The sequence below is a fragment of the Schistocerca piceifrons genome, chromosome 2 (genome assembly GCF_021461385.2).
Source record: "Schistocerca piceifrons isolate TAMUIC-IGC-003096 chromosome 2, iqSchPice1.1, whole genome shotgun sequence".
NCBI lineage: Eukaryota > Metazoa > Arthropoda > Insecta > Orthoptera > Acrididae > Schistocerca > Schistocerca piceifrons.
The window spans coordinates 886950275-887011222 of NC_060139.1; the positions used below are offsets into that span (position 1 = coordinate 886950275).

Sequence of the window (60948 nt, forward strand, 5' to 3'; positions counted from 1 at the left end):
AACTAATGAGGAAGTATTGAATAGGATTGGGGAGAAGAGAAGTTTGTGGCACAACTTGACCAGAAGAAGGGATCGGTTGGTAGGACATGTTCTGAGGCATCAAGGGATCACCAATTTAGTATTGGAGGGCAGCGTGGAGGGTAAAAATCGTAGAGGGAGACCAAGAGATGAATACACTAAGCAGATTCAGAAGGATGTAGGTTGCAGTAGGTACTGGGAGATGAAAAAGCTTGCACAGGATAGAGTAGCATGGAGAGCTGCATCAAACCTGTCTCAGGACTGAAGACCACAACAACAACAACACCATTTTCAAACTTATCCACTGCTTGAATACTGCTCAGCAGTGTGGGATCCGTACCAGATAGGGTTGATAGAAGAGATAGAGAAGATCCAACGGAGAGCAGCGCGCTTCGTTACAGGATCATTCAGTAATCGCGAAAGCGTTACGGAGATGATAGATAAACTCCAGTGGAAGACTCTGCACGAGAGACGCTCAGTAGCTCGGTACGGGCTTTTGTTGAAGTTTCGAGAATATACCTTCACCGAGGAGTCAAGCAGTATATTGCTCCCTCCTACGTATATCTCGCAAAGAGACCATGAGGATAAAATCAGAGAGATTAGAGGCCACACAGAGGCATAACGACAATCCTTCTTTCCACGAACAATACGAGACTGGAATAGAAGGGAGAACCGATAGAGGTACTCAAGGTACCCTCCGCCATACACCGGCAGGTGGCTTGCGGAGTATGGATGTAGATGTTATATCAGGAACCGACATTTGTATAACTATCATGACAGAAGCGGGAGTTTGTACACTTACTAATTGAGCTGAGTAAGGGTTTTTCTACTTTGAAGTGCGATCGCAATTACGAAGTTAGAGCAAATATAATATCCTTAGTTCAGCTTTGTACCTTTCATAAAATTAAATAAATGAAGCATCACTTTTGTCAGATAGTAGAAGAGAGCATGTTCGAGGCATAGCCCAATGCTTATATGAAAGTACTTAAATAAAATATCCTCGTAGCTAATCCTAGTCAGTTTATCGTAGAAGGTGCTAACAAAGAACAACGTTTTCTGTTAGTAAATTATTTTCAGGTCAGATAAAGTAAGTCACTTCGAGAACTTTGAGACGGCAGCTACTCGATATTTTATTTACCTGCTTTGTGATGATGTGGTGTTGCGAGGTCGTTTCGACGGAATATAGTAACTTTGCACATAAATGCATAAACCTGAGTTTCTGTCTTACTAATCTAGAATATACTAAATGATACATAATGTTATGTTTCGCTATTTAAGAATGGGTGTCTGTAGAAACACAAGTGAGATCGCTTAAGGGATTTTTGCACTTCATACATTTTTATAGAAACTGCATGAATTTGACTGTTCTCGCTACACTATGTCTGTGTGTATTAATGAGTAATAAAACTACTTAAGGCTGGGATGCCCAGGCACAAATGGAAGTATAAAACGGATTGTTTTGGAAGCTCCACTCCCTCCACATCCATACCTGAGTAAACACTGCTGCGTGAGCTCAGACTGTTCTAAAACAGATCTCGGTGCTAAGCTATTTCATTAATTTGAGATAGGTGGAGTGGTAAAACATCGTACTATTGCTTTTATGATATGGGTGGTCACAGAGTGTGAAGACAACTATTCGGTAACTGAATTTGAGGTTTTCTATGGGGCACTGTGAAATACAGACTCCACTTATTCGGCCAGACAGCCAAGGTTTGTACCAACTGCAGAGCACTGGAATTTTTAATGACTGCAAAACTGACTCATGTTCATTTAACGAAGTGGCCACTGTGTCTTATAGAATTAAATTTCACCACTGCCTACATTCCCACTCAGGATATAATTCTTACTGGTGTGCTTTCAAGGTCTCCTCCAGAGCTGAATCATGGGACTGAGGATTGAGGATGATCTCAGAGAAAACTATTTTAGTATCAAGTATCTGGAGAAAAAATGGCTCTAAGCACTATGGTACTTAACATCTGAGGTCATCAGTAGACTTAAAACTACTTAGACCTAACTAACCTAAAGACATCACACACATCCATGCCCGAGGCAGGATTTGAACCTGCGACCGTAGCAGCAGCGCAGTTCCAGACTGATGCGCCTAGAACCGCTCCACCACAGCGGCCGGCGTATCTAGAGGAAGTCACATTTAAGAATTTCAGTACAACCTCCTTTGAGTACTCTGCCAACGAGCAACACAAGGATCCAACATGGAAGGAGATAAAAATAAAGTGTACTGATAACAACAGTGTTGCCATTCGACAATATTGTTCTTAGAAATACTGTTCGTGAAGAGAGGTGAAGATGATTTGTAGTGGTGATGGTAATTTCCAGAATTCTTGATGAATGGGTCAATAAAATGATGTGGTACACTTATTTAAGCCATGCGCACTTTGGTGACAGGGTTTGTTTTCACACTCTATGTCAAACATGCTACTTTTCAATATGGAGAAATGCGTTTTTAATGGTTTGCTTTCGTCCAAACCTGGTCAAAAGATGATACCAGTGACAGGTCTCATCATCCTCCATCGTTTCTGATAATTCCATCGAGATTAAAAGGGCTTGCAGCAGCAGACTTGTTCAGTTCCCTTCCAAGAACTAATGAAAGGCATTCCTGTATTGTCGCTGCTTTCGTGTTAACTTCCAAATTTGTGTCACTGACACCATTAAGGAGAGCTATTAGTCAGTCTGTTGTAAGCACATGCTTTAATCAATTTTTGCGTAAAGTTGGACAGCTGGAGAAAGTGATATTGGACAATGGTCCAAATTTCAGATCAGTAATCTGGAAGTGTGCTTTACGTTATCACAGAAAAACTATTTAAGTCTTACTACATCATCCCTTTTTAATATGTAATAGAAGAACTAGGAAAACGTGACTGACTTTACTATCAAACATGCCATAAGCCATGTGATCCGTATATTAGAGGGATTCTTTAATGAAATACCAAATGATTCGACCTCCCTACGACGAATTCATATGCCCATAGATTCAGCTCCAATGGGATAAAATTCGAGGAGTACCGTTTTGGACATTCATGAAGTTGAGACATACCGGTGTTGTCCAACCAACATTAAGGAGATGGACTTAATAATAATTAAAGTAATTAAAGACGAATTTCCAAGGAACAACAGTAGACACGAAAGGAATAATCATAGAATGGTCAGGAGGTAGGTACTTCAATAATTTTATTTATTTTTATTTTATTTAAACAATAATTTTATTCATGAATAAAATGTTAATACTTTTATTTTCCATCATTGTATTGTGGAAAATGAACATAACCTATTTGACCTAAGGTATTAGAACTATTGTAAACCACTGGTGAGAATTAACTTGAACAGTTTTGTATGACTTTCTTCTTGTTCCCACAACTATCCATCTTTTCAGAATTTGAACCAGCATGTAAGTCTCTGTGTATATGTGATTTTGGAATGACTTGAAGGTGCTTATTCTTCTTGTATCTTTGGCATCATGTTGGGATTATAACGTTTCTTATTTGAAGTCTTGAGTTTCGTAGTCATCTTATCGTTACGCATATTTCCTGTTTGTTACGAGGTTTCGCTAGTCAGTGCAGATGATTTACAGTTACGATAATAAGTACTTACTTATAATATACATCGCCATGTCTCTATGCTTTTGTCCTGTTGTATACCTAGGGATCTCTTTATAAACGTTTACTTTAAGCAACGATATGTTCTCAAGAACTAATTACTTGCCAGATATACTTTGTTAATGAATCGTTTATTCTTGTAGACAGCAGATTTTTGGAAACAGGTTCGAATTCTGCCTCGGGCATGGATGTGTGTGTTGTCCTTAGGTTAGTTAGTTTTAAGCAGTTCTAAGTTCTAGGGGACTGATGACCTCAGAAGTTAAGTCCCATAGTGCTCAAAGCCATTTTTGGAAACAGACCTTGTCATGTCCGTTTTCTATCGTTTACAAAGTTTTTTCTGTTTGTTGTTACTGTCGTTTTCCACATGAAGGAAGCGTGTTACTTGGTGGTTCGATACTGACTGGATAAATGATTTTCCTCCTTAAATATTCTATTCTTATCTGCCTTGTACTTACTTGTAGTACATTTTCCTATACACTGTTATGAAGAAGAGCGCTAGGTTTTAGGTACCTAAAACCAGTAAGGAAATAAAATTTCATTTGCAGCACTGGTTGCTGATTTTTTCATCGAATATACTTACAGTTGCTGATGACTGATAACGTTCCAAATATTGTAGCTCACTAATAATGCGATAATTCTAAGAATGTACCATCTCTTCGTTTTTAAATTTTTAAACTTTTTCTAATATTCTTATTTTTCAGACGGAAATATCTGTACATGATAGTCATGAGCTCCTGATAGTTCAGTGTTCCTATAATTACAATGAGAAAGAGCGTAGATTTTTTTAAAAAAGCATAGTAGAGAAATGGTAGTTGGTTCCGGTTAACTGCTGTAGTCAGTGTAGTGGGAGATAGACTGGTGTGGTAGATTGGCCAAACGTTTAATCGTGATCATCCTCGTAGGAGGAGTGCACTCAGTGATTCTTACATGTGATATCTGGGTAAATACATTAAATGAAAGTATAACTTTGTGTAATTTAGTTAAGATTGAATGTCTTGACACTGTGCATGGCAAGAGCAGGGACATATTTTAAATTCTTTCCTTTTTTTTTTTGGCATTTGAGTTTCATAACTTTATCTACCTTTGTGCATGGTATTTACTGTGCTGTAACAACATGGCCATAGTGAGGCCATTTTGTAAGATTATGTGTAATGGTCTTCTATTAGTGAAGAAACTCTTATCAAATGAATCTTTCAGGTGCAATTTTCTTTATGAAATGATAATTAAATGGACCCCCTAGCTGCAAACAGGCGTTGATGTACAGCCATGTAAGCAGGAGGTCCCGGGTTCGAGTCCCGGTCGGGGCACACATTTTCAACAAGTCCCCAATGAAGTACATCAACGCCTGTTTGCAGCTAGGGGGTCCATTTAATTATCATTTCATTTCTAGCAAAGCTGCATGGTCATCCACGGTAACTGTTCTTTCGGGAACAGATACTACCGTCATATATAGCAATTTTCTTTAGTTTATTTATCGTCAGACTCCAAAGTGTATGTCTGTATTCACAATAGCCGTATGATATCTTGTATACATTGTTCCCAAATAATGAATCATGTACATGTTTTATTTTACTGTGAAGATATTTAGGTCATGTGAGGTCATTTATCACTTACAGTTGTCTAAAGGGAATTAATGTACTAATGGGTTGTGATTTATCTGAGCTCTGTATCCTAAAGTGCCTGTTATGCTTAATGAATTTAATGTAGTTTAAATCTTATCCATTTTCTTGATGAGAGAAATGTTGATCAACTCTGAATGTGTTGTGCTGATGACCCTACAGGAAATATTCCAAGGCAAATTTAAAAGTAGGATTCGATAGAAATTTTCTTAACAGAAGAAAAGATGATTACATAAGTTTAGCGCGGGATTAGCCGAGCGGTCTGAGGCGCTACAGTTATGGACTGTGCGGCTGGTCCTGGCGGAGGTTCGAGTCCTCCCTCGAGCATGGGTGTGTGTGTTTGTCCTTAGGATAATTTAGGTTTAGTAGTGTGTAAGCTTAGGGACTGATGACCTTAGCAGTTAAGTCCCATAAGATTTCACACACATTTGAACATTTTGAACATAAGTTTAAGTGATAATATATTTCCTTCAGAAACTTTGACAGAAAGCTGAAGTGCTTCAGAATACGCAGCTTCAAACTACGAGTCGTTATGGTAGAATGTAGGCAAAGTGTAAGAAAAGGAACCTCACTTATATCATGCATCAGAATTCACTTCATCCAAAACAGCTAAAAACAAATCAAAGTTTGTTAAAATTTGTCCTCTGTTTATCTTCTTCCAAAGTGTTCATTCTATTCCTCTGCAGACATAATGACACATAACGATTTGCCGAAATTTTTGCAATCTGACATCTGTTTAATATCAGTGTACATTGTCTTTCACAACTGTTATGATTATTATTGGAGGGCACTCCTGGTAATTATCACCTTCATTATGTACAGGACTTCCTCCCACACTCCCTAACTAAAGGTAACTCGATATTTGTCTTATAACAGTCATTGCATGCGGATAGTTATCCAGTCTCTACTAGAGAACGTGTTATGTTCCCTCTTCTATCTATTAGGTAACAACTGTGAAAAACTTCGCCGGGCGAAGTGGCCGTACGGTTCTAGGCGCTGCAGTCTGGAACCGCGAGACCGCTACGGTTGCAGGTTCGAATCCTGCCTCGGGCATGGATGTGTGTGATGTCCTTAGGTTAGTTAGGTTTAACTAGTTCTAAGTTCTAGGGGACTAATGACCTTAGAAGTTGAGTCTCATAGTGCTCAGAGCCATTTGAACCATTTTTTGAAAGACTTCCTGCGTCTTCCAGCAACGGGGCTAATCGATATGCGCTTCAGTGGTCGTTTCTGAGCATTTCCTGAGAACATAACGCTGTATAAAAGTTTGTTGCTAATATCACGTATGTCAAATGGGTTTACTCTCTTGTTTAGAACCAAAGACTGGTTCTCATATCACTGTACGACATTAATCGGTTAAAATTCTTAATTTCAATGGTACCCTGCACGGTGATTTAACGGTACGTGGCACAGTCATAGCATCACCCCACTCGGGAGTGGGCGCCAAGCCTGGTGATGTATTATCGCTGCAGCAGGGAGTGAGCGAAACATTAGTGAGACGACCACAACGCTACCGTGAGTCGACGAACCAGCGAGAGCGATAACAGGAAGCGGGCCAGTGTTCTATTCGTCCCGGAGTGGTTGGTCCCACGAGTGTGGAGGCGGACAGCAGAACCACCTGCTCTTGGAGAGTGCGCGTGGCGCCTGGCAAGTGAGCAACGACATATGTAAGAAGTGTGGGCCGGACGGTGTGGTCCAGCAGTGTGTGAAGGAGCAGCCTAATTGTTGAGCCTCGGAGCACGCAGATTGGATGCTGGCAACGTGTGGTAGTGGCCCCGTGTGCATTGAAGAAAGAGGCGGCCGCCATTGTCTTAGTGTCTGACGACAGCCAGTTGTGGCGGAACATAGCAACAAGGCCTTGAAGAGGCGCTTGAGGTGCCAAGTAGTGACTGGCGGCTGACAACATGAACGGCCAGTCGTAAATGCTAGAAGTACGGGCTCACCGGTGCTGCCATGGCGTACGGAAGTACATTCCTTCCTGTTCCAGGAGAGCACGAACTTGAGCGGCCAGAGGGGCTGTGTGTATGTGTGTGTGTGTGTGTGAGTGTGTGTGTGTGTGTGTGTGTGTGTGTGTCTTGAATTCAGTGCTTCCCGAAGACCAGAGTGAGTTGTGTGCTTACAGGAAACAGAACAAGCACTAGCGCTACGTAGTGTGCATAGTCAGAGATTTTGCCCAAAGCTGACCCTGTTCTTATACTGCCTTTAACTGATTTTTCCTATGGTTGGTAACTCTTCGTTGTTACTGTTCTCGCTAACATTATTTACTGCACTTCTTGCAGTAGAACAGGGTGTCAGAAACAGTTTGGAAGGTTCGTAAGGGTGCTGCGGTACAGGCTGTGCTGAGAAACATTTGTAAAGAAAGAAAAAAAATTCCCTATGTTGCGCCGTTTCCGATCTAATCAGCATAGAAGTTATCCAGTCATATCTTTACCTGCGCGAACTCATGCAGCCTGCCAGAGACAGTGCAGCCAATCGTGTTCTCCGTTTGGTTTCCTCAAACTGAACAAACCTGCTTAAATTTACCAAGTCAAAGAAAGTCGCGTCTTATCTGATAATGAGCAGTTGAACAAGTGGTAGCATACAGCCCACAGTTGTCAGTGCATTACCGCATTTTAGAGTGTGCACGTGCTTGAATTTGCGTGTGCAACAACTTGACTGGCTAACGTCAATGCATATTGAGTCGGAAACGACACAACGTATAGAATTTTTTTCTTATCAATTATCTCGCAGTACAACCCATCCTGCAACTCCCTTATAATCTTTTTAGTCTGTTTATAACCACCGTGTGCAACGTGAAGCAATTTGTATTCTGACTGCTTGATGCACTTGCGTCGGGAAGGTAAAGATAACGATAGTGATGGTTATAACTGTGTTCAAGAGATTTTAGTGAAATTTATTGTTTCTCGTATCGTTAATACTGGTTTTCCCTAACAAGCTATTGTTTTGTTCATTGTCGATTCATTAAGGAAACTTAATTACTGTAGCGGTATTATATACATTCACTTCCAGACATAAGATGCGTGATATTCACTGTCTGTTTATTAAAAAAGTTTTAATTAATGTTGTTCATTGCGTTTTTGTTTGTGAACTTTTTATTTTTCTTTGAACAATAGGCGAAATTTTCTGCCATAAATGCTTACCTTATTGATTGTGAAATCATTTGAAAGATTGTAAGGTTCTATGATTAGTGCGTTTATTATTAATACATTTGCTTGTTTAGAATTATATGTATTGTTTAGATTATCAATAAATTGTGTATTTGGTAAGATTATATATGTACGTCTACATCTACATACGTCTGAAGCCACCCAATGGCGAGTGGCAAAGGATAAGTCTGGTACCAGTAACTGATCCTCCAATCCTGTTCCACACGCGAACGGCGTGTGGGAAGAATGATGTCGGTAAGTCTCTGTGTGTCAGTAATTCCTGAAATTTTCTGGTCGTGGTCACTACGCGAGATGTATGTGGGAAGTCGGCCGTAGTGGCCTAGCGGTTCTAGGCGCTACAGTCTGGAAAGGTCGCAGGTTCGAATCCTACCTCGGGCATGGATGTGTGTGATGTCCTTAGGTTAGTTAGGTTTAAGTAGTTCTACGTTCTAGGGGACTGATGACTTCAGAAGTTAAGTCCCATAGTGCTCAGAGCCATTTTTTGTATGTGGGAGGAAGTAGCACGTTGTCCGGCTCTTTCGGAAAGTTTCGGAAAGTGATCTCTCAAAATTTCAATAGTAAACCTCTCTTGCAACGTCTGTCAGTAGAAGTCCTTGAACATCGTGGTGATGCTCTACAGTTAACCAAAACAATCTCGTGACGGAATTGGCCGCTTTTCGTCGGATCTTCCTCTATCTCTTCTATTAGTACTACCTCATATTGACCCCACGTTGATAACACTCAAGAGTAAGTCGAACAAAAGCCTCATAATCCACTTGTTTCGTGGAGGAGTTACATTCCCGTAAGATTCTTCCGATGATTTTCAGTCTGGCATCTGCTTTTCCTACTACTTGTGTAATGGGGTCATTCCACTTGAGGTCGCTCTAGGTAGTAACTCCTAAATATTTTACAGTAGACACTGTTTCCAGTAGTTTCTGTTCAATAGTGATGTTATACAGTAGTGGCTTTCTTTTCCCGTGTATGAGCAGTATATTACATGTATTTATATTTTGAGTATAGCTAACACTTGGTTCAACAACCATAAAAGGAAGTTGCATACATGGAAGAAGCCTGGAGATACTGATAGGTGTGAGATAGATTATATAATGATTAGACAGAGATTTAAGAACCAGGTTTTAAATTGTAAGACATTTCCAGGGACAGATGCGGACTCTGACCACAATCTATTGGTTATGAACTGTAGATTAAAACTGAAGAAACTGCAAAAAGGTGGGAATTTGAGGAGATGGGACCTGGCTAAACTGAAAGAACCAGAGTTTGTAGAGAGTTTCAGGAAGAGCATAAAGGAACAACTGACAAGAATGGGGGAAAGAAATACAGTAGAAGAAGAATGCGTAGCTTTGAGGGATGAAGTGGTGAAGGCAGCAGAGGATCAAGTAAGTAAAATGACGAGGGCTAGTAGAAATCCTTGGGTAACAGAAGAAATACTGAATTTAATTGATGAAAGGAGAAAATATAAAAACGCAGTAAATGAAGCAGGCAAAAGGGAATACAAACGTCTCAAAAATGAGATCGACAGGAAGTGCAAAATGGCTAAGCAGGGATGGGTAGACGACAAATTTAATGGTGTAGAGGCTTATCTCACTAGGGGTAAGATAGATACGGCCTACAGAAAAATTAAAGAGACCTTTGGAGAAAAGAGAACCACTTGTATGAATATCAAGGGCTCAGATGGAAACCCAGTTCTAAGCAAAGAAGGGAAAGCAGAAAGGTGGAAGGAGTATATAGAGCGACTATACAAGGGCGATGTTCTTGAGGACAATATTATGGAAATGGAAGAGGATGTAGATGAAATGGGAGGTATGATACTGCGTGAAGAATTTGATAGAGCACTGAAAGACCCAAGTCGAAACAAGGCCCCGGGAGTAGACAACATTCCATTAGAACTACTGACAGCCTTGGGAGAGCCAGTCCTGACAATGTTGGAACACGTGAGGCAATACTGACCCTACGACTTATCTTAGAAGCTAGATTAAGAAAAGGCAAACCTACGTTTCTAGCATTTGCAGTCTTGGAGAAAGCTTTTGACAATGTTGACTGGAATAATCTCTTTCAAATTCTGAAGGTGGCAGGGGTAAAATACAGGGAGCGAAAGGCCGTTTACAATTTGTGCAGAAACCAGATGGAAATTATAAAATTATAAGGGTCGAGGGACAAGAAAGGGAAGCAGTGGTTGGGAAGAGAGTGAGACAGGGTTGTAGCCTCTCCCCGATGTTATTCAATCTATATATTGAGCAAGCAGTAAAGGAAACAAAAGAAAAATTCGGAATTGGTATTAAAATGCATGGAGAAGAAATAAAAACTTTGAGGTTCGCCGATGTCATTGTAATTCTGTCAGAGAGAGCAAAGGACTTGGAAGAGCAGTTGAACGGAATGGACAGTGTCTTGAAACGAGGATATAAGATGAACATCTACAAAAGCAAAACGAGGATAATGGAACGTAGTCGAATTAAGTCGGGCGATGCTGAGGGGATTAGATTAGGAAATGAGACACTTAAAGTAGTAAAGGAGTTTTGCTGTTTGGGGAGCAAAATAACTGATGATGGTCGAAGTAGAGAGGATATAAAATGTAGACTGGCAATGGCAAGGAAAGCGTTTCTGAAGAAGAGAAATTTGTTAACATGGAGTATTGATTTAAATGTTAGGAAGTCGTTTCTGAAAGTATTTGTATGGAGTGAAGCCATGTATGGAAGTGAAACATGGACGATAAATAGCGTGGACAAGAAGAGAATAGAAACCTTTGAAATCTGGTGCTACAGAAGAATGCTGAAGATTAGATGGGTAGGTCACGTAACTAATGAGGAAGTATTGAATAGGATTGGGGAGAAGAGGAGTTTGTGGCACAACTCGACAAGAAGAAGGGATCGGTTGGTAGGACATGTTCTGAGGCGTCAAGCGATCACCAATTTAGTATTGGAGGCCAGCGTGGAGAGTAAAAATCGTAGACGGAGACCAAGAGATGAATACACTAAACAGATTCAGAAGGATGTAGGCTGCAGTACGTATTGGGAGATGAAGAAGCTTGCACATAATAGAGTAGCATGGAGACTTGCATCAAACCATTCTCAGGACTGAAGACCACAACAACAACAATATTTTGAATCAACTACCAGAACCTGCACCATTCATCAATCCTCCACGGGTCATTCTGAATATCGATACTGTCTTCTGGCATTGCTACATTGTTATAGACAACCCTATGATCTGCAAACTGTCTTAATGAGCATCTGACGCTTTCTACTATATCATTTACATAAATTGTGGATAGAAATAACATTACACCCTTCTATGGGGTACTCCGGAAATTACACTGACTTAGCATATGTCATGGGAGAGGCACCTAAAATCACCTGGAGCCTCCTCTGGCTCTGCCGATTGCAGTGAGACGCCGTAGAAGTGAGTCTACAAGTCCATATTACCCGTCTGGAAGCAGATGACACCAAATCGTTTGCAGAGCGGTAGCCAATTCTGATCTGTTCGTGGGTGCAGCAGTATCCGTGGCATGGAGCTTGCGTTTCATGATATCCCAGATATGCTCGATTAGCTTCAAATCTGGGCTCTGGATTGGCCATCTCAGTCTTTGGACCTCCCATGCACGTTACCACAGTATCGTCAGGGCGCTGAAAGGCCAAAAATGGGTGGATATGGTCCCTGAGCACCTCAACATATCGCCACCATCGCCTTGGACCACATCTTTTTGGCAGCCAGGATCTATTGATTCATGAGGTCTGCACCATACACGGTGCCTCCCAACGGCATGGAAGTGTGATTCGTCGACCATATCCCATTACGCCTTTGTTACAGTGTCCATCCCTGGTGACTGGCGACAAATGAAAGCCTTTGCGCCAGGTTAAGTTGGATTAACAGTTGCATCCATGTGCGGCGCCGGTTCCCATACCCCATGCAGCTCAGGTTCCTACGGATTATCCACTGGGAGACGTGTCTCGCTCAATTCTGTGTTGAACAGAGCCGTGATGTGTTGCACTGATGCCCTTCATCGAGGGTGGCTGGACGGCCTTTAGTTCATTTTTTGTGGACTGTGACACCGTCATTCAACCCATAACGATACACTATGGACACGGTTAAAAGTGCGAAGCCGAATTATTGCACCATTGCCGAAATCGAAATTCCCATTCTTATGGCACCGACCATCATACACTGTTCGAACGGCACCAGCTCACGACTACGATTCATGTTACCACAAGTCGCTTACACAGCGACTTCTTTAAAGGTCTCCCATACAACCCATACAACCTGAGCGGCCAGTCACTTCCACTCCTCAGCCCATTCTGCTGCTAATTCGACCATACCAACACGAAAGATGATTCTCACACTATCATGAGAGGAAAAATTGGGAGACCTACAATCATTCTTTACAAATGGAAACATCAAGATATTTACTATTTTATTTTGGTCTCCTCTTTAGTTACAGTATTGCTCACACTTTTAGCACAACAATACAGTATTTCCACAGGTGCAGTATTTACTCATTAAGAAAAACAAATGGATATTTAATACTTTCCATCCTCCAAAAATACTTTCAGCGCATTCTCAGCTATCTCGTCATACTTCTTAAACAAGGGGCTAGTCTTATGGAGTAGGTCCATCCACCTCTGGATATTTTTGTACTTTGTGAGGTCTATTCTACCCTTTTGTGGAACCTGAAAAAGACAAGAAACAAAACATGTAGATATTCTACAGGCTCATTAAATCCCCAGCGTCAAAGCAACAACAAGAGAATTAAGTCTGTGTTTCCGTGTTAAGGTCTTAGACTTTGAGAATTGATGGGGAATTTAAGAATTAGCGAATAAAATGAAGAGCTCACTCTGCAGATGCCACAAGAAAAGTGTACAAGCCCGAAAAATTACTGAATGTCTATGGTACCATTTTTCTAACAAGGGAACCTCCCCATCGCACCCCCATCAGATTTAGTTATAAGTTGACACAGTGGATAGGCCTTGAAAAACTGAACACAGATCAATCGAGAAAACAGGAAGAAGTTGTGTGTAACTATGAAAAAAATAAGCAAAACATACAAACTGAGTAGCCCATGCTCAACATATACAATATTACGGATCGTATTGTCTTAGTAGCGCCGTGGTCCTGTGGTTAGCGTGAACAGCTGTCGAACGAGAGGTCCTTGGTTTGAATTTTCCCCAGACAATTATCAAAGTTCGGGCACACACACACAATCAACTTTGCTCTCCAAAATTCCAGGACATGTTCAGATTTGCTTGGACATATGCAGGATTTGACGGTCTACACACGGAAAAATTTGAAAACGTTAAAAACATATGTTTTGACAGAGCACAGGGAAAACTGTGCGACTGTTGCAGTCATTTGTTGCAGTTTATGTGACAAACTCTTATGTTTTCATCACTTTTTTGGGAGTGATTAACACATCCACAAGAAAACCTAAATCGGGCAAGGTAGAAGAATCTTTTTGCCCATTCGCCAAGTGTACAAGTTAGGTGGGTCGACAACATATTCCTGTCATGTGACGCACATGCCGTCACCAGTATCGTATAGAATATATCAGACGTGTTTTGCTGTGGAGGAATCGGTTGACCTATGACCTTGCGATCAAATGTTTTCGGTTCCCATTCGAGAGGCACGTCCTTTCGTCTACTAATCGCACGGTTTTGCGGTGCGGATGCAAAACACAGACACTAAACTTATTACAGTGAACAAAGACGTCAATGAACGAACGGACAGATCATAACTGCGAAAATAAAGAAATTAAAATTTTCCCACGAGGGAGGACTTGAACGAAGGATGTCTCATTCCACTGCTGCTCACGCTAACCACGGGACCACGGCGCTGCTGATCTCATATTGTCCTTGATGTTACATATGTTGCGCATTAACTACTCAGTTTGTATATTTTGCTTATTTTTTCATAGTTCCACACAACTTCTTCCTGTTTTCTTGATTGATTTGTGTTCAGTTTTTCAAGGCCTATCCACTGTGCCAACTTATGACTAAATCTGAGGGGGGTGCGATGGGGAGGTTCCCTTGTAAGTACCAGGGTGTGGTAAGAAGAATGTTTCATGATGTTAAAAGTAAAGAAGCAATCGCGTTATATAAGAACTGCATTCTAGAAAAGTGTCACATCTTTCAGTTCCCCTGCACTTCAAGCGAGGAATCTGAAGCATCACGTGCAGAATTCTGAAGGCGCTAAGCGTTGCCGAACAACTAGATAACACATTTTAATAACTCACATAGTATATTCATGCCGCAATACAGTGATTTGGGGTAGAACAGTATTATGCTGCACTGAGTAGTTATGTATTACACCCTCTGACATGTTCACTGGAAATTTTGTAGGCCTCTTCGCACAAATTTGATATGGGTATTTAAGCGAGTCCATACATGACTGAAGTATCACTAACGAAACAGGCTTAATCAGAAGAAAGTATCCAGATTTAAAACTGATTTTGCTTCACGAACAGCTGTAGTAATGTTCGACTAAACATAACACGAAGTCTGAAACAAACTCTGGGTTCATGTAGTTATAGCTCTCCTGTTCAAGCAGTAACTTACGGATAGTGCTTTCACACCTCCCAATTCACTTGTAACTTGGCGAGTACTTACTGGCTGTTATTCAGTCTTGAAATGCAGGAAGAGATTGGGTTTACTCATCATTTTTATAAGAACTGGGAATGATATTTTCCCTCATAGCTATTTAAATTTTTCACATTTGACATGTTGTTCGAGGACCATAAAGAATTTGAATGCATAGGTTATCAGTCAGTGCTCACCTACACTAATGTGATCAAAAGTATCCGGGCACCTGTCGTCGCGCCCTCCATTGGTACTGCTGGAATTCAATATGGTGTTGGACCTCCCTTAGTCTTGATGACAGCTTCCACTCTCGCAGGCATATGGTTAATCAGGTACTTGAAGGTTTCTTGGGGAATGGCAGCCCATTCTTCACGGAGTGCTGCACTGACGGGAGGTATCAACGTCGGTCCGTGAGGCCTCGCACGAAGTCGGCCTTCCAAAACATCCCAAAGGTGTACTATAGGATTCAGGTCAGGCTTCTGTGCAGGCCAGTCCATTACAGGGATGTTATGTCGTGTAACCACTGCACCACAGGCCGTGCATTATGAACAGGTGCTCGATCGGTTGCAAGATGCAACCGCCATCCCCTAATTGCTCTTCAACAGTGGGAAGCAAGAAGGTGCTTAAAACATCAGTGTAGCCTTTGCTGTGATAGTGTCACGCAAAACAATAAGGTGTGCAAGCCCCCTCCATGAAAAACACGACCACACCATAACACCGCTTCCGAATTTTACTGTGGCACTAAACACGCTGGCAGATGACGTCCACCGGGCATTCGCCGTTCACACACCCTGACATCGTAGCACCATATTGTGTACCGTAATTCGTCGCTTCACACAACATTTTCCCGCTGTTCAGTCGTCCAGTGTTTACGCTCCTTACATCAAGCGAGGCGTCGTTTGGCATTTACCGGCTTGATGTGTAGCTTATGAGCAGCCGCTCCACCATGAAATCCAGTTTTTCTCACCTCCCAACTAACTGTCATAATACTTGCAGTGGATCCTGAAGCAGTTTGGAATTCCTGTGTAATGGTGTGTGGTGTGGATAGATGTCTACCTATTACACATTACGACCCTCTTCAACTGTTGGCGGTCTCTGTCAGTCAACAGACGAGGTCGGTCGGTACGCTTTTGTGCTGTACGTGCCCCTTCACGTTTCCACTTCACTATAACATTGGAAACAGTGAACCTAGAGATGTTGAGGAGTGTGGGAATCTCGCGTACAGACGTATGACACAAGTAGCACCCAATCACCAGACCACGGTCCGTGAGTTCCGCGGAGCACCCCATCCTGCTCTCTCACGATGTCCAATGACAACTGTGGTCGCTGATATGTACTACCTGGCAGTAGGTGGCAGCACAATACACCTAATATGAAAAACGTATGTTTTTGGGGATGTCCGGACACTTTTGATCACATAGTGTATGTTGCCTACTGGGTAAATCAGTTTCAAGAGTTACGTCCTCCTCAAAAGCCCATATTACTTCTTAGCCTAAGGTTGCGTCAGTATATAGCAGTAACGTCCATTCATTCAGGCCTCGTACTAGAGGCTATGAGAAGGACATAACTATCGCAACCGCTTTAGCCAATTGACTGATAACCTCTTTACTCATAGTTATTTAAAGTCTAGAAAAAATCAAGTAGTTTAATGTAGTCTACGTCTAAACTTGTTTCCACTGAAATTTTCCTTTATACCTGTGGCTTCTGTTATGGCATTACTAAAGAAACATATCAGTGATTCCTGCCTACTGTGCCACATTTGATAGCACACTGTAATCCTCGTGTCACGTACAAAAAAGCTACTAAACGCACTTTGTCTTACTCATCTTCATCCACTCCACTCCCACTCCATATTACTAGATTTGCATACTCTCCAAATCGTTGCTTAACGTTTTTTAAGTGTTGGTACCTTTTCCAATCATCAACCAACAATAAGCGTTGTTTCAATCGTTTCCGGATTAACTTTCCGCATCCCAATTGCGCTTCTGCATCATTTTCGTGCTTCTCCCCACAAACATAGGTTACTTACAAACTACTGAATAAAAACAAAATGCTGAAGTGGTACGCGCCAGAATTATCAAATGTATTGAGTCAGTGCTTCTGAGTTAGGCTAGTGAGAAAGCAACAGAAGCGAAAACTCTGTGCCGTACGAACGAGATCATCTACAAACGCAGGCACCGCTGATGCCGTTTTCTGCAAGACTTTTTAGATTAATTTGAAAAAATTACAGTTGTTATTTCAACATCTGCTTGTGTAACGCATAATATCGTATTGATCTGCCGATACCGGGCAAGTGACTTTCAGGTACAGCGTCTGATCTGTACGGGAATGTACACAATGGATGTACGAGGACAGATGGCAGACGCATGGTTGCGCCACATGCAAGTTTATGTCTGGCAGCAAGTCGTGCTCGGATAGCCAAATGGTAAGGCGAGCGCTAGCGATAAGCGGGAGATCCGGGTTCGACTCCCAGTCTGGCACAAATCTTAATTGTCGTCATTCCAGTCTACAGGTGAATGTTGTCCTTATTCGCAATTGCGAATTCATTTGATGTACTTCATAACGGCTGTAGTGGCTGGAGTGCCTATTGCTTGGGACATGCATGCTTGCATGCATGCATCAACCGTCTTCCTCTCGACTGCGAGGCCAGTGTGCTAACCACAGCGCCACCTCGCTTGGTGTGTAATATCTCTTGCTGATAATACATGGTCAGCCGCTCCTTCCAGTATATCTATTTGCAGTCAGCAGCTACGCCTATAAAGTCCAATACGTTCATTTTAGTTTCCATGAATGCTTTCTACACATTCAAGTGGTGAATATGGAAACCATAATTAGTAAAACGATCTATCGGAACTCAGAAAGACGTGAACATGTAGCAAAAAACATTACGTTCGTCATAATTATTTTTAAGAAAGTACAGAAAACATACACTCCCAGAATTTGTTGTATAAACTAGATGAACTCTTGCATTCTTCGCTACACTGAATTTCACGGCTCCGTAGAATCAATGAAACTTAGTAAACTAACACTGTAACATAAAAGCCATGTTTCTGACTGTCGAGAATATACACTCCTGGAAATGGAAAATAGAACACATTGACACCGGTGTGTCAGACCCACCATACTTGCTCCGGACACTGCGAGAGGGCTGTACAATCAATGATCACACGCACGGCACAGCGGACACACCAGGAACCGCGGTGTTGGCCGTCGAATGGCGCTAGCTGCGCAGCATTTGTGCACCGCCGCCGTCAGTGTCAGCCAGTTTGCCGTGGCATACGGAGCTCCATCGCAGTCTTTAACACTGGTAGCATGCCGCGACAGCGTGGACGTGAACCGTATGTGCAGTTGACGGACTTTGAGCGAGGGCGTATAGTGGGCATGCGGGAGGCCGGGTGGACGTACCGCCGAATTGCTCAACACGTGGGGCTTGAGGTCTCCACAGTACATCGATGTTGTCGCCAGTGGTCGGCGGAAGGTGCACGTGCCCGTCGACCTGGGACCGGACCGCAGCGACGCACGGATGCACGCCAAGACCGTAGGATCCTACGCAGTGCCGTAGGGGACCGCACCGCCACCTCCCAGCAAATTGGGGACACTGTTGCTCCTGGGGTATCGGCGAGGACCATTCGCAACCGTCTCCATGAAGCTGGGCTACGGTCCCGCACACCGTTAGGCCTTCTTCCGCTCACGCCCCAACATCGTGCAGCCCGCCTCCAGTGGTGTCGCGACAGGCGTGAATGGAGGGACGAATGGAGACGTGTCGTCTTCAGCGATGAGAGTCGCTTCTGCCTTGGTGCCAATGATGGTCGTATGCATGTTTGGCGCCGTGCAGGCGAGCGCCACAATCAGGACTGCATACGACTGAGGCACACAGGGCCAACACCCGGCGTCATGGTGTGGGGAGCGATCTCCTACACTGGCCGTACACCACTGGTGATCGTCGGAGGGGACACTGAATAGTGCACGGTACATCCAAACCGTCATCGAACCCATCGTTCTACCATTCCTAGACCGGCAAGGGAACTTGCTGTTCCAACAGGACAATGCACGTCCGCATGTATCCCGTGCCACCCAACGTGCTCTAGAAGGTGTAAGTCAACTACCCTGGCCAGCAAGATCTCCGGATCTGTCCCCCATTGAGCATGTTTGGGACTGGACGAAGCGTCGTCTCACGCGGTCTGCACGTCCAGCACGAACGCTGGTCCAACTGAGGCGCCAGGTGGAAATGGCATGGCAAGCCGTTCCACAGGACTACATCCAGCATCTCTACGATCGTCTCCATGGGAGAATAGCAGCCTGCATTGCTGCGAAAGGTGGATATACACTGTACTAGTGCCGACATTGTGCATGCTCTGTTGCCTGTGTCTATGTGCCTGTGGTTCTGTCAGTGTGATCATGTGATGTATCTGACCCCAGGAATGTGTCAATAAAGTTTCCCCTTCCTGGGACAATGAATTCACGGTGTTCTTATTTCAATTTCCAGGAGTGTAGTTCTGTACTGAAATAACAAATGTTTTCACCTTCAATTAATAGTCACACACGTTCTCATGCTGACAAAACGTGGCTAAGTCCTTACAATATAAAATACGTTTTTTAGTCCAATAAAATATTCGCATCGTGTAAATCACTTTGCGTTTAGCGAAACAACCTGAAAAACTAAGGCGTAAATCGGACAGTATTGCATCTGAAGATGAAAATACAGGAACTGAAAAGCTTTTGCGGTTAATAATTAATATTGCTGAATAAATAACATTGTTATAGATACGTGATAAAACATAAAATGAAGGCAAATCTTTTAACTACGCAAAGAAGTTGAGGAAGACAAATGAGAATGTCGAGCTGACGTGGTTAAGAGCTGAATGTGAAACCTTACCATAGGTATCTACATCATTTATTATGCAACTTCCCCATCAGAAACGTACTGTATGTCTCAGACAGAACACAATTATAAAGGATGAGGAGAATATGCAAAAGAAAATAAATAAATAGAAATATATTACAAGTTCTTTGAATGCTCTGAGTATTATGAAAAAATAAAAGTACACGAGAGCTCATAACGGAATAGCTGTAAGATATAAAAAGCAAACTATACTGCCTCCCCACAATTGTAACGTACTGTAATTCCTAAGTTTAAGACAGTGTCACTCTAGTAGCGTACAAAATGTACTTACGTCAACAAATGTGATGCTGCAGTAGCAGCAGTAGTCGGCAATGGTTAAGCTGTCCCCGGCAATAAATTTGTTGGTGGTCAAGAACCGCTCCGTCGTCTCCAGACCGTCTATCAGACTGTCCCTCAATTCGTCACTCGGCTCCTTTTTGAAAAGCAGAGGGGCTATCTGCGGGAAACATCATATCAGGATTAGAGAGAGTCACGTGATATCTTCATTAAAAATTTACGTAACTATAGTATCTGATGAGGCTAAACGAGATGTTAAACAATCAATATTACGGTTGTGCCAAGTTGCTAATTGAACTATTCTCATATTATTTTCTTCTAACCTTTGCAAACGATGTACAAGGCGTCTGCTTGATGCTGAATAGGGCTTTCAATGAGCAGCAATGTTCCGATATTATCATTGGTCGAAAGATAAATGGGAGAACGGGAGAGTGTAATCTAGTATGTTTGAGTCTAACATCTCTGCGACACGAAGTCATTCTAAACTGAACATCATCTTATTTGTAGCCCTATGATAGAAGCAATCGCCGTTCGAGATCTCGACGGAATGATCTCGGCACTGACGGGAAATGATTTAAGCATAAGAGATTGGGAAACTAAAATTGTAGGTAATGTTTAGAGTAGCGGAATTTCCCCCATTCGGAAGGACACTCACGAAAACAGTTTACAGTACCAGAAATATAGTGAATGTCTACTTTCCGCAGGGACCAGATGCGTCATTTCACGGATACACTTGCTGATTTGGCGATGTGACGTTTTTGATTATTCCACTTATTTTCGTTCGGGAATAATTTGTTAATAGAATGTTCCATCCATGTTTTATGAAGGACAGGTCATGGTGAGTCACAGAGCTGATGCTTCCACGCCACTTCTTCCTGCAGTTGTGTGAACTTCAACAGTCTGTGTGATTTCTACGGCTTTTTTTATTGTTTTTCAACATACGTTCGTAAACATTTGAGATGCATAGCCGTCTCTAAATATCTGTGAGGTCAGTAAGACTTTGGTATAAGAGACTGCAGGTCTTAGTACTCATATCTGGTATGCAGATATGCTTCTGCCCATAATGTTTTCAGCATTTTTAGTACGTGGGACTTGAAGGTATCTATGGTTTCCACTGGAAAACTGGCTTCCCTCAGCAATTTCGATTGATAAAATATATAATTTCATGTTTATAGGTATAATATGTTACTGGCAGTCTACTAATATGTAACTTTGAGCTATTTTTGAACCATGAATCGTTCCTCTAAGTCCTTATCACTCGGTTACCGTAGTCAATGGAGCATTTTTACTTCGTTTTAATGAAAATGGTTCAGGGCTTGGTTTATGCAACACTGTCGATCGCTATGAGGTAACTGACTTTACTCACAAATAATACCGTGTTCATCAGTGTCTTTCGGTATGAAATAACGTGAAGTCTTCCCAAAAGACTTCCCAAAAGACTGTTTCCCCTATTTTTGAAAGCATATTTATTCAGCATCTAGTAACACACACGTATTATCGCAGCAACGTGACCAGCATTATTTGAACTTAAATATTTAACTGTCCTGTGAAATTCAAACTGCATAACTGGATTACCTGTATATCTTCCGCCGTTTCCATCATCTTGGCTTCAAGCAAGCCATTCCCATCGACTAAATTGTAATTCAAACTTAAATTTTACACCTGTAACATTCCGTGTACTACAAACAATTTTCTGTGTGTACTTAAAGTAAACCAAATCTCCGTCATTTCGCTCAAGCTACCTGTAACGTCACAAAGTCAGTTCTAGGTGCAGATACTCCGTTTCCTATTTTCTTCACATTTATCTCCACTAGCTCTTTTCTTCTTAATAGTTTCCATCAGTATCGTTCGTGATTTAGCCTATTTGCTTCTTAGCAATATCTCATTAAGCAATAGCAATAAAAGTACTTAAAAACCATTTCACTTGTAATACCCTTACTTGAACACATTTTAACTGTGCACTGCAACTTCAACTGAAGATAAGTGACTATCTTTGTTTCAATACGCCGATTTCTCAACAATGTTTACTTTACAACAGTCTCCAAACTATTTCAATAAGTAAATATAGAGGACACCACACATTACCAAATCATTACATGTCAAATTATGATATTTAGTTAAGTCTGTTTTTCATTTATTTGCAAAAGTAATTGTCTTGCTTGTAAAATGAGACACAAATACTTACGACAAAGTTTAAAACTTTGGTATACAATGCGACGTCGAAAAACAGCCTCTCATGAACTATAGAGCGTTTCAGGATGTCCTTCGGGTACAGGCTATCATTCTTTGCATATTTGTCCACTATATAGGTCACTATTGCATGACTGAAACATGAAATAAACTGAAATCAAACCCTTCTGATAAAATAAATCTGAAATATTATAAATGAGCATAATAAACGTTCTTTCGCGCAACCGAAATCACTTTAGAATTTCGAAGAGAAACTCTTTTTTCATCTGAAGCTTGACGTTTATAGATAATAATAACCAAAGATGTAAGGAATCATTTTCTCTGGAAATTGCACTCCTTTAGAGAACATTTAATTTTGCTCTTAAATCCCAATGAAGGTTATACCACACATATCTATGATACATCAGTGAAAATCAAAGGTACATTCTAAATAAGTTTCAAGTCAAAAGCTGATTTTATCGTCTTCCGTATTATTTTTGCAAAAAAATATTTAGGCTGTATCATGGAACTTGAAAATAATTTTTACTAAGGATAGTTACTCTTTACTCCGTACTCACTGTCTGCTAAGCGAAATTATGTTCCTGTGGTTGATTTAAACACATTATTTACTGTAGGAGTAAATCACTTTACAAAAATTACCAAATACACATCTACCTCAACGGTCTGAACATTGTGCAGTGTGTGATGAATAAATTCGTTGGCTAAAGGAAATATAAATTATTAAAAATAAGATGAATAATAGCTGTTCTGGAAATGTTTCATGTTTTCAACACCACTGTAGAGTGTACAAGAACGAAATCACTTTGAACTATTGTATGAAAGACAGATTACAAGTTGAATGTAATGAAGACCACACAACTTTTACTGTCATTGTTAAGAAGGTACGTTTCATTTAATAAGTGGACAAGGGATAATATATTTTTGGAAAATGATTCCCATATTTACAGTGCCAACTATAATCAACACATACACTAGCTGCAGGTAGAAATAAATTCTATCTTGACAAAATTGCAACAGTTTTCGAAAAGTTTGCTAGTAGACTGTCTCGAATCAGAAGTGCGTCAAAGGAATTACCTGTCTACAAGCGCCTATGGCTTCAGCAGATGTACTTTTATATTTTTAAAGTGTTCAACAAAGACAGGTAGTTGGCACTGAGGGTACTGCTGAACAGCGGGGACTTAGGACCCTCTGGCGTTTATTCAAGCATGTGCCAATGTCGCACCCCTGTGATCACGACTCATGAGCGCGTTAAACGGGACGGCTGTAAAAGCACAAAAACACTTTGCAGCACGTCCATATTTCGTTGAATGGACTGGAACGGTCCTTGCTGGTTCCGTCCTGTATGCCAGAGTAGAACTTGCGGTTGCACTCCATTGTAAATGGGTGTAACCACGTCCAGTCAGGTTGCTGGTCGACGACGTCCTTGTAGAAGGCTTGAATCGGCCGGGGAGTGTCAACAGTACTAAGGTTGTACAGAACGCCGTCCTGCTGCTCAACCAATGCCATCTGTCGTTTCCGGCCGCAAAGTGTATGGAAATTAGCGCCCTTTATGTCACCCTCCCAAGGCCTTTCCTTGCCGATTCCGAGTGTCGGTGTGTCTGAAGTGTTTCCCTCGGCCACTCTTCAGGAAACACCCTGTGATTTCAGTACGGGGTGTCGCAGTACTGGTCTACATTGAACAGACGTTAACGTATGGAGTGTAATGTGGTTAAGGGTGGCGTGATGGCCTTCCCATCGTGTGACACATCCGCAGGATTTTAGGCATAATTGCGGTGAAATTTGATACCAGTGCGACATCATGAACCCACCTTGCAACGCACATGAACTTCCCAGTTCTGGCTTTTTCTTCACATGTTTCGACACCTTCGCTGTTTGAAGCGTCGCCGAGCCCGAGACTGAGGTTGCAAGTCGCCACGCTATTGCACCATTGCAAAGGAAGGTTGCAGGGTCTTTGACCCAAATTTCAGACTTATGCACCGCAGCGGGATACAGTTACCGGGTTTCTAAAAGGTGATCCTTTAATTGTGCCGCTTAGTGTTGTTATTAACATCTTATAATGCTATTAAAAATCAGACATCCTAGTGAACAGGCCCATTAAGAAGACATAACTGCTGAAACTTCCTGGCAGAATAAAACTGTGTGCCGGACCGAGACTCGAATTTGGGACCTTTGCCTTTCGTGGGCAAGTGCTCTAGCTGCAGAGTGAAAATCTCATTCTGGAAACATCCCCTAGGCTGTGGCTAAGTCATGCCTCTGCAATATCCTTTCTTCCAAGCGTGCTAGTTCTGCAAGGTTCGTGGAACAGCTTCGGTGAAGTTTGGAAGGTAGGAGACGAGGTACTGGCAGAACTGAAGCTGTGAGGAAAGGTCGTGAGTCGTGCTTGGGTAGCTCAGATGGTAGAGCACTTACCCGCGAAAGGCAAGGTACCGAGTTCGAGTCCCGGTCCAGTAGACAGTTTTAATCTGCCAGGAAGTTTCATATCAGCGTACACTCCACTGCAGAGTGAAAATCTCATTCTGGAGACGTAACTACTATCCATATCAAAAGTGAATTAGAAAATATTGGTCACGCTAAGCAACTTGATTAAATCTCACTGGAGCATTTAACCATATCAAGCACTAGCGTTAGTGCACGTCATCTCATCCCTAATTAACATCTAAATTCATTTCCAAAGTTACAAGTGCATTCAACACAGATTACAAATAACCAGTTAGACTTTGTAATGAATCCAGCATGGAATGAGTAACATTTTAGTACACATACCTGTCAGACAAAAAGTATCCTCCATCATCAATGGTTGGAATCTGGTGCATTGGGTTCATCTGTAAATGAAATAAACATGAGAATGAGTATTTAGCTCCAAAAAGTAGAAATAACAGAAATTACTAGACTGGAACAGAAATTGCGCAGTTGTAGTATTATCAGAAACTTGGTATCAGCACAGTCTGATTAGATCACATCGAAGAGGAATGTCAATTCTTTAAACTGCAGCATATTAGATAATTACTCATCATTGATATTTTGCACATCGATTTCACACGTCTGCGTCATTTTAAAGTATGTTTACCAATAACAAGGCGTTTGTGAAAGATTGCAATTCTTATGCGTCAGATGTCAACCGCATGTTAAAATAAAGAAGATTGACACGTTTGGCTCAACGGCATAATAACAGAGGCTGAACCGTAGAAAAGAACTAAATGTCAACTAAAAGTGCTATGCGTGAGATACAGTTAATAAGAGGCTAGCCGGAGGGTACAGTCTTCCAACTTGTCGAAGCTTCTTACATCTGTCAGATATAGTACCACATAGGATTTGTCGACTGGGAAAAAACGTCCTTCAGTGTAAAATTGTGCAAGATTTTCGAAACTCCGAGAAAAATACGGGTAAGCTATAGGGTGAGAATGTAATATATAATATATATAAGAGCCAAGAGGGTTTGCTCTTCAGTCTGTACATCGAAGTAGCATGACGTAAGTAGAAGAAAGTTTCAGGGGTGGCATCAAAATTCAAGGTGAAAGGATAATTATACGATTCGCTGATGACATTGCTACCCTGATTGAAAGTGAAGAAGAATTATTTGATCTGCTGAACGGAATGAACGGTCTAATAAGTATAGAGTATGGACAGAGTAAACCGAAGAAAAAAATGGTTCAAATGGCTCTGAGCACTATGGGACTCAACTGCTGTGGTCATCAGTCCCCTAGAACTTAGAACTACTTAAACCTAACTAACCTAAGGACATCACACACATCCATGCCCGAGGCAGGATTCGAACCTGCGACCGTAGCAGTCGCACGGTTCCGGACTGCGCGCCTAGAACCGCGAGACCACCGCGGCCGGCAAACCGAAGAAAGACGTAAGTAATAAGAAGTAGCAGAAATGAGAACAGCGGGAACATAACGTCAGAATTGATGATAGGGAAGTAGATGAAGATAAGGAATTCTACTACCTAGGCAGCAAAATAACCATTGACAGACGTAGCAAGGAGAACATCAAAAGCACACTAGCATTGGCAAAGAGGGCGCTCCTTGCCGAGAGAAGTCTACTAGTACCAAACATAGACCTTAATGTGAGGAAGACATTTCTGAGAAAGTATGTTTGGAGCACAGCATTGTATAGTAGTGAAACATGGACTGTTGGAAATTCAGAATAGAAGAGAATCGAAGCATTTGAGATATGGTGCTACAGACGATTGTTGAAAATTAGGTGGACTGATAAAGTAAGGAATGAGGAGCTTCTGCGCAGAATCGGAGCGGAAAGAAATATGTGAAAAACAAGGACAGGATGGAATGACATCTGTTAAGACTTCAGGGAATGAATTCCATGGTACTAGAGGAAGCTGTATAGGGCAAATTCTGTAGAGGAAGACAGAGATTGGAATCATCAGCAAGTAATTGATGATGTAGGTTGCAAGTGCTACTCTGAGCTGAAGAGGCTGGCACAGGAGAGGAATTCGTGGCGGTCCGCATCAAACTAGTCAGAAGACTGGTAACTAAAAAGAAAAATAAAACCAACAAAGAACAAAAAACCACATCGTTATGTAAACGCATGTTTGCTGTAAAGTTAACTCTTTGATGCATGCAGCAAACCATTGAGTTGTGACCTTAGTTCCTCGAAATTTATGAGCTTTAGAAAATCCAAAATATTTGTGTTTTTCTAGCACTTTATACCCTGTAGTTGGTAAGAATTCATATTCCAAATCTTCCTTTGTATGATTTTCAAAACTGCGTATGCGCTTCTGCGTCACTGTGCAGTTTGTTGCTTGATTATATTTATTGATAAATTTTATGCAGCTACACTTAAGAGAAGCTTTTTTTTTGTCATGCAAAAGCAAGGCTAGACCTGTGGGATTGGTGCTTCGAATCGATAGTCAGTTCCTATGGCTTGACAACTGTTGTGATTGTCGCCGATTGCTGCAATTAAGTGGTTACCACAGAAACACTTTCACTCTAATGTATTTGGTTTCACTTTTCCCAAAAATTAAATGAATTCTCGTAGTAGGAATAATTTAAGACTGTTTTCCCCGGACAGCGCAGTGATGCATAGTAATGCAAGATTTTGCATTCTTCTCGAAACACAGCTTACGTGACAGTAATTCCACAAAATACGACCCCTATCACAAAACACCTAAACATAAAATAACGGTCCAATATTAAAGAATCTGGCACTTATAGGCCAAATTCATATTATACATTAAACAGTAAATTCAGTTACAAGTGTAACCCTTGAAGTTCCATGCACGGTGTTGAAACTGACTTTCACATTATTTTGTCTAAGCAGTTTATATACTGTATGTGAAAATAGTTGATGATTACAGCTAATAAAATATTTCTGGGTATTACACGGTGGTCGAATGGATTTCTCATTAAAACCTAACGATTCTTCCCCATCTGCGGAGGATGTTGATGATGTATGATCTTCCCTGAGAAGATACTGCGTTGTTCTTTCATTATAATTCAAAGAACAGAGTAAGCTTAGGTAGTCTGTTCTCTAAAAATTAAGATGTTAACAAATGTAGACGATACTTTGACGACGTAGCTTTACTAGCTGTGTACGTGTGTTGTGAACTTCAGTCCAGAGACTGGTTTGATGCAGCTACTCTATGCTGCGCAAGCTTCCTCATATCCAAGTAACTATGGCAACTTACATCCTTCTGAATCTGCTTAGTGTATTTATCTCTTGGTCTCCCTCTACGATTATTACCCTCTACGCTGCCCTCGAATACTAAATTGGTGATCTCTTCAGAATGAGATTTTCACTCTGCAGCGGAGTGTGCGCTGATATGAAACATCCTCGTCTCCTACCGAGAAGGTAGGAGACGAGGTACTGGCAGAAGTACAGCTGTGAGGACGGGGCGTGCGTTGTGCTTGGGTAGCTCATTTGGTAGAGCACTTGCCCGTGAAAGGCAAGGTCTCGAGTTCGAGTCTCGGTCCGGCAAACAGTTTTAATCTGGTGATCTCTTGATTCCTCAGAATTTGTCCCACCAACCGATCCCTTCTCCCCAATTTTATTCAGTACTTCCTCATTAGTTACACGATCTACCCATCTAATCTTCAACATTCTTTTGTAACATCACATTTCGAAAGCTTCTAGTTATCGTCCATCTTTCGCTTCCATGTATTGCTCCACTCCACACAAATACTTTCATAAAAGACTTCCTGACACTAAAATTTACACTCGATGTTAACAAATTTCTCCTCTTCAAAAATGCTTTCCTTGCCATTACCAGTCTACATTTTATATCCACTCTACTTCGATCATCATAAATTATTTTGCTCTGCAAATAGCAAAACTCATCTACTACTTTAAGTGTCTCATTTCCTAATCTAATTCCCTCAGCATCACCTGGTTTAGTTATAAATCAAATTCCATTCCATCTGTTTTCTGTACAAATTGTAAATAGCCTTACGCTCCATGTATTTTACCCCTGCCACATTTAGAATTTGAAAGAGAGTATTCCAGTCAACATTGTCAAAAGCTTTCTGTAGTCTACAAATGCTAGAAACGTAGGTTTGACTTTCCTTAATATATCTTCTAAGATACGTCGAAGGGTCAGTATTGCCTCACGTGTTCCAACATTTCTACGGAATCCAAACTGATCTTCCCCGAGGTCCGCTTCTACCAGTTTTCATTCGCCTGTAAAGCATTCGTGTCAGTATTTTGCAGCCATGACTTATTAAACTGATATTTCCGTAATTTTCACGCCTGTCAACACCTGCTTTCTTTGGGATTGGAATAATTATATTATTCTTTTGAAGTCTGAGGGTATTTCGCGTGTTGCATACATCTTGCTCACCAGATGGTATAGTTTTGTCAGCCTCTCCCAAGGCTATCAGTAGCTCTAATGGAATTTTTTCTACTCCTGGGGCCTTGTTTCGACATAGGTCTTTCAGCGCTCTGTCAGATTCTTCACGCAGTATCATATCTCCCATTTCATCTTCATCTACGTCCTCTTCCATTTCTTTAATATTGTCGTCAAGTACATCGCCCTTCTATAGTCCCTCAATACACTCCTCCCACCTTTCTGCTTTCCCTTCTTTGCTCAGAACTTGGTTTCTATTTGAGCAAATGATATTCATGCAAGTGGTTCTCTTTTCACACATGGCGTCTTTAATTTTTCTGTAGACAGTATCTATCTTACCCCACGTGATATATGCCTCTACATCCCTAGATTTGTCCTCTAGCCGTCCCTGCTTAGCTATTTTGCACTTCCTGTCGCTCTCATTTTTGAGACGTTTGTATTCCTCTTCGCCTATTTCATTTACTGCGTTTTTATATTTTCTCCTTTCATCAATTAAATTCAATATTTCTTGTGTTACCCAAGGATTTCTACTAGCCCTCGTCTTTTTACCTACTTGATACTCTGCTGGCTTTACTATTTCATCTCTCAAAGCTACCCGTTCTTCTTCTACTGTATTTGTTTCCTCCGTTCTTGTCAATCGCTCCCTATTGCTATCTCCGAAAGTCTCTACAACCTTTGGTCCTTTCAATTTATCCCGACCCCATCTGCTTAAATTCCCACCTTTTTGCAATTTCTTCAGTTTTAATCTACAGTTCATAACCAATAGATTGTGGTCAGAGTCCACATCTGCTCCTGGAAATGTCTTACAATTTAAAACCTGGCTCCTAAATCTCTGCCTTACCATTATATAATCTATCTGAAACCTTCAAGTGTCCGCAGGCCTCTTCCACGTACACATGATTTTTAAATCAAATGTTAGCTATAATTACGTTATGCTCTGTGCAAAATTTACCAGGCGTCTTCCTCTTTCATTCCTTATCCCCATTCCACATTCACCTACTACTTTTCCTTCTCTTCTTTTTCCTACTATCGAATTCCAGTCCCTCATGACTACCAAATTTTCGTCTCCCTTAACTATCTGAATTATTTCTTTTATCTCATCATACATTTCTTCAGTCTCTTCATCTGCGGAACTAGTTCGCGTATAAACTTGTACTACTGTGTTGGGTGTGGGCTTCGTGTCTGTCTTGGCCACAATAATGCGTTCACTATGCTGTTTGTGGTAGATTACCCACGCTCCTGTTTTTTTATTCATTACTGTAGCTACTACTGCATTACCCCTATTTGATTTTGTATTTATAACCCTGTATTCACCTGTCTTGCTCCTCCTGCCACAGATCTTCACTAATTCCCACTATATCTAACTTTAACCTATCCTTTTTCCTTTTTAAATTTTCTAACCTACCTGCCTGATTAAGGGATCTGACATTCCACGCTCCGATCCGTAAAACGCCAGTTTTCTTTCTCCTGACAATGAGGTCCTCCTGAGTAGTCCCCGCCCGGAGATCCGAATGGGGGACTATTTTACCTCCGGAAAGTTTTAGCCAAGAGGATGCCATCATCATTTAACCGTACAGTAAAGTTGTACGCCCTCGGGAAAAATTACTACTGTAGTTTCCCTTGCTTTTAGCCGTTCGTAGTACCAGCACAGCAAGGCCTTTTGATTAATGTTACAAGGCCAGATCAGTCAGTCACCCAGACTGTTCCCCCTGCAAGTACTGGAAAGGCTGCTGCCCCTCTTCAGGAACCACACGTTTATGTTTGGCTTCTCAACATATACCCCGCCCCCCTTCCTCCGTTGTGGTTGCATCTACGGTACGGCTATCTGTATCGCTGAGTCATGCAAGCCTCCCCACCAGCGGCAAGGCCCATGGTTAATGGGGAGGTGCATCTGTCTACGTATCTCTTGTACATTATGAACTGGAAATATTTTTGTAAAGTAGGCAAGCGCTTTTTCTGGGAAAACAAGAAGCGTAGTTCGGTTCATACGTTTCATACGTGAGGCTTGAGCTTATAGAGAAGCGCTAAATAGCAAAACAGTTACCGAAACAGTGTGTCCGGTATGTACTTACGACCGTTTAATTTCGATTACACTATAAATCACACAAATTTCAATGTTTTCCAGTCAACTCAATATTTATGGATTCTTATTACGAACGACTTAAAGTGGAACCATAACATAGAAAACTTTGACGTTAGGCCGAACCAAAGAGTGCGTTTTATTGGCAGAACTCTTAGGAGAAACAAATCTACTAAAGAGACTTCTTATATTATGCCTGTACATCTCTTCTGGAGTATTGCTACACGGTATGGGATCCTTAACAGAAGAGATCGAAAAATTTCAAATAGGACGGCTCGTTCTGTACTATCGCAAAATAGGAAAATATTACCACGGACGTGGCAAGCGAGTTATCAGTGTTTCAAACAAAGGCATTTCTCATAATTTGCTTGGGAGAAAATGCATTAATATATCAGGTCAAGCTAAAGAGACAATACTGAAGCCACGACTTCGTGACTGAAAATAGCGTCGGTTGAGGTGATTTCTAATCGTGACTGAAAATGGCGTCGGCTGATGTGATTTCTAATCGCATGTCTGGAACTGTCGGCGTCATGCCGTAGCGCGACGTAGTCGTACATGCCGAGTAAAAATGGCAACGTCATTCGCGGAAGACGTTATGATGTTCTGCTGATATGTGTTAATGTTCGGGCCTTACGTTACAGCAAGTGACACTAAGGTCCGACGAGTTGCAGCGATCTTAGCCGGCGGAGAGTGAGTTATTATTTGAGAACTATTTAACACTCCGTGGCTGTACGCTCCATAAAATATGGTACAGTTAAGGAGTGTCGGGAATTTATTCATTGATATACTGATCTGCCGCTTGTCCCTTGGAGTAGCCGAGTGTTCACGATGTATGTGGGGCAAGGCGAATAGCGTGAGGTACAAATTCGTTGAGGGACCCGTATTTTCAGTGGCTCCAAATGACCAAGCAAACTAGACTAGCTGCAAGATAACATGTGCCAAGAGCGAAGTGCCTTCTCTTCGGTGTCGTCTCGTATGCATCGTCGGCCCCAATACAAGCAAACAGAATAGGACCCGGGGAGCCCAACATTGGATATTTTTGGCGTCTGTGTCACTGTAGCAGAGAGAACTTCCGAGTCTGCGTTGCCAACTATGGGAGAGAGGAAATGCCAAGCACTACCTGATGTGACTTAGGGAACTGAGCACGTTTTTTTTGACAAAGGTTTTACATCCTCTCTCAGTTCCAACCTGAACCCCTCCTCCCCCTTCCATCCCAAAAAACTGGTTCAAATGGCTCCAAGCACTATTGGTCTTAACATCTGAGGTTATGTCCCCTTGACTTAGAACTACTTAAATCTAATTAATCTGAGGACATCACACACATCCATGGCCGAGGCAGGATTCGAACCTGCGACCGATGCGGCAGTGCTGTTTCGGACTGGAACGCCTAGAACCGCTCGGCCACAGCGGCCGGCCCCTCCCGCCCCCTCATGAGGAAGAGAATGATGCGGATTTTATACGTTTTTTTAATAGTTGCCGCCCTTTTCCGCACTATGTCCACATTTCTCTGAACGGCCGTAACCGACATCCGCCTGCAGATTTCGACTCCTCAGTTTTTCAGGAAACTTTATTATAGTGAGAGTTCACCTAGTTAACTCTCGTGCACATCTAGCTGACAATCACCACACATGTGACTTGACGAGCGAGCTATATTTATACTCGCAGTACCAGCGGTCATGCAATATAACGATTTCTCGGACACAGCATCATCAAGAACAATATATAACAAATGACCAACAAATTCTGGTCTGTGATTTTACTTTTCATTTGCGCAACGGAAACAACACTAGCAGAATGAGATTTTCACTCTGCAGGAGAGTGTGCGCTGATAAGAAACTTCCTGGCGGATTAAAACTGTGTGCCAGACCGAAACTCGAACTCGGGACCATTGCAGACTGATAATCTCATTTTGGAAATATCCCCAAGGCTGTAGCTAAGCCATGTCTCCGCAACATTCTTTTTTCAAGGAGTTCTAGTTTTGCAGGGTTCGCAAAAGAGCTTCTGCGATGTTTGGAAGGTAGGTGACGAGGTACTGGCAGAATTGAAGATGTGGGGACGTGTCATGAGGCATGCTTGGATATCTCAGATGGTAGAGTACTTGCCGCGAGAGGCAAAGGTCATGAGTTCGCGTTTCGCTCCGGCACACAGTTTCAATCTGCCAGGAAGTTTCAATACTGTCACAAACTAGCATCGAGACACCGCCTCTGATGACGTCACTGCTGTATTGACTCAGTTCTAATCAAATAACAGTGCTACATTTTGTCTCTGGAGCTTAGTAATACTACAGTTTTCATATCACTGCCACGTATTATTAGCTTATGGATGACCGAAGAACAGGCGATTATAAGCCAAGAAGACAATGGCTACTGACTAGCTGTCAAGCAACACGATCTTACCTCACCGATTTTCATTTATTAGCCCCACAGTTCGCACATCCCTAAAACCGTCTATTTCGTACATTGTTTACAAGTACCATGCGGGCATAATTCTTCATTAACATTACAGTTCCACTCTGACTAACCTTTATGCTAGGCCTCATAATATCAATACCTACAGCGCATAATTGGCGATTGATTTGTGTTGTCCTCCCTACAATACGTGTTCTATTAACCTATTACTTCAAACACACCCTCTCAGCGTTCATACTCATGCTGCGAAACGATCTCATTGTAATCGATTGCCTAGCAATATAACTATTCTTCAGTATCTTGCACGCAAATCTCGTCGGAAGACATATTAATTCAACAAAAATTTATCTGAAAGTATTTAATTTATTGCTACGGATCTCATGAAAATATTAAATTATCGATCTGTACTGTTACCATTCAATTAAATTTTATCCCAAAACCCACGTCACTTCCGTAGCTATGTAGTGATACTGGCAACTTATATTTGCACCGTACCCCCTGGTGCTATTCTCTATGCATTTCTTTGTACACACCATTATGTAGCTTTATGAGACTGCTCCACATGCTCAGTATTGCAGACACTATATTTTTCCTGACAAAGTTAAATTTAATCTCCAGAGCGACGCTGCGCGTTTCCCAGTGCAATGCGATCCTTTAGGAACCGCCGGGTATGTGGCTAATGTACTCACAACTATTTTGCCAACGGAGTACAAAATTAAAAGCTTCACACGATTTTACTTATCTAGATTAGCTTAATCATACGAATTTTCCCACGTAAACATACAGCGTGGGTGGTTGCCCGAGTTGAACCCAACACGTGTCTGGTGACGACAAAGCACATCTTTAAATTAATTGCATTAAAATTTTAACGAATAAATTTATTGAAAAATATTAAAAATGCATTTTTCCTGAATATATATATCACACACAATCCTGAAATTAAGAATAGTTCAAGCACTTCTGGTCCGCTTTCTCCATACAGCTCACTGTGACAAAGGCTGTACATAAATTTTGCTCGTCCTTGAGGAAGTGCTTCACCCAATCAAAAGTCTTCACACGGCTTTCTTAAATAATCTCATCTTAAAACCTCAAACACGATGATATTTCAGTGCGCACCAAACACAGGCAGTTTCATTATTTCCTAATCACGTCCAACAAAGATTCACCGTTGGTCTGAAACAAAGATCCCAACATTCCCAGAGTTACATGTCTAACACTGCATCAAAATTCCTCTCCCCATCTGTTTGTCACAGTTGTTGTCCTGGATTACTGGGTTGGCTATTTTTAAGCACACTATTAAGTATTTCATTTCAGTCTGCAGAAAAATACTTGAAGCACAAGACAAAGTTAAGCGTTCAGATTAGGAACCAGCGCCAGAGTGTGGAAATATGGCTCCTCACAAAGGATACCTCCATCCAGACAATGGTGGGGGTATCCATTTGCTACACTGGCCAATCCCAGTCCAGACTCTCCACTACTTCAGTCCTCTTTAGGTGAGCAAGAGACTGTTCAAAGAATACCAGTGACTACCCATGCATTATACAGGGTCTCCTGCACCTGTTTCTATGCAGATCACACACACATACACACACACACACACACACACACACACACACACACATACGCATGCACACACAGCACCTAAACATAAATAAATCATAAAACAATTCAAATGAGCGTATAACAATCAAATAAGATAGAATGTGCGCCTACAAATCCAAAAGCACATTGTCATTCTTTTCTATTTCGACCCCTGGTCATTAAGTTCTAAATAAATATGCCGAAATCGAATTCAGACAAGAACAACGATGCTGATAAATATGTGAGGGAAGAAGCTGTACCCTCTGAATTGTCTCCATTTGAGTGGAGAAGCTTGTTAAGGTGTTGATTTGCAACGAAAATTAAAGAGAACTCGAAGTAAAATTAAGAGCTCTAAACAAATTCATCCAAGGATCGGTCATTAGGAAAGTGTCTAGAGTCAGTAATTATAAGGATAGATTATTAATTACTGGCACTCCCTCTGTTAGAAACCTTACGTGAGTGCACTGGTGGTGAGACTGGGGAGAGAGATTGTGTTACCATTACGATTCTAAACTCCTTGTTTGAAGAAGAGGAAGTTATGGTAATGTGAACTAGAAGTACCTGTAGTAGTGAATTCCATACTTTTCCATAGATATTTGCAATGAGTTTCTGAAATCCTTATCCTTGTGGTCATTCACAACAGCACGACGAAAGACATACATTGCCAGTCGCTCATAGTCTTAGCCATCAAAACTGTTCTTCTACGGTTTAAATGAAATAAGATATGGCGCGCACAATGTTTACCATAGCTGACGGTTTCAACGTGACCGCCAGGCTGGTAGCTTCAGTTGCGAGTGCCACCCGCTGACGTCACGACGGCTGACTGCCGAGCAGCACCAGCGATCACCGGCCCATTACTTTGTCTGACAACAGCACCCGTCTGCTAACTGTCGCTGTCGCTGGCAGTTCCAACTAATGGCACTTCAGCCTTCCGCCAAGTGAGTTACCTTGAGATATTCGGGTTTCTTGCACTCCCCTCTCAAGGGATAGGTCCTCTTGAGGTCTACGTCCACTCCCACTGCTTCGGCTACCATCCTTGCTGCTCGCGCCGGTGGGCTCAGGTCGTTCCCATATACCGTGATGGTCGGCATGGTACCTCGCAGGATTATCCTGCAAAAATCAAACAAAATCACCATGACAGGATCTGTTTGTGCATTAAGGTTCAAAAATGGTTCAAATGGCTCTAAGCATTATGGGACTTAACATCAGTCCCCTAGACTTAGAACTACTTAAACCTAACTAACCTAAGGAGATCACACACATCCATGCCCGAGGCAGGATTCGAATCTGCGACCGTAGCATCCGCATGGTTCCGGACTGAAGGGCCTAGAACCGCTCGGCCACAACGGCCGGCTATGCATTAACGTAACAGAGTCGCCGGCTACAGCTTTCTTGTTACGGCATGACGAAAAATTGCACTACTTACATACAGCATTGCTTACTCACAAAACAATAACGAACAGAAGGTTCATTATACGAATGCTGATTAAATTGTTACTACAGTAAAACTATTCGAAACTATTGTTGTTTTCAGTCCAACGACTGGTTTGATGCTGCTTTCCACTCTAGCCTAACCCAAGCACACAACTTTATTTCTGTGGGTCTTTAACTACTGCATGCTGAGTCTTCTTGAACTTGCTTATTGCAGTCAAGCCAGTTTCACTGTATAATTTTTATCCCTCTCCCCGCTCGCCTCCATTACCAAATTCCTTCACCCACATATTCGATTAAGTGCCTTTTCATTCGTTATCCGATCACATTTCCAGATCTTTTATTTCCTTGAGATCTCTTATTCATCGCCTACATATGGCTTCCATATTATATTACTCTACAGTAAATACCTTAATAATAAAATTTATATTGGATGTCAAGATACAGTATTTCCGATTTTCAGAAACGCTTGTTACAGTTGCACGCTACAGTTTTATCACATTTACTTTGTCTGTCGTCAGTTACACCCCTGCTCAAATAGCAAAACTCATCTGCTGCCAATGATGTCTTATTTTGTAATGTAACACCCTCGACATCACCTGATTTTGTATGACTTGAGATACTTTTTCTAATGTTTGGTTGGTTGATTTGGGGGGAAAGAGGCCAAACAGCGAGGTCATCGGTCTCATGGGGTTAGGGAAAGAAGTCGGCCTTTCAAAGGAACCATACCAGCATTTGCCTGAAGAGAAACCTAAATCAGGATGGCTGGACGCAGGATTGAACCTTCGTTCTCCCGAATGCGAGTCCAGTGTCCTAACCACTGCGCCACCTCGCTCGGTACATGGATGAACCCAAACATTATGACCACCTGCTTAATAGCTTGTTTGTCCGTCTTTGGAACGAAACACAGCACTGATTCTGCGCATCCGGCATCCTACAGTTTATTGGTAGGTTTGTGGAAGTATTTTTGTGGAGTTAAGTGGTATCTGATGTCTACGAACAGGTCATGTAATTCGTATAAATAGCAGGCCGCTGATTTGCTTCGCTGTGTTGGCGCCCGATAGCAACCCAAATGGGTTCTGTAGGATTTACATTAGGCTAATCTGGTCGCCGAGACATCAATGTGAGTCCGCTATACTTCTCCTCAAACTAATGAAATATGGTTTTGGCTCCGAGTCAAGGACGATCATAATACTGAAAGATAACATAGCCATCGGGCTAGAAGTCAAGCATGAAGGGATGGAGGTGCTTCGCAGCTGTCAATGTGTCTTTCATTACTACCACAGTTCCCACGAAAGGGCAGGGGAAGGTCTCCCATAGTACAAATTGCTTCCACCAGCCTGTCTCTGTGGCGCGCTGCACGTGTCAAGCCGCCGTTCACCTCGAAGACGGCCTCTGTCGGGACGACCATGGACCTCGTGTAGCGAAAATGTGATTCACGCGAAGAGCCGACACGTTTACATTGATGAACGGTCGAATCGCGATGGTCCCGTGTCCACTGAAATCGTAAGTGACGATGTCGTTGAGTCAATAGGTGAACACCTAGGGTGATCTGCTGCGGAGCTCCATGTTCAACAATGTACGATGAACAATGCGTGCCCCATCATTGTGCTCTTTCGACAGAGTTGCCACAGATCACAATCTATCCTACTTTAAATAACAAAAAAAAATGGTTCAAATGGCTCTGAGCACTATGGGACTTAACATCTGTGGTCATCAGTGCCCTAGAACTTAGAACTACTTAAACCTAACACATCAATGCCCGAGGCATTTAAATAACAGACAAGCCTTTGAGCTCCTCTGTGAAGAGTCGTCGACGTCCAACCATTCAGTATCTAGCGGTAGTTTAACTGTCCATCTACCTCTTTCCGTAGATGCTCACGACATTAGCAAGTGAACATTCGATCAGCTAGGTCGTTATCGAGATACTCGTTCACAGGCTCTGCGTAATAATTATCTGCACTATGTTAAAGTCACTTATGTCAGTAGATACCCCCATTTATTCCCCATATCTTCGCTACGGTGATCCCCCTTCCATGTGTGCCTCGCTTAGATACTTTTGTTACCTCGTCACGTGCCCGCAAAACCACCAGGCAACGTCGCCGTGGGCAGTGGTCATAATGTTTTGGCTTATCAGAGTAATATCTGTCCCAGAGACATGGACAGTGTCTTGAGTATTCCGTTCAACATATCTTCCAAGCCCTTAGTCGTCTTTGAGAGAATTACAGTGTGACCGGCAAATCTTTACGTTTTTATTTCTCCTCCCTGAACGTTAATTACCTCTCAAATTTCTCTTTCTTCTTATTTATGGTTTGCTCAATGTTTACAGTAAATAACATTGGGGGTAGGTCACAAAACTATCTCACTTCTTTCTCATCAACAGTATCCCATTCTCATTAACAGATGCTTATAATTGCAGTCTTGTTCATGTGTCGTTTGGGGCCGTGAATTTTATTCCTGTGGTACATGAGAATATCAGAAATGGTTCAAATGGCTCTAAACGCTATGGGACTTAACATAGTAGGTCATCAGACTTACAACTACTTAAACCTAACTAACCTAAGTACATCACACACATCCATGCCCGAGGCACGATTCGAACCTGCGACCGTAGCAGCAGCGCGGTTCCGGACTGAAGCGCCTAGAACCGCTCGGCCACAGCTGCCGGCTCAGAATATCAAACAGCGTATTCCAGTCAACACTAACATGGGCGTACCCAGCGAGGGGCAGGGGAGGCAGCTGCCTCCCCCCCCCCCCCCCCCGCCCCCGCTAGAAGATATTTGAAATCGTTCGCGCAGATCCAGGAGTAATTTTTTCGTCTTCGGCACGTTACTGTCGGCAATCCTAGAAGATTATTACTGAATTAAAAAGTTGTATTTTTAAACAAGTGCATTCTCATATTTAAAATGTTTATTGAAAGCAGTTTTTCACTAGTTTACTATTTCATTGAATAAGAAGTGCTGTATGTTGTCTCGAGTCCTTTTTCCTGAGACTAGTATGAATGACCTGCCCCCCCCCCCCCCCCCCCTAGTTCAGATCCTGGGTACACCCTTGAACACTAACACTAAACAAGAGAATGCAAATGAGCGGCTTCATACAAATCAATTGTAAGCATTAGAGACGGTTTGTGATCTGAGGCCAACAGAACACTAGTGGATTAGACTCCTCGCTTCAGTGGCGCAGAGACTATATATATCGGATGATCTACGCGTCAGGTGCCCATCAGAGGTAAAGAGAGCTGTCGCCACGCTCGTGTTAATCCTTCCATTAACCGCAGAGAGTGATTTATAACCACGGTTACCTGTTTCGATTTTATTCACTCTAAAGTAGATGGTCCTCGACTTGACTGGAGCAGGAGGACGTGGCAGAGATTAGTGTTTAATGTCCATTAGACATCGAGGTCATTGGCGACGGAGCACAAGCTCGGATTAGGTAAGGCCGGAGAAGGACAACGCTCATGCACTTTCGAAGAAACCATCCCGGTATTTGCATAAAAGAGTTAGGGAAATCACTTAAAATCTAAATCAGGATGGCAGGACACCGGTTAGAATCGTCGTCCTCCCGAGTGCTAGTCCAGTGCAACTGTGATTACGAGCCATCCTAAGTTACTACACCGCTGGATAATGCGCGGACGTCGTCGCGAAGGAGATATTTATTCAAGACGATTAGTCACGTGAGTACCGAACGGCCATTGCCACGGGAAGAAACGTTTCCATAACTACAATAACAGACGTACCATGCTGAGGACCAAGAGTGGCCTGTTCTCTTGCAGGATGACGCGGCTTATCTGCCGCAGTGACAGAGTTCACATTATATTGAGCGACAAGTCGTCAGTATTATCAGCTAACAAATATCATCGAGAGCCGTGCCATCGGACGAGACTGTCTTTATGCAGGGCGATGTGACTTTAAATGTACGCGCGCTATTTTCGTTCTCACGCCGTATCAAAGTTATGAACTCGCCGCAATGGAGAGGAAGACAAGCGTCATTCATAACATGATTTTACAGGCCCAAAGAGATGACGTATTTGATATTAATTTTCGTTCTCATGTTGTGCCAAGGTAATGAAGTCCCAGTGGAGAGGAACACGGGCGTCATTCAGAATATTGATGCAATAACGATTGGAACATACATCATAACATCATTTTAAATCTGATGTTGAACCCACGACGAAGACGGAGACTCTTGACTGTCACGTTTATTCAACATATGTAACGGCTTAATATGTGAAACTAATGTATGACATATTCACGACCGTAGGGTTGGAGACAACTAACGTAGAAATGCAGCATTGCCTAGGTATTTGTTTATAGGTGTGCGTCCACGCCCGTAACAAGCAGCGACTAGCCATGTGCTTAATGTTAATGATGTCATTACTGCTGAACTATGTGTCGCACAATGGTATAATTTTGTACGAACATTCAGCAGCGTATGTGAATATTACCTGAAAAACGTATTGGGAATGGAGCTATTAGCAATGAAGCCGTAACTTAAGTCATGCACTATGAGGCAGTTTAAGCATCTCACTGTTTATAACGCCATATCTCCTGAACTATGTGTCGAATAATATAATTTTGCAGTTACATTCAGTAGTAAATGTTCATACTATCTGTAAAATTTATCGCGAGTTTAGTGAACAGTAAAGAAGTAATAAATTATAACGTCATGCCTTTTGCGGTACTTTCACTGCATGACAGAAGAAAAGTATTAAGTAATAAACATTTTTCCTTTCGTAGTTTCGTAGGGGTTGTCAGCGAGAAAAAATTTCATAAATGTTTCAAATTATACCTAACGTTTGTTAAAAGTCGTTAAGTGCTCCGATTCTCACATGAAATCTGGGAATTCACGTATCTTTCTCAACCTCACCCCCACCCCTTTGACAGGTAAGTAGTTCTCATCTACCAAAGTAATCTTCGCCTGCCAGTAAGGTATACAGGTACCAATACTGGTTGAAATCGGTCCAGTGGTGTAGGAAGACATACATAAAAAACGCACACATATTTTTAGAATATGTTAGGACTTGTAAACATGACAAACATAAAACCAAAACCGTTAACTACTTTCGTATTGCGACAAATCATCTGAAGTTAGTTATAGTAGTAGCCGTACACTACAACTCAGCGGTCGTACTTCATAGTAGGGAGTTGAGAGCATCGCCGTCACCACGGGAAGACCCTCAATGTCGCCATAATTGAAATGTTTTTTGCAAAAAAAAAAAAGTTTGAGGTGGATAGGTAACAAAAATACGAATAAATTCAAATTTGTAGACTTCGAAGGCCAGAATCAGTTGACATGAAATTCTCGGAATGGTACCGTGTTATATTATAAAAAAATTATTACTGGTGAAAGCAACGTTTCGGCCACTAGGAGGATGCCAGTGTAAAGGTTGCAACAATAACAGTTGTTTATAATAACACACGGTACCAACTTCAGTATACTTTTGTGTTGTATAAATAAATGTTACGGCAGTTTTTGCGCCTGCCGAGTCAGTCATTATTGTATTTCGTGTATCTTGGATTGCAATGGTGGATATGTGACGTGTCGTTAGATTACCGTTTCAATTTTATACCTGTGCCTAGATTATCCGTTATTGGGTCGTAATGCGAAGGGGTAAGTGTTTCATATTAGTGTTTAAAAGTCATGTATGTGTTTTTGTTAAAACTATCAATTAATTTGGCACCAGCAAAAACTAAATTCAGCTCAGTGATGTGCTGTCGTAGGCAGTTCTATAATACCGTTGCAACACCTTCCTTTTCAGGCCGATCACACTTATCCATTAGCCACTGTTATAATTAATTTACCCTCGTTTCTTCATTCCAATGAACAGTTTCGGTTAATCTGTTTGAGGGTTTTACGCTATTTACTAAACATAGCAAGAATACTCATAAATAAATTTAAGAACGTTGCGTATAAGAACTTTTACTATGTAACTGATTAACTTACAAACTTATGGGTTTTGCCCATGAAAATATTATCGCATCGTTTCCTCTACTCACTTTCTTTTTCCTGCAACGTTCCATAGTAAATAAATGCAAGTGAAATTAAACAGTTTATTTAAAAATGTTGACACTGTGTTCGAGAATCATAACAGTTTGGACGCCAAGTATGAGATACCTAGAATAAATAATGTCTGTATCGGTGTTTCTTGTACACAAATAAGGAGGCAGCCTGGTGATGTAACATGACGTGTCACGAAAATTTGCTTACTCCATTAGTCATCTTCAATTAAAGTTACTCCAGATACAAACATGTAAGTGAAGATAACGAAAAACATTCAAATACAGCAACTTATAAAGTTCTTGTGGCGTAGAAGTGTGCTAAATGATCTAAATTGATAGTCGCTAAGAGGAACGGAATGTGTGCTACTGCCTAAAATAAATCGTCCCACGTGGGGCAATAAATATTTTAGAAAATATTCTTAATCATCGGATGTAGACATATCTGATATTTTGGACAGGATCTCTCTTTCGAATGAGGCATTGGTTCAGATACGAGGTTTATATTCGGTGGCCTTCCTGGTTCAAGCTTTCTGTGGTATCCTTAGATATCACTTCAGAGGTATGCCTGAATGGTTCCATCAACAGTGACTCGATTCGCATTCTTCCACATCCTTTTCTCTCATCATATTCTCCAGTTCCTAAATATTAATAGAGGCGCAATCTCTAATTCCGCTTCATACTTCTGGGTAATTAGACGTTATTAGCAGGATATTAACAACAGATATTTATCAATTCGTGCAGCTGGAAGCAAAGCTTAAACAATATTTTCGTACATGTGCATGTGTATTTCACGAGTCTACAGTGAGATGATGTTTATTCTGATCTTCTAATTTCTCTTTATCGTTACGAAACCCATTTCACTACTTTTGAGTTTTGCCAGAAAAAACTTTTCGTACGTGCTTCTCATTACATATATGTGCAACTAATTGCAAATGTTACGAAAATCGAGAATAAATGTAGAGAAGACATCGGCTCTGACGGACCACCGATACCAATGTCAGATGTAGTTAAATTACGCGCACCTACAACTCACTGTCAGCTTTCGCACTTTGAGTAAGGTCGTGGCACGAGAAAGCACCGCACCGATAAATCGCGCAGACAGTTGCCTGTAGTGCTGTGACTGCAGAACAAATGCTGACAAAACTGTCCCCGAAAGCGCTATGGCAAGAAGGGCAGGCACGGGTGCATCCAGGACTACACCACGAGAAGATCGTAGAATTGTGTCGACTCGCCCTGATGAATAGATGGATGGCAGCAGCTGATATTTGGACTTAGTTTGCAAGCAGAGTGTCCCCACGAAACGTTGTAAGTCTTTTGCGTTGAAAAAGCATTACGAAAATGCCTCTTCATGAGGACAAATATTGTATTTTCATGTAATCAATGAGTTTGAGGAGAAATTCGAAATTAAAATGTTAAAGTGTTAAATATCATCCAGGTGCTCGTGTCTTTTACAATGGAAAGCCCGATTAAGACTTATCTGTAATTATCTCCTAGACGCTGAAGTCGAATGAAGGTAAGTGCGAATATAACACCTTATCTTGAAAGATTAAATAGTAAATGAGATATTTGTGATACTCACTAACAGTGCTTGCATGAAGTTTTCGTAAAGAGGCGGTGGTTATAAGCAGTAGAAAGTGCCGGAAACTTCTGATGGCGGTCTCTAGTGCGCGTTCCTTCATGTAATTCTAAATTCGATCATTAGACTGAAACATCAACCAGGAAACATAATTTGTTCCTAGGTACACTATCCTTCACGTACAATATTCTCCCCTCTGTGACAAAAATAATAACCCTGTTGTCGTATCATTCATGACGTGGGTACCATGTGGTATATTCCAGCAGGGCAGTGCAAGATCCCTCGCTTCACTTCACTTTACAAACACTTGAAAACTGTACGGATCCTTCACTTGCCTATCCAGTCCCCTGATTTGTCATCCACAGAACAAATCTGGGATGAGATGGGGAGAAGTATGCATCGTACCATCCTCCAGCCAGCAATTTCCACGAACTGACACAACGTATGTTTCAGGTGTAGCAAGAAATTCTACAAGATCAGTCCCTGATTCTATCAGTGTGTTATTCACTATCACTACGGCTTCTGAAATCACTCATGGGTAGAATACGTGTAGAGAGTATAAAACTTTTTCTCAAGCCTACTTTAGACATTGAGCGTAGGGAATACACGGTAAACATGGAAACGTCCTGACAAGATCATAGTTTAGATGGTTCGTTGTTGCCTTCCCTTGACCTGTTACCGTAGGATCAAGCCTTTACAGATGTATGGACTTTGTAAATGTCTTTAATGGTCACCACCTCAATGTAGTGTTTTCACGACTGATGTTGCTATTATAAGGAGGGAGTGGAACGCGCTGCTCTCCGACAGTTTATTACTCTGGAGTTGTACCAAGATGGTCAACTAGATTTAAGCCCCCGCCGGACAGATTACTTCAATACCACACGACTGTGCTTCATAAGACACGGCAGAGAGGTCGAAGATTTAGTCGAATATGTTGGCGTGCAGTTGTCACAAATTAATCTCCACTCTCTCACTTTACCTCGCCAACCAAATGCAAAAATTTCTGTTACCTTCGTGACCTGAATTGACTGCATAGTGATTAAGGGTGGTAGCACTGTTGAAAGACGCGGTTTATCGTACTTTGCCAGAGAAGTAATTGAACTTCATTCTCATGTTATCTTATGAGCCTTACCGCTAGTCGTTGAACACTGTCAGATAAAAGTCAAATTGCAAAAATTTTAAATTTTAGCACATGATGTATACTATTTGTTATAGTTAAAAAATTGTTTAGGCTGTAAAGCAGCTGAACTTACGTGTGAGCTAATGGAAGGAGTCCTCTGGAATACTGTACGCAGAAGGATTCTCTTGTGTTTATATAACTCCACAACACTAAAAACACACTGATGAGATAACCGTTATCACCATGAAACAGCGGAATGGACAGACGCTGCGCTTGGTGACTTGGAATTAATATGTAGCGTGGTGTAACGCCTTTTATAGCTACAACTACCTGACGATGACCAAACATGAGTTATCAAATTATCTCCGCCCGCTGAAACCTCTGAGAATAAAATAAAAGTGTGACCCAATAAGCAACAGCGTAGGTGAATTTCACTAGTACAGGAACTAATAACATCCAATATTCGCGGTCTCAGTAGTTTTCTTATGTACGAGAATCAATGAAAGAATGTTTCTCTGCGGCTTCAAGCTGGGATATATGGCGAAAAGAAGTAGATTCATTTTCCATAAAACCTCTCTTCTTTTCAAACCATACGCAACATTTGTTTTAAATAGCTCGTATTTCAGCAGGTAAGTTCCTTTGTACGATGCTTGGCCACTCTTGTACCGATTCTTAGCACTATAACTGTCAATCGAACTTTTATCCATTACAGTAATCCTCAGGTGGAAAAAACAGTCTTTTAAAAGACTCGCAACGCTATCAAAACATCAGAAAGTGTTGTGCTGTTCAAGAGTGCAATCTCTGTGAACTATGCACTACGTGTAATTCTGTTATAGTAACTCCTGTTTCTATTTAGTCCTGTAATGTTCAACATTCACAATTTTGTGACCCCATATACGCTTTAATAGTGTGGAAACACCTTGGTCACTACTCTTTAAGAGAGTGTTACTGTGACTACAAAAAGAACTGACATTTAGAACAAGAAGTTCCTGAAATTTTCGCTTGGAGCAGGACATAAACGGGATGTGACTTATAAAGGTTATACATACGACTGGCAAGAGAAAAGTATGTCAAAGACTTTTGTCAGCAAAAGAGAAACGTTTATGAAGAAAGAGGCCGAAATGCTGACGAAAAAACAAACGTATCAGTGTCACAATAGTTTCCATAGACTCAGTCTGTCAGAAGCAGGCCTGTACGAATATTTGTAGGCTTGTTCTGTACAATGAAGAAAATGAATGTTTACGTTTCTAAATTAACAACGGCAATCATAAGTCACTTCTGGCAATAAAACACGCGTGATGTTACCGAATCGTAACGTTTGAACACGTCATAGACGATGCCTGACGGCCATCATAACGATGCTTTTCCGTCAAGGAAACGTCCCTAGAACTTACTGTTACCAGGAAGGGCATCAGAAACACTCTACATTGTTCGTGTGGCTGAACATCAAAAATGGTTTCAGTTACACATTCCTTTCGCTTGAGTGAGTAACTGCGTGCAAGAGGCTAAGAAAACTAAAGAACCTGCTTCGCGCTAGTACCTCTTCTATCCTCGCATCAGAAAACGCAATAAATTATAAATAAACTGCACCATATTGTGGACAATTATTATGTGCCACTGTTGCTTTATATTTACCTTTGAAAGCCATCGCGTGACCTGAAGATAATCTCGAAATACAGCATCACTACAGAGCAAATCAGTACATTTTTACTGCTCTTTACTCTTTTTTCATTAATAATATGAAAGGTACCTCTTGCGCGTTACCTTAACGTGTTATCTGTTATTAATTTCTATGTGTTCTATGTGTTATGCATCTGTTCAGATGAATTTGTTTCTTAGTCATCGTATATCCGAACCTGTGGTATAAGACGCAATTGGCTTCTAGATTCATTTGTTACGTAGACAAAATTGCGAATACAACGATTAGAAGACGTGAGCGATCACTTTAAGCGCTTTGGCTATCCGTGCACAACTCACAGCCAGACCCAAATTTCCATATTTCTTCGTTCATGCGTCATAACCTGCGGTGCTACACATTATGTAATTCCCGTATAGGGCGGAGAACATTAACTGAAAGCCACTGCCTGGGTATCGGCATATGAATACGATACTGCAGCGCCTGTGTTGTTATGAAGAACGGTACAACGTCACAGAATCGTATCTTACTTGTTAACAACACAGACATTGCAGTATCGCATCTTGCATAATGGTCTTGCAGTGCCCTACTTACTTACCTGAATTAATTTCTTGGTGCACGATATAGTCGCTGAACGGATTTTGTTGAGGGAACCATTTCGTCCGTATATCATCTCATCTTCGCCTTTCGTCACTCTATGAACAGTTACCGTGGTGGATTTCAAGACAGGGTTTAACAGCAGGTTATGTGAGGTTACAGTCGAGCAATCAACATACTCCTGCGGATGTCAGAATGACCTGTACCTGGTGACCTCGCCGATACACAGATCACGTCTCACAGAAACACCCGAATTTAGTTACAGGTGACGCACGAAGTATAACTTAGTGGACTGAATTATTTAAACAGAGGTGGCGCTAATATAAATGAAACACGGGTGCTGTAACTCGCAAAATACAGGTAATACTGATAAGTATCAACAAGCATTACAATTGAATTAAAGAATCAACACCTTGGCATAGGTCAAATAATGGACCTGGGCTGAACAAGTTAATCAGAACACATTTGGGTAAGCAACTAAGTTAACAGAAGCCACACAGTGATTGCCGATTGTTAATCAAGATGGAAGGAAAGAACAAAAAGAATCATGCATGCACATAGCGCCTGGGTTGAGCGAATGTCAAGCCTGCAGTTACTAATAAGCGCCTTGAAATTAAATGTTGAAGTCCTGACATTAATCTGAACTGTTCATATATACCAATACCTTGGCCACCACGCAGCCCAGACTTAACCCCGCTGGACTTTTTCTTCCGGGGCCACAGTGAATAGATCAGAAACATCAATCATTTACGGGAAAGAATTGTCGCGGCGGTTGGGACAGTTACACCTGAAATGTTGATGAATACGTGGCGAGAAGTGGAATATCGTCGCGGCGTGTGCAGGGCAACAAATGGATCCCACTTTGACGTCTACTAACATTAAACAGAACTTGAAGGAATTGTCTTTCGTGGTATGTAATCATTGATGTAATTATTCATTAATTTCCCCATTACATTTATACTTAAAGCTAGGGAGATCTTTTTCAAACACCCTGTATATAAAGCCACATATCTTTAAGAAATAAGACACAGCATTCAATAAAATTATTATGTGCAATTTTACAGCTCCGGCATTGAGCAGTTGGCAGATCGACATAGGATCGCTTTACCGTTTCATACACAGACACATCGGTCGTCAAGGCCGCTCCGCTAGACTCGTGGCTAACCAGGACAGCGATAAACTACGGGAAACGCTTGGAGGGTGGGGGGGTGGGGGGGGGGGGGGGGGGGAGGGGATGACACAGGCTGACAAATTGAAGTACAATAGATTAAGATTCTAAATTAACAATTTGTTAATTGCAAGGCTCAACAATTTCGAGTGGGGAATAAAGACCAATTCAGGCCAAAGGAAATCACAATTACGTTCCTTTATTAGTTCATCCCAACAGCCCCATTACAAATTAGGAATATTTAAAATTAGAGCTACAAGAGATGAGAAAATTCAAACCACAAACCAGTCAGTAAATTCCCACCGAACGTTCACAAAGACCACAAAATTCAGTAGTTGAATAGTAGGCTTCTGCATGCACTGGAATCAGCCTAACGGTCGCGATCGTATAATTTTTTAGCTACAAATATAGTACTGTCTGGGAACATTGCTTGTCTCAAGGGCTGGCTTATTACTCCACTACTAAATACTTGATATGCTTGTCCCAAAGCTCCATTAGAACTTTAAAGAGTACAGGACGCTCTCCTTTACACATAAACGTGCTCTCATCAGACAATTGCCTCACCTAATTCAAAACTGGCATTGGTCGTAGGTGATCCCGAGGAGTGCTGGATGGAAAAGCAGAAAAGAAGACTTTCACTCCTCCCAGCGCCAACTCGAAGGCAGCAACCAATTGACTATCGCTTGGTGTCTTTCCTCGGTTCGGCGCTCGCAACCCACCACATCGTCGACAATGTGGAACGGGCCTCCTTTCACAGCGTAAAGCACCCTTCATCTCCTGCAGCTCACTACTCTCGCGGCCTCACTATCCTCGCTACCACTCATACCTCATAGCTCTCGCCCCCAATCAGAGCTAGCCGAACTCTTATTCAAAGATCGCGAACCAGCACGCGAGCGGTATATCGAATGGAGCGCTACGGCTCAAGGGCTCATTTAAGTTATCCTCCAGAAGAAAAACAATGAGCATGGAATTTTACTAGTTAGATATCGCGCTCACTGGCAAAAACCTCAACAATATTATTATTTTCATTTCTGGATGGAAATTGACTTACATTGCCATGTGGGGTAGACACGCGGTCTTAGGCGTCTTGTCACGGTCGGGGCGGCTGCCCCCCGTCGGATGTTCGAGTCCTCCCTCGGACATGAGTGTGTGTGTGTGTGTGTGTGTTGTCCATAGCGTAAGTTAGTTTAATTTAGATTAAGTAGTGTGTAAGCTTAGTTTCGTCCCCTAAGATCTTACCACAATTTTACAAATTTTTAACTTACGTTACCTGGGTTTCCAAGTGTACTGGAGTTTGATTATGATCTCTGGCACTTTTGATAAAAATGGCCACTTATCACTCTAGTTTGTATGCTTCAAGATCTAATCGCGAAGTCGTGAAGCTCATTTGACTTGTAAGCCTTAGAGAGTTTGTAACTACACAATGAAAACCGTCATATGTCGATACATATGTCGATACGGTTCTCTAAAGATGCGCAGTTTTGAAATGCTGTTGCAAACGGCACAATTTTGTACTGCCATTACAAATGATGCGGTCTTGTAACACCATGTCTGTGCAAAGCTAATTTTAATTTGCTTACTGATATGCTATTAAACCACTAATTTTTTACTCAGAAAAATGTACAAGTACGTTTAATTCAATTAAAGCCAAGTGAACAACTCTCAGCCTGTAGGGAACGTTTTGTAGGGAGAAAAGAATTTTCGATGTCTTTTAGTGGTGCAACCTTTTCTAATTAGCAGGTTCCAAACCTGGAATGTGATTCCGAAAGCCCTGAGAAATACTTGTCTACGACTTCAATAGATTATAATCATCTTCCAAACATACTTCTCACTTACTGGAAATCATTGCTTATCCCAATGCGAGCGCACTTTTATTCGGAGAGGCGGCATTCCTAATAAATAAAAACTTCCTTTCGTTTGCAATTTTTACCACTTCCCATGTATTTTATATCCTTCACGAAGTAAGTAATAAGAAGAATTCCTACTTCATCATAAGAGTATCTCGTGATAAACTTACCGGCGGATAAAATAAACTTCGCCTTCTTTCATGCAGTGTTGCATATTTCCATCCTCTGACTTCAAACATAGTAACAAATGGATAAACAAAATCAGTCGTGTACTATTTTAATCAGGCCAGACAAATGTCTAAAAATTCGTTTTCGTATTTCCTTTTCGCCAAATTTAAATAAATTGACACCCGTGTTGCGCAAACTTTCTCGTAAATAATTCTTCGTAAATAATGTAATTTACGATAAGATACAGGTTATTTTATACATGTTTAATAAGCAATCAGATGATACCACACTGTGCACATTTTTATGTTTTCATTTGTAGTAACACTTTATGATAGTCCTTCACCAGCGTCATCGTCAAGAGAAGTGCGAGATTGTTGGAAACGAATCATCCACTTCTTAACTGTTGAAAATGAAGGAGCACACTGCTTCTAATCCTTCGCCGGTTACTATTTATTTTCAGACGTCACCACATAATTTCATGATGAGATATTACTCTAGTTTATCTTTGGCCCTCATATTAGCAAAAGGGCAGGTTACCTTCAACATTCTATTTACATCTGTATCCCTTAAACATAGTTCCTCGTTGCATGTTGGTGTTATATAACCATGACAGGCAAACCCAGCATAAACAGCTTAACAACGTACCTGAGGGAGAAATAAATGTAATCAATCCTTATTGTAGAAGGACTGATTAAATAACTCGCTGATGCAAACCGAGCAACGTGGCGCAGTGGTTAGTGTGGTGTCACCGCCAGACACCACACTTGCTAGGTGGTAGCCTTTAAATCGGCCGCGGTCCATTAGTATACGCCGGACCCGCGTGTCGCCACTGTCAGTAATAGCAGACCGAGCGCCACCACACGGCAGGTCTAGAGAGACGTACTGGCACTCGCCCAGTTGTACAGCCGACTTTGCTAGCGAATACACTGACCGATACGCTTCTCATTTGCCGAGACGATAGCATAGCCTTCAGCCTACGTCATTTGCTACGACCTAGCAAGACGCCGTATTCAATTGATATTTATTATGTGAAACATGTATCATCAAGAGCGATGTTCTACAATTGTGGATAAAAGTTAAGTATTATCTCAACTACTTACTTTATTTGCAATTCTCAAGATATTGTCCTGTTTCAGACCTCACGCCAGTCAGCGTGTAATTAAACGCGTGCATTTCGGCCTCCTCTAGAAAAACAGTGTTGGCTTTTCTGCCAACACTACAGTTAGCACACTGGACTCACATTAGGGAGGACGATTGTTCAAACCCGCGTCCGGCCATCCTGATTTAGATTTTCCGTGATTTCCCTAAATCTCTTCAGACAAATGCTGAGATGGTTCCTTTGAAAGGGCACGGCCGATTTAATTCCTCGTCATTCCCTAATCCGAGCTTCTACTGCGTCTCTAATAACCTCGTTGTCCTGCTCCTCCTCTAGGTTGCAGTGGTACTTCTTACTTTTTCAAGTACATGTTCGGTACTGATTTACTTCTGTTTCGCTGTCCTTTGATTTAAGAAGCAACCGGTATTAACTGAAGTCTTTCTGCTGTAAACTTATTCTACGCAAAGTTATCAGTGTAATAGTACGTGTCGTAGGTATCAGTGTTATTGTTTTCTTTGCTACAAAAAAGGACAAGAATTACTTCAATTCTGCCTTATTGTAAGGAGTAAGTTTCTCGAACATTGTATCTGCAAGAGATGAAGAAGGTATTTCCAACATCATACGTATACACACACACACACCATCAGTCTGCCGCGTCGAGCTCCTATAAACTATATTTTGGCCTTTCCGACACTTTCACTTCTCTGAGCGGCATCACAATATTTGTTCTCTTGCTTCTGTTTTTGTGTTACGCAACAGCGCTGTTGTAGAAGTGTGGAATCCCGCTGGATGTTACTGAGTGAAAGCCTCGGGAGATAACGCCCGCGAGGGCAAAAGTTATCTCCTCCTTGAACTAGACCCAGACCTTACAGGAAACTGTTTATCATGCAGCACCGGTCCTGACTGTTTCTTCTTCATCGTCGTTGTGATGTACAGTAAATCGAAGAATATAACCTATTTTTCACGTTTGCTTCTTGTTCTGCTCTCAGAATCCCATCGTTGTTGATATTAGGTTCAAATGGTTCAAATGGCTCTGAGCACTATGGGTCTTAACTTCTGAGGTCATCAGTCCCCTAGGACTTAGAACTACTTAAACCTAACTAACCTAGGGACATCAAACACATCCATGCCCAAGGCAGGATTCGAACCCTCGACCTCAGCGGTCGCGCGGTTCCAGACTGTAGCGCCTAGAACCGCTCGGCCACTCCGGCCGGCGTTGATATTAGGAAGGATTCCTCTAACAACTGGTGAAATTGTTTTTTGTTGAAACCAAACCGGTTTCGCAACATAAATCCGTATCATTAGATGTAACCTACAAGGTAAAAAGATACAGTGTCAACCCAATTTGCGGATATTAAAATTAATAAGGGAATGTCTAAGATATACTCACAACGTCAGAAGATCATAGGCATACTCATCACCCCTTGCCAAAACTTACTATTCGGTGAATGTTGTCAATACTGCGGCGAGCGAAAGGTAACAAAGATGTCCTCAATTCTTCAAAATCTGTCGGCGTCTAAAAAGAAAAAAGAAAAATATTTTATAGTGAGCGGATGTTAAAAATGGGCCGAATGGCGACAAAAAACTGTAACTGAGGACATGATCAATCGCAACACTATGTAAGTTACTGCTTGGAATGTATCACGTGACAGTGTCTTACCGGTATGACGGCACGGCCACTCGCTGCAGGGAAAAGTAGAAGAGGCCTCACGAACGACTGAGAAAGAGAAAGAGAGAGGGAGAGAGAGAGACTAACTGGCTGGCGGAAAGGAAGCTCTCCAAGTGGACAGTGTGACGTCATGTACGACTAGAACCGCAGGCTCGCTACCTTTACAAGCTAGACTAATACAGAATGTCACTACGTACTAATAGCTAATCGTATAAACTATCAAAATTTGCCAAATTCCTATGGTGCTTCAGTTCTAATTCGTTGCCTTCGTACTTCGTTCTTTCAGGGAGACCCTTGTAACTATCGAACACGGTTCAGAATACCTACTTATTTCAGATTTCCTTTGAACCAATCCCAAATTATTTCAGATCGATTGTTTTTTTTTTATTTTCTCGACTCATTTTGTGAGTTCTTTTATGTTACAAACTGAAAGTTTTCTTCGTTAATCATCCCTGACTCATTCTTATTATACACTTCTGGCCATTAAAATTGCTACACCAGGATGAAATGCAGATGATAAACGGGTATTCATTGGACAAATATATTATACTAGAACTGACATGTGATTACATTTTCACCCAGTTTGGGTGCATAGATCCTGAGAAATCAGTACCCACAACAACCACCTCTGGCCGTAATAACGGCCTTGAAACGCCTGGGCATTGAGTCAAGCAGAGCTTGGATGGCGTGTACAGGTATAGCTGGCCATGCAGCTTCAACACCATACCACAGTTCATAAAGAGTAGTGACTGACGTATTGTGACGAGCCAGTTGTTCGGCCACCATTGACCAGACGTTTTTACTTGGTGAGAGATCTGAACAATGTGCTGGCCAGGGCAGCAGTCGAACATTTTCTGTATCCAGAAAGGCTCCTACAGGACCTGCAACATGTGGTCGTGCATTTTCCTGCTCAAATGTAGGGTTTCGCAGGGATCGAATGACGGGAGAGCCACCGGTCGTAACACACCTGAAATGTAACGTCCACTGTTCAAAGTGCCGTCGATGCGAACAAGAGGTGACCGAGACGCGTAACCAATGGCGGCACCCCATACCATCAAGCCAGGTGATACGCCAGTATGGCTATAGCGAATACACGCTTCCAATGTGCGTTCACCACGTTGTCGCCGAACACGGATGCGACCATCATGATGCTGAAAACAGAACCTGGAGTCATTCGAAATGATGACGTTTTGCCATTCGTGCACCCAGGTTCGTCGTTGAGTACACCATCGCAGGCGCTCCTGTCTGTGATGCAGCGTCAAGGGTAACCGCAGCCATTGTCTCCGAGCTGATAGTTCATGCTGCTGCAAACGTCGTCTAACTGTTCGTGAACGTGGTTGCTGTCTTGCAAACGCCCCCACCTGATGACTCAGGGATGGAGACGTGGCTGCACGATCCGTTACAGCCATGAGGATAAGATGCCTGTCATCTCGACTCCTAGTGATACGAGGCCGTTGGGATCCAGCACGGCGTTCCGTATTACCCTCCTGAACCCACCGATTCCATATTCTGCTAACAGTCATTGGATCTCCACCAACGCGAGCAGCAACGTCGCGATACGATAAACCACAATCGCGATAGGCTACAATCCGACCTTTGTTAAAATCGGAAACGTAATGGTACGCATTTCTCCTCCTTACATGAGGCATCACAACAACGTTTCACCAGGCAACGCCGGTCAACTACTGTTTGCGTATGAGAAACCGGTTGGAAAATTTCCTCACGTGAGCACGTTGTAGGTGTCGCCACCGCCGCCAACCTTATGTGAATGCTCTGAAAAGCTAATCATTTGCGTATCACAGCATCTTCTTTCTGCCGGTTAAATTTCGCGTCTGCAGCACGTCATGTTCGTGGTGTAGCAATTTTAATGGCCAGTAGTGTATGTTTACAGTACATAGTTCTGCTCTTGCGTGTCATGTCTTCTTTTCTCTATTTGTATGAACATAATCATCCACCATTAACCATCTTTACCTCAAATTGTTCCATTTTCTTTCTTTCTTCTATATTTCATACAGTTTCGTTTCTTATTCAGAGTGAACTATAGAGCGAATCAGTCTTTACGTATGTTACATTATTTATCTTTGAAGGAAATCACATTCTTATACTAGGTTTGGGTTAGCCTACTTACATCGATTCCTACTGTTCCATTGCTTCTTGTTTACGAAGCGCTGTTGTCTTCGTCCATTCCCAAATATATTTAAATTTGTCTGCTCTCTTTATTTTTTTAAACATCAGTTTCGTAGTCTTTTCTTATTCAGATCTGAATGACATGTTATCTTGTAACGTATCTTTAGTACTATCATTTCTACTTCCACATCCAGTTTTTTCAACCATTTCTTGAAAGTCTTGTTTGCTTGCTGTTTTATCCTAAACCGATATTTTGAGACCGTGGATGTGTACAAAATAAAGGTTGGGTGTTTCAAAGAAGGAAACAGCTACCATAACTTTTAATAACGCTATTTATGTACACAAATAGCGGCATTAATGATTTCGAACCAAAATATTTATCTTCAGACGCATTGATCCTTGCAAATGAATGAAGAACAACTGCCAACATCAGTAACTGAAAAGTAAATATACTCGCTGTAGCAAAGCTACTTCACTCACTTAATAAAGGCAAGTCTTCCGGCCCAGATCGTGTACCAACTAGGTTCCTTTCAGAGTATGCGGACAGAATAGCCCCATACGTAGCTGTCACATACAGCCGCTCGTTTGACGCAATATCCGTACCGGAAAATTGGAAAGTTGTGCAAGTCACACCAACTCTCAAGAATGTACACAGGAGTAATCCGAAGAAGTCCGTTTGCAGTAGGATTTTTGGACATATACTGTGTTCAATGATTATGAATTACCTCGACGGTGACAGGATACTGACACAAAGCACTGATTGAGATTACATCGTTCTTGTGAAAAACAACTAGTTTTTTATTATCTCGAAGTAAACAGTACTATCGATAGCCGATCTCATTTTGATTCCATATTTCTACAAGGCTTTTCACACGGTTCTTCACAAATCTAATCAAATTGCACTGCTGTGGAATACCGCTTCATTCGTTCGACTGGATGCGTGATTTCGTGTCACAAAGGTCGCAGTGCTAGTAACCGACGAAAATTCATCGATTAAAACAAAAGTTATATCAGGCATTCCTCAAGGAAGTATTACAGGCCCTCTGTTGCTCCTAATCTATACAAACGGTTTAGGAGAAAATCTGAGCAGCCATCTTAGACTGTTAGCAGGTGATGCTGTAATTTATCGCCTAGTAAAGTCATGAGAACATCAAAACCAACTGCAAAATGTTTTAGACACGTCATCTGTATGGCGCGAAAAGTGGTAATTGTCTCTGAATAATGAAAAGTCTGAGGTCATCCACATGAGTACAAAAGGAAATGCGTTAGATTGTTTCGGTTACGAGATAAATCATATTAATCCGAAGGCTGCCATTTCAACTGGTATACCCGGTAATTACAATTACGAACAACGTAAATTGGAACAATCACTTAGATAATTTCTTGGAGAAGGCAAACAGAAGACTGTGTTTTATTGGCAGAACACTTAGAAAATGCAACTTGTATACTAAAGAGACTACACTCGTCCATCCTGTGCTGGAGTATTGCTGTATTGTGGGATCCTTAGCAGGTGGATTTGACGTCGGACATCCAAAAAAGTCCAAGAATTCGAAGCTCGTTTTGTATTATCGTTAAGTAGGGGAGAGGGTGTCATGGAGATGATAAGCAAGTTCAGGTGACAGTCATTAGAACAAAGGTGTTTTTCGTTGGGGTGAGATGTTTTTACGGAATTTTGGTCATAATATTTTTCCTCGGCTTGCGAAAATATTGCTGCCAACCTACATACAGGTAGGAAGAAGTGATCATCGTAATGATATAAGAGAAATCAGAACTCTTACTGGAAGAGTGAAGTGTTGATGTCCTACCTGCTATTAGATATCGGAACGGTAGAGGAATAGTATGAAGGTTATTCGAAGAACCATCTACCAGGCAATCAAGTGTAAATTGCAGAGTAGTCATGTAGATGTAGACGTGGAAAAGTGAAGAGCGTCAAAAGTTGAACCGGCCGTTTCCAAACCGGTAACGGCCCTATCTCTGTAAACGGATATCGTCATTAACGCTATATTTTTATTTTTTTTCTTTGCAAGAATCAGCCAGTATCTTCTCTATTTTGTGCTTGTAATGCCAAATCAGCCGCGAAAACGAGGTTGATTACCTTCAGACCTCAACATTTTCAGCCTGAAAGATACAGTCTGACCCATCCTCGTTAAATCTTATCCTTTACTATCTCATTAATTTTTCTAGTGCGAGGCTAAAAGAGGCAAAACAGCGTTCTCTATACCTTTCTTCTTTATGTCCAATAGCTGCACAATGTCTCGAAGAAACGTGAAACATCCCCTTAGAAAATTTCATAAACGACAGTGCTGGAAAACCTCTACGTTATTTGATTTTCAAACAGCTGAGCAAAACTGAACGTACTCAGACATTTATCTCTTTACTTATTCGGATCATCATTAAACTGACACACAATATTTTTAGCGCAACGACGTCTGACTTCCAATAATCCCTACGAAAGAATGGCCGTAACTAGCAATAACCTATACCTTTAATGAATCACTTAACTCACAAAAATCTTCGCTACTCGAACTACTGCAATACTACAGCGAGCGCCAATCCTACCAGCTAAATAAGAGATTCTAACTACTGAAGGCATTAACTACTGATAGGCATAGTTAGCAAATGAAAGATTTTGGTAGAAAATAAACAATGTATTTACCTTAATAGTGTTCAAAAGTCATATATATCAGTTCATGACATCCAGTCTTACAAATTTCCTTTTTCTGACGGACACACATCCAGATCGTCCGCTCTCAAATCTCTGCCATCTCTCCCCCCACATCCGCCACTGCTGGCTGCTCACCTCCAACTGCGCAACGCTACGCGCTGTTCACATCCAACTGCCCAGCACTATTATAGCCAATATTGCAACATTGCCAACCAGCCACAGACTGCACACAGCACAGTCAGTGATTTTCATACAGAGCGCTACGTGACGTTACCAACATAAAAACCTAAATAGCCTACTTACAAACGTAATTTGGAGTTACTTCTCGTTAATATCAGATTGTTTTGTGACTAATCTATTCCATACTCTTTCAAAATATTCTGACATGTGTAACAGTTGAGTAACAAGCACATTTTTATGAAAAAAAATCAACGAACGCAACTGCCATGTTCGTTCCTCTGACTGTGCTTTCTCCTTAGTAGGAATGTATTTCACATGGTTCCGCAAATCCCTCTGGAAATACCTCGTAAAGATCCTGAATGCTTATACATAACGCTCTTTCCAAGAACGATAAGCAAACGTATCGAGGTTAGTAATTATCAATTAAAAAACAGACGTATCTCCCTACCCATATATCTACTGTTCCTCCTGATACATACTGTATACCAACATGCGTAGACACTAAGTATTATGACGTCTCAAAATCGACAGGCGTCGACACAAGAAGAGATCTGAGCGAAGATCCGAGTCAGTGTCCTGAATATTGACACATAATCATAGAGAATCAGTCCATATTCTCATAGCATATAAACAGAAACCTGCCGATAACTAAGGAACTAATCCATAAAATACGCGTTTGAGGGCGTCAGGAATACTTTAGTGCTGTAGCCGAGAGGGGCCTGACGTAGTCACATTATTTATAACAGAAAATAATTTATTCTCTTTAACAACTTCTTAACAAGAGTACGCAAGTTCTTCCACTTCGTGGTTAGAGTATTCGTAGTTAAGAGTAAGCGTTAAGACTCTAGAGAGACAGAGTACAGGTATGCACAGCTTTCTCTCATCGCCCTCAGTTATTTTCTGGCTGTAGTCCACCCTCTATCTTCCTTTACAGTTTTTATTCTCTTCTTCTCCTTGTAGTACTACGGAAGTTATTTTCTGGTCGCTTAACAGATGTCCTGTCATCATGTCCCACTTTTTCGGTAGTGTCCTCCATGTATTCCTTTTCTCGTCGATTTTGCGGAGAACCTCCTCATTTCTTCCCTTATTAGTCGACCTAGTTTTCAACATTCTTCTGTAGCACCACATCTCAAACGCTTCGATTTTGTTCTGTTCCGGTTTCCCACAGCCCATGTTTCACTACATTACAATGCTCTGCTCCAAAAGTACATTCTCAGAAATTTCTTCCTCAAATTATGCCTATGTTTTATGCTATTAGACTTTTCTTGGTCAGGAAAGCCCTCTTTGCTATTGCTAGTGTGCTTTCTATGTCCTCCTTACTCCTACCATCATCGGTCATTTTGCTGCCTAGGTATCAGAATTCCTTAACTTCGTCTACTTCGTCGTCCTTCAGCACTGACGTTAAGTTTCTCGCTGTTCTCATTTCTGGTACTTCTCATTACTTTCGTCCTTCATCGATTTACTGTCAGTCCAAATTCTGTACTCATTAGACTTTTCATTCCATTCAGCACGTCCTGTAATTTATCCTCACTTTAACTGCGGATAGCAATGTCATCTTATCATTGATAGTTAAAAGACTTTTTAAAAAAAATTGTGGTAAAATCTTATAAAAAATTTAAGAGTCTACTTATAGCAGCTACAAGGGGGCTGAACAGTTTTTAGAACATTATATCAAGGAGACTTATATGATGACTGATATCTTTTCATCTTGAATTTCAATCCCATTCTTGAACCTTTCTCCTTCCTATTTTTATCAGTATTTCTTTGACTTATAGATCGAATAGTAGGGACGAAAGAATACATTCCTGTCTTACATCCTTTTTAATCCGAGTACTTCGTTCTTGGTCCCTCTTGGTTTTTGTACATATTGTATATTATCCGTCTTTCCCTATATCTCACCGCTATTTCTCTCAGTTTCGGACACATTGCACCTTTTGCATTGTCGCACGCGTTTTCCAGATCGACAAATTCTACGAATGTGTCTTGATTTTTCTTCAGTCTTGCATCCATTTTCAATTGGAACGTCATAATTGCCTCACCGATACCTTTACCTCTCCTAAAACCAGACTGATCGTCATCTAACAGATCCTCAGTTTACTTTTCCATTATTCTGTGTATTACTCTTGTAAGCAACTTGGATGTATGAGAAGTTAAGTTGATTGTGCGATAATTCTCGCACTTGTCAGCTCTTGCTGTCATCGAAATTGTGTGGATGATGTTTTTTCCGATAGCTTGTGATACATCACCAGTTTCGTACTTTCTACACACCAGTGGGAATATTCGTTCTGTTGTCACTTTCTCCACTGATTTTAGAAGCTCTGCTTTAATTGATCTTAATGTCCTTGCTTTGAATTTCACCGAATGTTGACTTTTCTATATGCTGATTCAGTGCTACCGATAAACATTCCCTTTTCTGTTTGTTTTCAATAAAAACGCCTTCTCTTGTTGCACTGT

The 60948-nt window shown here is 41.6% G+C and overlaps 1 protein-coding gene and 1 long non-coding RNA gene across 2 annotated transcripts; both read right to left on the bottom strand.

The window, feature by feature from the left end:
• Window positions 1–12796: 12796 nt before the first annotated feature.
• LOC124777204 (glutathione S-transferase 1-like) lies at window positions 12797–45604 on the bottom strand. The gene is made up of 6 exons (XM_047252519.1): window positions 45475–45604; window positions 36163–36325; window positions 25108–25166; window positions 22340–22478; window positions 20150–20314; window positions 12797–13073 (listed from the first exon to the last, which is right to left on the bottom strand). The coding sequence occupies exons 2-6, from the start codon at window positions 36304–36306 to the stop codon at window positions 12924–12926; spliced, it is 657 nt and encodes a 218-aa protein (XP_047108475.1). The 5' UTR covers window positions 36307–36325; window positions 45475–45604; the 3' UTR covers window positions 12797–12923.
• Window positions 45605–53292: 7688 nt separating this feature from the next.
• Window positions 53293–58364, bottom strand: LOC124777205. Its single transcript, XR_007015694.1, has 3 exons — window positions 58306–58364; window positions 53514–53570; window positions 53293–53369 (listed from the first exon to the last, which is right to left on the bottom strand). It is a non-coding gene; the product is annotated as an uncharacterized LOC124777205 (long non-coding RNA).
• Window positions 58365–60948: the final 2584 nt, after the last annotated feature.

Coding starts and splice junctions, on each gene's coding strand:
- LOC124777204 (XM_047252519.1), bottom strand. CDS start 36,306: ATGCCGACCATCACGGTATATGGGAACGACCTGAGCCCACCGGCGCGA. Junction 20,315..22,339: donor CCAAAGTTTTAAACTTTGTC/GTAAGTATTTGT, acceptor TGTTTCCCGCAG/ATAGCCCCTCTGCTTTTCAA. Junction 13,074..20,149: donor GCAGCATCACATTTGTTGAC/GTAAGTACATTT, acceptor TGTCTTTTTCAG/GTTCCACAAAAGGGTAGAAT.